The sequence below is a fragment of the Gopherus evgoodei genome, chromosome 1, assembly GCF_007399415.2.
Source record: "Gopherus evgoodei ecotype Sinaloan lineage chromosome 1, rGopEvg1_v1.p, whole genome shotgun sequence".
In the NCBI taxonomy this organism is placed as follows: Eukaryota; Metazoa; Chordata; order Testudines; family Testudinidae; genus Gopherus; species Gopherus evgoodei.
Window position 1 is genome coordinate 126,654,891 of NC_044322.1, and position 72,089 is coordinate 126,726,979.

Sequence of the window (72,089 nt, forward strand, 5' to 3'; positions counted from 1 at the left end):
AAGAAACTAGACTAATATGTGGTGCAGGTAGAGAATAGGAGGGACTGAGGTGCAGCAATCCTTGAGGCCCTCCCAATGGGAGGGAAATGATTAAGTGAGATAAACCCAGCTAATTCTGGCAAGTGACCTATCCCACATGCTGCAAAGGAAGGCAATCCCAATCCCCAAGGTCATTGCCAATGGACGTGGGGAAAAATTCCTTCCCAACCCCCATATATGGCAATCAGTTAGACTCTGAGCATGTGAGCAAGAACCAGACAGCCAAGCACCTAAGAGAGAGAGAATGCTTGGTGCTACCTCAGAACTCTAGCCCATCCCGCCCAATGTCCTGTCTCCAGCTGTGGCCATTCCTGATAATTCAGTGTAAGGAGATAACACAGACCAGACCAAACCCAGAGTACATTTGGGGTACGAGGAAGGAAATCTCTGATGGCTGGCTGAAACCATGAATTTTTAGGAACATAAGACATAAATTGGAAGTGAGCTCCAAGGTTGTTGACCCTTGCCCCCGACCGTCACAAACAACCCCATCAAGCATTCATAATCATTAAAATGTCCATTTCTCTCAAAATTAAATTAATTTCTCCCACACCACCTATTTGGAGGCTGTTCCAAAACCTCACCCTTCTGATGGCATGAAACCTTCTAATTTCCAGACTGAATTTGTTCATAGACAGTTTTTATCCATTTGTTCTTGTGTGAACTCTGTCCTTTAGGTTAAATAGCTTTTCACCATCCCTGGTATTTACTCCCCTAAAGTATTTATGTAGCCCCTCTCAGCCACTTTTTGCTAAACAAACCAATCTCTTCCAATCCCCTTTCATAAAATAGGCCTTCCATTCCCCTGATCACCATAGTAGTGCTTCTCTGCACCTTTTCCAGTTTTAATTCATCTTTCTTCAACATAGGTGACCAGAACTGTATACAGTATTCCAAATGAGATCTTACCAATACCTAGTACAATGGCATTCATACTTCACTACCTCTACTGGAAAGGCCTTATTTGATACATTCTAGGATCATATTTGCCTTTTTCACAACTGCGTAACATTGGTGGCTCCTAGTCATTGCGTGAATAGTCCACACATCCAGGACTCCCCCCTCTTCTGTTGCTTCCAACTGATAAGTTCCCATCTTGTAGCATAAATTCTTATTATTAGACTCTAAATACATGACCTTACACTTTGACTATTCAAGTTCATCCCATTTCTATTACTCCAGATGTTCCTGCACAATATTCCAATACCCCTCCATGTTGATGATGCATGTCAACTTTGTATCATCAGCAAATGTCATTGACACACTCCTACATTTAGTGCCAAGGTCATTAATAAAAATATTGACTAAGACTAGTCCCAAGACTGATCCACTAATAACCTTCCTCCAGTCCAATAATTCATCTTGCAGCAGAACCTGTTGCCTTTCCCCTTTTAGTCAGTTCCTTATCTGCCTTACATTTCTTGTACTGATCCCCACGTTGCCTAAGTTAACTAATAATTTTCCATGTGGTAATGTGTCAAATGCTTTGCTGAAGTCCAAGTAGATTAAATAACTGCACTTCCATTATCTAAAAATATCAGTTATTTTCTTAGAGAAAAAAAATCAGGTTACTCTGACACAAGGTTTACCAAAGGTTAGACTATTGCATTACACTCCCTTTACCATTTACCTCATGAAGTTAATTATTCTTTCTTTCTTTCACAATTTGTTCTAATACCACTGAAGTGAGACTAACAGGTCTATAATTACTCCAATCACTTCCCCTCCCCCCCCCCCGCTGTCTTAAAGATAGGTACAACGTTGACTATTCTTTAGTCATATGTTATTACTCCTGAATAGACAGAGTTATTAAAATTCCTTGCTAATGGACTAGCAATCTCATTTGCCAATTCTTTCAGTAATCTGGGGTGGAAATCTCCTTCCACTTCCCCAATTTGAGTAAATTTAGCTCTTTATGTTTGTCTTCCACCTCAAATGTAGCAATGTCCATATCCAACACTCATTTCTAACAACCATACTGCCTTCATGCCCACATTCCATATTATCAGCCTTACTGAAAACCAGTTAAAAGGATTCATTCCATTTCTGGGCCATACCTAGTTTATCTTTAATCTCCTTCTGGTCCACACTGCAGGCAACTGCATAACTTCATCCTTCCTCATTCTTTTTTTATTTGTATAACTAAAAATCCTCATTATTTATTTAAATTGTTTGGCAAGAGCTAATTCATCTTGACTTTTAGCAATTCTCACTTTATTCCTACATTGTCTAACCTCCATGATGTTACTTTCTTTGTTAATCAACCACTTTTTCCATTCCCTATAGTGTCTCCGTCAACTCCTAATAATCTTTTGGATTGGTTGGGGCTGGGACCTTTCCTTACAATTTTATTCCTTTGCTTGGGATGCAAATTTCAGATTGTTTTTGTATAGTTGATTTGAGGAAATTCCAAGCCTCCTCCATATTTAAGCTCTTGAGCTCTTCAATTCAGTTGATTTCTGTAACTAAATTCACTGAATTTCCCCAAATCTGCCTTTAGGAGATCAAAAATCATAGCTGATGACCTGATATGGATTATCCTTCTATTCCTCAGAGTCAACGTTTTACTTGCTACTGTAACGGTGGTTGTGGTATTCAAAATCTGGGTAAATCAAATGGGGACATCACACTATTAAATAATCCCATATTTGATTCAGAGTAAAAGACTTTGAACATGAAAACATATCTGAAAGATATGGGGCAGGAATTCCATATTAGCTGTTACAAAACTGTAGCAGGACAGCTCACCCCTTAATGGGTGTAGGTCTGATGCTAGCCAATCCTGACTACAGAATGAAGGACACCTGGGTTAAATCAGGTACTTCCCTATAAAGGGCAGCAGGTGGCTGCAGTGAAGAGGGTGGCTCAGGAAGCTGTGGCAGAGTCTGCAGAGAGTGATGAAAGGCTCCTGCAGGGAAGACCCTAAGGCCAGAGAAGTTGCCTCAGGCAGGGGGGCCTGAAAGAGCTCCTGTCCAAGCAAAGGAGAGAATGCAAAGCCCTCAGGCAGGAAGGCCTGGGCAGAGGAAGAGAAACCTTGTACTGTGTGGTTTTAGAAATGGACTGTAGAGATTGAGTTTTATCTGCAGTTTTATTTTATATTAATAAACCTAGTCCCCAAGGATGGCTAGTTTTGACCAAGAAAAAGCTTAAAGGGGAGTTTTATTTGAACAGTTCAGGAGGGAAAAGTGAGTCAGGCTGCCTATAGCTTGACCCTCGACCACGATGGGGTACATGGGAGGTTGCTGGCCAAGTTTCAGAAATGATATTCGGTAGGATGAAGATTATATCTAACAATCTGTTATATTTTCTCATTTTACTTCATACTAATTACGTTGTCTTCAGCTAGCATTTGTCTGAATTACCATGAAAACATGAAAAAAAGTTGGTTGGAAAATACTTTTTATTATAAAATGTACAGTATACTGACCTTAACATTATAAAATACAGTAACGTATCAGAGTCTTGTAAAGACCAATAATTTATAAAATGAGAGAAATCATTGTTGTTCTTTCTAGTCTCATAGTCTGGTTTAAAAATATATATAAAACATATAATAATTGAATTCAACTGGAGCATCCTTACTGGCTGGAAAAGATTCATTCATTACAGTCTGAATGTCCTTGATTAGAAATATATCACTCTTATTTGCTAAATTAATCTTTGATCTGGAATAGCAGATAGAAGAATTAATAGAAAGGTTAGTAATCATATTCTATAAGGCTAGGTTATGAAATGCACCGCAGGGGATAAAAAACCTGATGTCTTTCCTACAAAATAATAAAGCACTTGTATCACTGTAGCTCACTTATTACAGTTAATACTTCTTTGGTATTTTTAAAGTGCTTGTTAAGCCAAGGCATAGCTTTGGAATATCAACAGGTATGTGTACAGTACATTAGGTCTCAGGTGCTATGGAATGCCATGAGAAATTACGTTACATCATGTAAACAATTGTGTTAGCCCCCTCATTTAAGTATTTTCGCTGTCTCTTTCTGCTGCAGGATCATGGTCATTACAAAAGCAGTGATGTACTGCTCATGAAAATGAGAATTAAAATCCCATTTTTGTGCCCTTTGTGTCTCTGGCTTTGCTTACAAACAGTACTTTCCTGCTGCATTTGCTTGGCAGTGACTGGGCATTTGTGTCTAGTCAAAGGAGTTTGTTTGAACTTTAGAATATGTGAATATAAGTTGTTTTTGAATCGCTGCCCAGTATATTTTTAGCAGTGCATTTGTAGAAGCCTGCATCCCTTTGTGTAGATTGCTGGATGATTAATGACCCCTGAGGGTGAAGGAATTTGTTACCATACAGACGGGACTGAGCTCCTGTTGTCAGATGCGATTTGTCTGGGAGCTCCCATGTTATTTCTGCTTTAGGAATCCCAATGGCCATGCAGTTCAGCTTAACTGCATTGCCAGGCCTGGCGTAGATGACTGGTGCTGGCTCACTGGTGATCCGAGGTGGATAGGCTATCACTATGACTGGGACATTCATAACAGAGGTGCCATACTCTGTCACTGCCTTGCACAGGTAGGTGCCCCTGTCAAATACAGAGGCATTGCGCACAGTGAGCGAGCCGTTCTCTAGGAGGGAGAAGCGACCCATGGCTTGAGGGCCATCTAGTACCATCCCATTGGGCAGTGTCCAGGAAATGTGTGCTCGGGGGTTTGGCTGGATGATGCAGTGGAGCTGCAAAGTCTCTCCATTGATGATGCTCACCAGGTTGTTGTACTGGTTGCTGATTTCTGGCTTGAGACCTACCTTCAGGAAGACCACCCTCTCCGCGTAGCCACCTGAGTTCCTGGCCGTGCAGCGATAAGTCCCAGCATCCACTGCAGAGAGGCCACTGATGTGCAATTTCCCATCCCTCTTGTGGTAGAATCTCTGCAAGTGGCTGCCGCTCTGCAGCTCAGTGCCATTGGGAAGGATCCAAGATGTGCTGGGCTCAGGGTTCCCGTGCACTGAGCAGTTCAGATTGATACTGTGCCCAGCCGTGGCAGTGATCCTTTCATTGACTGGGTCCCTGAAGGTGGGTTTCTCCAAATGATCTGTGACCAGGAGTTGTACAATCAGCCGAGCCTCTCCCCCTTCATTCCGCCCGATGCACACGAGCTGCACTGAGTCTGTCTGCCTCACCCTCCTGATGTCCAGGGTGCCATTGCGGTGCACAGTAATTCTGTTCCCATAGTAGGGAGAAGGCAGGATCACTCCTTCTGGGAAAGCCCATAAGATCCGTGGAGCTGGGATGCCTTCAGCTTTACAGTCAATAAGTTTCCGACTCTCCTTCATGGCTGTCTCTCTCACAGATGTGATTGGGTTGGGATGCCCATTGATTCTGGGAGGCTGAACATTGACTTGGATCCAGACTATTTTCCTGTCTTCCCCAGCACTGTTCCGCACCACACAAGTATAATTGCCGCTGTCAGATCTCTGGGCCTTTTGGATGAGGAGGGTGCCATCCCCATACACTTGATATTTGTCAGACAGGAGAGGAATGGGCCTGTTGGTTGGAGAGAGCCATATCACCCTGGGGGTGGGCTCGCCTTTGGCTTCACAAGGCACAGTGACCACGTCTCCATAGGGTACATTAATAACAGAGTAGGTTTTGTTTCTGATCGTTGCAGGCTCAGCCAGCACTTTGACCCGTATTCTCATCTCATCCTTCCCAATTTGGTTCTCAGCATAACAGGTGTAGTCCCCTTCCTCTCTCAGCCCCACATCATTGAAATACAGTGTTCCATTATTAAAGACCACGTATCTCTTTGCTCGGTTTCCACTGTCATCTGACTGCATGAAGGTGTTTATCATGCTGCCATCAGGGAGGCCCCAGGAGATCTCGGGGTTTGGCAGACCAGTGGCTACACAGTCAACTTTCAAGTTCCCACCATACATAACCTTGTGGTTATTCTCATTCTTGTGTTCTATTTTGGCAGGTCTCATCATCACGTTCACTTTGAGAACTACATAGTCATCTCCAATCTTATTGCGGGCCATACACAGATAGTCTCCTGCATCCTTATCCGTGACTGCATGGACAACCAAAGTCCCGTTGCCAAACACCTTGATTCTGGTCTCCAAGCTAATTTGGGGAAAGAAAAGAGAATGTGATATGAGCTGCAAAATCAGTATTTTATTTATTTTATTATTTACTGTAACTCACAGAAAACCCCATTAAAAATAGCAGTGTTGCTATAGCTAGGTAATTAGAATATACTAGAAATTTTTACCATTTTTTCACCGGAAAGAAAATACAAAAATAATTCTGTTCACTTGCAACTAAACAATTCTTCTCTGAACTTAAATGTACCAATCTACTGAGTTAAGGATTTTTGATTTATTCTATTACTCTTTTAATGTAGAGTACATCAACCGTACACAGTAATATTCAGACATGGTAACACTGAACATTAATTTATATATACATGCATTTACATACCCTAACTATGGGGAGAATGGAATATTATACTCAAGTTAATTATGAACCAAAATGTATTACTTCCTATGGATTCCCATACAACTTTTTTAAACTTTCAGAACAATTTCACGGAGTAAATTTTAAACAGAGTTATATATTTGTACACAAAATTAATCACCTTATAATGGATCTTATGATGGCTAAGGGGAGGATGGAATTATTGTTACACAAACTATACAAAATGCCATTTTGTTGCTATAGCTAAAAGGTATAAAAATGTATTGTGGATAATACTCACAGCCAGCCCAAATATTAAATATGTCATCATGAAATAAACCATGATGAACTTGTTCATTAATCAGGAATGCTGTTGGCAAATAATCTGGCATTATCAGGCAGCAAGCATGTAAATAGAAAAAATCTCTCTCATCATTCTGTCTATGGAGCTCAGTGAATGATTGAGTGGCATTTTACATATCTGTGTGGAAAATTTATGTTTTGGGGAAAACATATCAGTGGTATTTATTGCAAATTGTGAGAGTTATTATTATAGTGGTAGTGTGGTTTGATTCCATGAGCATTAAAGAGAGATTTCTCTTATAAGAACCTACGTAGAGTTGTATTTGCACAGGTCTAGTTACAAGCCTTTATTAGTGCTAGAATGACTGTACTTATTTAAATAAATAATTGAGGGAGGTTTTATTTCTTCAGCACTGAAATTGTGCTAAGGTCATTTCTATTCAATGGGTCAAACAGACAAAATGGCTTACAGTAGAATGGGGCTCATCTGATTGGGGGAGAGGAAGGGGGACAGAACAGAACAGGAAAATGAAATAAATGAAGTCAGTGTATACACCTCCCTCCACGTAATGTTCAGAGACCCAGAATAGCCAGTTGGTTGGGATACTCACTCAGGATGTAAAAGACCCAGGTTGAAATCTCTGTTCTCCCTGATTCACACTCGGGCTTGAAGATGGGTCTGTCATGTAAGTGTCCTGCATAGAGTCATTCTCTCTCTGTGATTTAATGAATATTTATTCATATAAAGTGGAAAGGCTCCAACGGGGGGACGGAGACTAAGAGAGACAGACTCTATAGGCTGGTGGTTAGGACACTTGCCTGGAATGTTCCTGCACTACCTGATTTGGAGAAGGGACTCAAACTGGAATCTCCCCCCTCCCAAGTGAGTGCTCCAAATACTGGGTACTGGCTATTCTGGGGTGGGTTTCTCTCCTATTTTTTTGCAAAAAAAGTTCAAATGGTCTCATAGCAAAAAGGTTCCATAGCAAAATGAAAATAACTTCCAAACCCCCAACATTTTAAATGACATACCTAGGACTAGCTGGAAAAGAAGTATTATGCAAGCATAAGAATTAGTGTAATGGATATAAATGAACTGATTTACAGAAGTTCTGAGCATCCATGGCTCCTTTTTAGCTTGACCAAAGTTATGGGCACCCAGCTAGGCCTATACATATTCATATGTACCAGACTAGACATTTTCAGTGATTTTTAACCCTATCAATACACCATATATTTTCAATACCAGGAAAAGTTGCCAGTTTTGTAAAGATGAACCTAGATTTAACATCCTAATTATTTTTTTCCTGAACCTGTAATATGTTTTAAATAATAATATTACATATAATATTTGGGAAAGATCTATATTTTTCATAAAGGAGTTAAGAATGCTCCATTTAGTCTGTCGTAATCTTATACAATAGTGACACACTGGATCCCCCCCAAAAGAACCATTTCATAACAGTCCCCCCAAAACAATCAGTCTCTCATTTCCCAAGAGGAAGGACGTTTCTTTGACAGACAGGTGTCTCTGCAGTACTAGGCAAATTCCAGGTATGCAATTAGATGCCACTGAAATGCTGTACGACCCCAGAGTCACTTATATCACAGATAGGGCCCTACCAAATTCAGAATCCATTTTGCTCAATTTCATGGTCATATGATTTTAAAAATCGTAAATTTCATGATTTCAGATATTTAAATCTAAAATTTTATGGAGTTGTAATTGTAGGGGTCCTGACCCAAACAGGAGTTGTGTGGGGGTCTCAAGGTTATTGTAGGGAGTGTTCCAGTACTGCCATCTTTACTTCTGCGCTGCTGCTGGTGGTGGCACTGCCGTCAGAGCAGGGTAGCTGGATAGCGAGGATCCCAGCTCTGAAGGCAGAGCCATTGCCAGCAGTTGATACCTTTACTTCAGAGCTGCTGCCTTCTCCAGCTGCCAGGCTCTGAAGGCAGCAGCTCAGAAGTAAGGGTGGCATGGTATGGTATTGCCACCAGTACTTCTGCACTGCTGCTGGCGGGGCACTGCCTTCAGAGCTAGGTGATCGGCCAACAGCCACTGCTCTCTGGCCATTCAGTTCTGAACACAGTGCAGAAGCAAGGGTGGCAATACTGCAACCCTCCTGAAATAACCTTGCGACTCACCCTGTAATTTGGTTTTGGGTCAGAACCCCCAGTTTGAAGAACGCTGGTCTCCCCATGAAATATGTATACTATAAGGCAGGGATTGGCAACCTTTGGCATGTGGCCCATCAGAAAAATCTGCTGGCTGGTCAGGACAGTTTGTTTACCTGCAGCGTCCGCAGGTTCGGCCGACTGCAGCTCCCACTGGCTGTGGTTCACCATTCCAGGCCAATAGGGGCTGTGGGGAAGCAGCGCAGGCCGCCGGATATGCTGACCGCTGCTTTGCACAGCCCCCATTGGCCTGGAATGGCAAAATGTGGCCAGTGGGAGCTGTAATCGGACGAACCTGCAGATGCCGCAAGTAAACAAACTATCCCGGCCCTCCAGCAGATTTACCTGAGGGGCTACATGCCAAAGGCTGCCGATCCCTGGTATAAGGTAAAAGCAAACAAAAGACCAAATTTCACCAGGGGAGACCAGATTTCATGGTCCATGATGTGGTTTGCATGGCCATGAATTTGATAGGGCGCTAATCAAAATCTTTTACAGCCTGGTTCTTTACTACCCTGGCAGTGTGACCGTAATAGATTTAAATTGGATTTTTTTTTCCATTTTATTAGTGTCATTATTTTAAAATAGCTTTTGCTTTCGACTCTTCTCCTATCAAATCAAGTCAATAACAATACTCTTCTTTATTTCAATGGGCTTTGCATTAGCCTCATTGGAAGAATAATTTAAGCAGGCCACAATGAATAGCAATCTACCTGTGCAGAGAATCAATCATCCTTTTGGAAGGCAGCCTCCATAATATCTGGGGCCAGGGATCCCCAGAAGCACTGCAGTCTAGATGCAGGGTGCTGCCGTAGGTTACATCTGATCTTTGTGGAGAGCTCCAAGTGATCTTGGCATTTGATGACTGCTTCTTCATATAGAGCTGAACCGTTCTCCTAGCTGCCCCCACCATGTTAGCCGCGATGCACTCATAGCTCCCACTGTCCTTATGGGAGACGTTCCGTATGTAAAGTGTTCCATTGGGGAAGACAAATAAATTCCCATTGACAAACTGGGAGGGTCGGATCTGGGTGCCATCAAAGAGCACCCAGCGGATGCTAGGGAGGGGTGCTGCTTTGGCAGTGCAATGAATGTGAATGTTGTGACCAAAGGGCAAGGAAATATTCTCCTGTTTTTCCTGATGGATCATTGGGGGTAATGCCGCAATGTGAAGCCTCACAGCTATGCTGTCCGCTCCTGCAGTGTTGCTAGCTATGCACTTGTACACTCCACGGTCTGAAAACGTCACCTCCTTGATAGACAAAGTTCTATTTTCATGGAGCATTATCCTGCTCTCAGTGGTGGTTATTGTCTGCAATATCTTCCTATCAGGTAAAATCCATGAAATATGTGGGCTTGGGATCCCATTGGCCTGGCATTCCATTGCCACTGTGTCGCCAAAATAAACAGTGGCATCTCGGTAGCGGGAAACTAACATTTTGGGCTGCTGGGCTGTCACTGTTAACAGGACAATCATTTTATCGACACCATGCAGGTTCTGAGCAGTGCACAAGTACTGCCCACGGTCTTGGAGTTGAACATTTCGGATAATGAATGTGCCATTTTTCAAGACTTCAAACCGTTGCATCCTTGTGTTTGCTGTCATCAGAGCTCCTTGGAGGATAGGACAAAAGAAAGAAAACTGGAGAGTTTGTTCTTAAAACAGACAACATTGCACTGAAAGACATTTATGGAAAGTCTCTATTTACTGCATATTAACAATAATAAAGTAGAAGCTAGGAGTGAAGATGAATGGGGATAACAGACTCCCCAGTAAAAATGATCTATATGGGCAAAATCTGATATTTGCCTTCTGATATACTCCTGTGGCTTTAGTTTAAGAATTTGGCCCTGGAGTTTTTGTTGTCCAACCTAACCATCCAATAATTCCAAGACTTAAAAACAGTGGAAAAAGGTTCTCAGAGTACAATATCCTCTTAATGCTTTGGGGGGGGGGGTCAATTAACCTCTCACATGATTTCCAGAAACATTTTACTGGTATACCTAGACATATAACATAAAGAACTCTGAAGCACTCTCCTAACTAATCAGTTCCCCTAGGCTCCTCTTGCATAAATTCCAGTCTAGGAGAACATGCACACTTGGATGCCTGGATCTCTTAAAGACCAAGCGTGTTCTTTTGATATATTTCCTTCCTCCCCCTGCATTTTACATTTTTAGTGGGAGTAACTTTTAATGTTAAAAATTATAGTGCATTGACAGATGGATCCAAAGGTCAATAAAGCATTGATTTTGGATCAAGCACTTGAGTACCTTTTAGCAGAAGCGGCGTCAGGGTTTTTGGCGCCCTAGGCGCAGGGTCGGCTCTAGCCATTTCGCCGCCCCAAGCGTGGCGTGCCTGCAGATGCTCCACCAGAGCCGCGGGACCGGCGGACCCTCCACAGGCATGCCTTTGGGAGGTCCACTGAAGCTGCCTGCTGCCCTCCCGGCAACCGGCAGAGCGCCCTGCTGGGGCCTGAAGCCGGCCCTGCCTAGGCGGGCGTCCTTCCCGTGCTCCTGGTTGCTGGCAATTCTGCGGTGGGAGTCCTTCCGCGCTCTCGGTCTTCGGGGCACTTCAGAGGCGGGTCCTGGAGCGAGTGAAGGACCCGCCACAGAATTGCCGCCAAAGACCCAGCGCGTGGAAGGATCCCTCGCTGCTGAATTGCCGCCAAAAGCTGCAAAATGCCGCCCTCCCAAATCCTGGTGCCCTAGGCGAGCGCCTATGTCGCCTACATGGAAGCGCCAGCCCTGCCTTTTAGCAAAGAACCTAAAAGTCATTTTTATTTCAGAGTAGCAGACAGTGAAAGTTTTTCTCATATCCATGTGCTGCCTTAAAAAAGACTAAAATACCCCAGTGGTCCAAACTATTAACATGGATAAAAGTGTTATATAGTGTTTTGGATCATTACTGTACAATACTATTGTATTTGTTTTAATATGGAAGTTACTGTATGTGTCCCCTTTTACAGCTATATGGCAGATCAAATATTTAACTAACTTACCTGTGGAGACTTTTGTCCAAGTAACAAAGGGCTTGGGTTCTCCTACTACATTACACGGGATAACAGCATCTGTTTCAGCAAGGATGGATAAGCTCTGAGGACCTTTCGTGGTAATTTTAGGTCTTTCACCATGTGCCCTGAAGTTAGTTGAAAGTTGAATTACACTAGAATTATTTGGCATAATTCCTCCCAGTTTAGGCACAGATGGGACTTTTTGATTATTATAATGGACACTTTTGAAGGACTGAATGTTAGAGGATATTTGAGGTCTGATGCTTTGAGAGATGAATGATGGAAGAGTGCTCTTCAAAGTAGTTGTGGCTGGCGGTGTGATACTTGAGTTGTGGAACAATGGCACTACTGGAACAGCTGTGGCCTTTAGAACAGTGCCTTGCATTGTAATCCCAGCAGATGAGACTTGGATGGCTTTCCTGTCATTTGTATTTACTGGGGGAAGTGGACTAGGTATCATTGGTTTAGGATTCACTCCTAAGTGTGAAAATGTTCTGGTTCTATTGAAGACAAAGGAGTTTCCAGGGTTGGGGTAATATGGGATTCCTTGACTCGGTAGTCTCCCAACTGTGCCTCTGTTATCAGGAATATAGTTATTGCCAAAAACTCTGGAGTGAACATTGTATCTGTTTTGTCCCTGATTGCCAAATCTACCCGGAGCAAGTGGGATAGGTCTGTATAATGGAGTGGCTGTCGTTGTAGTGGTTGGCTCTGTTTGAGGAGCATAGGTTTTTCTGTCCTGTGTTGTGTGTGCAGCATATGCTGTTATCTCTGGTTTGTTGGTATAGTGGAGGGGCCGTTGAGTTATAAAATGATGAAATGATCCTTGTATTACGAGATATGGTGGCCTCTTTGTCCCTCTCACTGGAATATGCTTTGGAGTTGCTACAGCCGGTTGTTGGTTAAAGATCGGTACCATTCCAGCTGACTGATGGGGAAAGTTTGGATTTAACAATAAACTATTGTTAGAGCTAATGAGACCAAATGTCTCTTTAAATTGCTCTTGTTTGTGTTGTTCTTTAATCCTGTTTTGGTTTGAATAAGATGTGGAAAATACGTTTTGTCTTGTGCTGTGTGTGATTGTTGTATCATCAATTTCAACTCCTTTGGTCTCTGGAAATCTTACTTGATTGAATGTGGTATTTTGCTTGGTAGAAGAATGAACAGACAAATGTAAAGTGCTTGAAACTGATGGGGGAGGAGCATCAGATTTTGTAAATCGAACAAAGTCAATGGTTGCAACTGGAGATTCAGGTTTTTCAGTTGTGTATATAGCAATTTGATCATGATCAAATGCATGAGAGTTGGTTTCCTTCTTGTCCCAGGAAGATGATACTGTTTTTGTCCAAGTTTGTACAGGAACAATAATTGGTTTCCTGGTTTCTATAAGTGTGAAAGGTTCAGATCTTGTTGTGCTGAAGGGAAAGGATACAGTCACAAATTCTGTTGGTTGAGGTGGTGTGGTTACTGTAGCTGTTTTTAAAGATTTTGAAGGCTTCTGAAGTTCATCTGAAATTGACAGGTCCTTAAAACTTTCCACTGTGCCAACAGGAGCACTTGAATGCAGCACAGTGGGAGGTATTGGCCGAAATACTCCTGGGCTGATTCCATTCTCTCCAACTTTTGATCCAAGAGGAATGGAATCTTTTCGAATTTCTGGAGTTACTGAATAACCAGGGCTAAGCAGGCTATTAATGTACTCAGTGGAGACTGAACTGCTTGTTTTTTGTGCCTTACCATCTGTAACTTCATAACTTGTTTTAATGACATTTTCTTCAGACACATTAATTAGTGTATGGTACGTTGAGGTTGTCTTCTGATCTGGTTCTTGGGACAAATGTAACTCTGTAACAGAGACTGTGTTAAGTCCACCATATGATGAAGCAGTTGTGATAGCTGTAGTCACAGGAAGTACCTGGGTTTCATCAGTATTAGAAAGTGATGAATGTTTTGTTTCAGGTAGAGAAGCAGTAGGCCTAAGTGAAAAACCTGCCTCTGTTTCTCTGATGTTGGTCAACCTCTCTAATACATTTGCCTCTGTAACCAATGAAGAAATCATCTCTAAATGATTATGTTTCTTAATTTGTATTTTAGCATCAGTTTTATGATCACTCTCAACAACAGATTCAGGAGAACTTCTAGTAGCAGCTTCTATTTTAGGTGTTTTGTGAATAACAGGCATCTCCTCTGTGGTAAAAGCAGGAGAAGAAATAGGTTTTGGTCTTTGTCGAACTCTGTTTGGTCTTAATCTCCTTCTCCCATAAGGTCTTCTTCTGGGATGCTGGGTAAGTAGTGTATTAGAGGTAGTAGTCTTTCTAGAGGGAGTTGTAACCTCGGCCATAGTGGTCAGGTTGCCAAATGAAACAGCAGTTGTTATTGACTCTGTTTTTTTAAGAGGAGCAATGGTACTTGCCAGAGTGAATGTGGAGTCTGATTTTGAAACAGACATATCTTCATGTGCAACTCCTTCAGAGCTCCCATAGCTGCTACTAGACACTCTTACCTGAGTCTCTATATCCTTGTTGGTCTGTGGCTCCTCATTAAATGTTGTGAAAACTTGAAAGATTGTGCTTAAGTCAATGTCTGTAATTTTAGTCTGATCTGTAGGTACCTCCCTGTGCTGATGCTTTATGACATTGCTCTCTCTAGTAACACAATCCTTAAATGGAGAAGCAGAAGAAGAAATAGTAGTAGTGGCTATTAAATCTATATAGCTGATCTTATCACCCTGAGAAGGTGAGGAATTTATGGAATCTGCATCTACTTCACGGTGCTGTACATCTGTCTCCAAGATGCTAGGGAGATTTACAACCGTCTGAGGTTCTGCAAGGACAGTAGCATGCCCTGGTAGCTCAGCAGAAGCAGAAGATTCCTCTGTGGTATACAGTGTTGTTGTAACTGCATTTTCCACTGTGTGAAAACTGCTTTGAATATTGGGCAAGGTAGTTGTTTGTTCATCCAGGGGCTCTTTAGTGACCGTGCTAATGCCTTCTTCTGCTACTGGTGAATAATCAGTCTTTACATCAGCATGCTGCTGATCATATGAGTGATGTGAGTGTAAAGTTGGAGAGATTGGAGTAAGGTACGTAGACCACACAAAGGATGGTTCTATGGTGTATATACTTCCAGGTGTTCCTAAAGACTGGCGTTCTATGGAGGGCTCAGTTTCTGTGCTCATTAATGTGAGTTGAGCAGAAGTTGTTTGTTCTGGGCTAAAATCTTGTGCTATAATGGTGGGGGAAACAGTGACTGAGAAGATCTTGTCCTCACCCAAGTGTGATACATCTGCAGAAGACTCTTCTCCATTGGCTGCAGTCTCTAGAGAAAGCATCTCGGGGGGACTGACCATAGGAGACGGAGCTGTAGTGGCTTTTTGCATGAGTGACGGCAATGCAGTCATTAAAGAAGGGACTGCTGCTGCTGTTGTTTTAGGAAGATTTTTCCCACGGACCTTTGCCAAAATGTCAGCCCAGTGTTGTGGATTAATCTGTTTGTTTGACATATTTATTCTTCTTCGAGATTCAAATACCCGACGACCTTCGGCAACATTGCTGTCTGGGGTTCTATCTATACCTTTCCATAACTTCATTTTTCTCCTGCCTTTCTTGTTTTTTTTAACCTGAACCTCAGGCATAAGGTCATTCTTTTGTTTAATGGATGCTTCATGGTCCTTCAGATGGTTCTTTTTGTGCTGGGATTCAGTTGGAACTTCTGTTCCTGATCCCCCTTCATCTTCTATCACCTCCCCTCTTCTTTTTCCGGAGGTTTTCAAACCTGGACGCTTCTTCATTCTTATCCTTTTGGATGATCTGTCAGATACCATCTTATTTACTGATACCCTAACAGCAAACTGATCTGATCCCTGCTGATTGACAGCCACACACCTGTAATACCCGCTGTCACTGATATGACTCTTTGGAATTAACAATGTGCCATTGTGAGACATATACCCTTTGGATGAGTTTGACAAATCATTAAGCACATGGCTGCTTGGAAGGATCCAGCTCAGCTGTGCATCTGGTATGGCAATTGCACTGCAGGGCAAAACTATTGGGTCCCCTACGTTTTTTTCAACCCTCATTACATCAGAGTCAGTGGGCTGAATGACTGGAGGCTGCACTAAAACTCTGTAGGCCATTCTGTCTGCATCATCTCTCACTTGGGCAACACAGTGGTACAAACCAGAATCAGTGTAACCCACTTTTTTTATCATTAACTGGCCGCTGCTGAGGATGGAAAACCTACTGTCTTTCTGATTAAATGGAGCTATCAGCTTACTCCCATCTGGCAGCACCCACTGGATGACAGGACTGTCTGATGCTCTCACATTGCATCTCAGCTGACAGTCTGAGCCTTCAATAACATTCTGGGCTGTCTTTGAGTTCTGAGGTTGCTCTATCATCACCCAGCTTCGTCTGTGCTGCCTTATGTCTTTCATCTGAATTGTTTGAGAAAACTGGGTAAAAAAAGACAGCACCACTTTTTGCCCTGTGCTCTGCTGTCTATTTAATTGGATGTTTATCAGCGGTTGCATAACCCAGGCAGGTTCTGCAAGTATTTGAGCTTTGACACCCGTGTAATAAAGGGCATCATCATCCGAATCTTGCCGGTACTCATAACTTATTTTAGACTCTTTGCTGAGCATGAGTTCCCTTTGTAATTTAACAGGCACTTCGCTGTAATAAGCTATAAGTTTCCATAATTTTTCATAGTTTTCTCGTTTCATTGGGCATTCAAAATCAAGTGAAACTGTAGCATTGATATCAATTTCCTGAGGATTGATTTGATTCCATTGAATTTTGGCAGAGTCTGTTGGTTTCTTGATTTCACAGTTTAAGTTCACTATGTTCCCATGCTCATCAGTCATATTGAGAGTAATGTTCCATGGAGATAGCTGAAATGCCTCCATAGGAAGTTCATAATTGTCCCTATCTTCCTCCTCATCAATGCTGTTGTTCTGTTTCAACTGGGATTGTATAATAGGTTTCTTACAGGAAAGATCTTTCAAGTTTTGAATATCTTGTTTCTGCAGTTGTTTTGGGCTGGTGCACTTAGGGCAGAGTTGACCCCCTTCATAAGCTTTATCCTTCTTGCACTTTAATACACCTGGAAGGAAAAAAAAAGATACATGTTAGAGACCAACACAGAATTCTGACATAGAATTCTAGCATTTTTTAGAGAGCTAAATGAATGTTGTAAGAATATACATATCTTCAGCCAAATTTTCCAAAGTGGCCACTGATTTTGGGTGCCTTAGTTTCTAGATTTGGACTTGATACAACAAAGGGCCTGATTTTCAAAGCTGCTGAGCAACCATGGCTCTCATTGATTTTAATGGGAAGTCTGAATGCTCTAAGCCTCTGAAAATCAGACCCTCATCTCTCAAGTTGGGCACCTAGTTATCGATGAATCTAAGGCCATTTTTTAAAATGTTATCTATATAGCACAAATTAATTTTTCATGTCAGTGTTTGTGCTGTGGCCACAAAATGAACATGCACACCTTTTCACACAAGCAAATGAGTATTTGCTTAAGCAGAGCAGATAAGTTGTGCCTAAGTACTTATTTACTTAAGTCTATTGAATAAAACAATTTGAAAAACAAGATTTTGTAAAGTTGGGAGTTTCATGTCTCCAATATTATGCAGCATGGTAACTATGAAATTAGATTATTTTCTCTTGTAAATTGATGACAAAAATGGGAGCATACAAATGGATATGGTGAACATCTGTAGAACGCTTACACTAAGCTTTCAACATTATGATTTATGTGACTGTTATGTGACTATTACAAACAGTCAAGGCCAAGCTGTGGAAAATATTGAACATAGTTGAATAGTTACTTGATTATTACATATTTACAGAAACTTTATTAGGTTTACAAATGGCATATTTAAAACAAGTTTTAAATGTTTTTTTGCAAGTCATGCAAAGGTCTTCAGTCACAAACTTTAAAAAAAAATATTTGTAGAGTTTACTTGAGAAATGTAGCACACATTCTTCATTCATGAAATGTTCCAGCAGATTATTTATAATTAGGCTGAAATGGAATCATCAGGGATGCAGAGTAAAATGGTACACATAATTATTGAGGGAAAACAACACTTTTTTTTAATTTATGCAGTTCCCCACGCTGTGAGGGCTTGGGGTTTGTGTTCTACGTAAACATTTTATGCTTATTCCTCAATAATAATACTGTATTTATGCAAACCTTTCTACTCTATCTGCCATAATCCCTTTGCTCTGACTGATTTCTGTACGGTCTTCACAATTTACATGAAGAAAAAGGGGAAAAATACCAAACAGAAAAGAAAATAGGGCTGTTGAAGTTATGAAAGGGAAATCCTATTATTTGTCAGGATCCTTCCCTCCATACAGGCTAGCAAGACCCTTCTCTTCAGCCATATACTTGTATTCACATTATTTTGGTTAGTAGAATCCCAGCTGCTTCCTCCAAATTCCATTTGGAAACTCAGTGTAAACAAACTATATTGCAATTATTCTGGGTACAAGAGTCATGCAGACTTCTAGTGAGGGAGCAGGGGTGGGTGAATAAAACAGATGAAATGAGTAAGGAAAATAAAGGATGATAATAGGATGAAGGAAGGAAGAGGAAAGAGTTTTAAAACTTTTTTTATTTAAACAATGGATTGTTTCTCAGTTTGACAGCCCTTTTATGTAAAGCTCTCCCCCACTCCCAATTCAAATTAAACTAGACTATTAATTATGATATTTTAAAAAACAAATAAAGCTCCTTCAGCCTCAGAGTTTATTCAGCCCAGAATTAGTTGTTGCCCCACAAAAAGGAAGCACCCTCAAATCTCAAATGACCACTTTAACAATATTTATGCCCATACGCTGGCATGTACAGAACTTCTAATGAAGTCAGTGAAGGATTTATACAAAAATAACTGAACATAAAAGTTACATCTATTTGACAATCACAAGAATAACTTGCTTACTACATCCAAAAGTAATTCCCAGCACTAGAATGCTGATTTAGAAAACAAAGCTAATTGAATAAAAACTGTGGCAAACTATTACTGTGTAAGAAAAGAGTGTTTAACACAGTGGTTGAGCCTAAATTAGTGCAAGTGCAGAGGAAAGCTAATATCTATTAGGTGAAATGGGACAATTTAAAATAATTTGACACATCTACTGATGTGTGTTAAGGACAATTAATCAGACTATTAGAAGGCAAACTATCTAAATACAAAGCTAAAGATAAAATCATTTTAGTCCTGTTAGGTATCCGTCCCTCACAATAATAATAATAAAGTTCTACAGCACAAAGATCTGTAACAACGTGACCCTCAACAAAGTGCTACAAGCCACACACTGTATGAGGAAATCTAAGCCACCAGAATCTGCTGTGATTGATTACATCTGCTAAACCTGCTCCCAAGTGCTATAAATCTTTTGATTCACCTCAATGAAAGCAGCCCTCACACCTTGTCACTAACCCTGCCCAAACCTCTTCAGTTGCATCAACTTTCCTGAGGAAAAATAGTCCCTTCTTGATGCGCAGTCAGCTACAGCAACTCTTACAGTCTCCTGTGAGTCCTCTACCTGTTCTTTTTCATGTTGGTATAACCCCAATCCCACACTTATGTGAGTTCCTGACCTAGCTGACCCTTCCCAGTACTGCAGCCTTCTTGATCCTCCTCATAAGACTTTCAACTTCTGAGCTTCTTTTCTTCTTGCCTGAGTTGAGGTTTACCTGGGTATGACTATCCTCCCAATCCATTCTCAGAAATGGCCTTTAATTTCCTCTGTGTTAACTGCAGCTGAATTCGTTGCAACAAAGCCAGCTCCTTGGCTTCTGTGCCATGGATAGATCTTATTTCTCTATTAATAGTGTGTTCTACCACCTTTTTATTCCAATTACAATTTTTAGAAATCATGTTTTTAACTCAGTTGTGACTATGATTCCCTCATGAATAAACACAGACTTTTTGCCTGAAATTCATAATTACTTCTCCATCACATTACTTTTTGGAATGTTTCTTGTTTGCGAGATAGTGGAAAAAATAGCGCAGTCCTTAGGAAGTCACCATATATAAGCAGTACAGCCAAGAGAATAACCAGTGGTTTCATGTGCCCAGCAGAAGGAGGACATATCACTGGAATGTTGTCATTGTAATGAATATAATAATCACTGATCTTTTCTCACCTCCAGACTTCTTATCCCATTCCAGCAGCCATTTCAAGCTGCAGTCACAGGACCAGGGATTCCCATGAAGGTAAACATTCTCCAGGAGTGGCATTCCTTGAAACATCCCTGCAGGCAGTGTCCTAATGATATTTTCAGACAGATAGAGGTGTTTTACTGTTGACAGTCTGAAATAATCCAGTAATGTAAATGTTGAAAATGTGTTGGGATGAAGCTGCTGGAGTAAGTTTCCTTCCAAATGGAGCAATCTCAGAGACGTTAATCCATTAAAAGCATTCGGGTGGATGAATTCAATTCTGTTGTGGTCCATGTGCAATCTCATTAAGCTTGAAAGTCCTTGGAAAGTTTGGCTTGTTAGAACTTTTAGCTTGTTGTAGCTAATTTTGAATACCTAGAAAAGAAATACCTAATAGTGAAACAGAGAGCAGAGTAACAGAATAACATCAGCCATTAATGGATATTATTAATCATGTAATTCCAAAGTTTTCAATGTATTTGGAACAAAAATGGATAACCTATTGGACAATAAATGAAGCATTAAAAAACCTACTTATTTCAGTCTTTTATCATTGTATAACTTGTAATTTATTATATTTAGAAACACCTTAGTATTACCTGTAAAGACATGAGATCTTTTAAAGCACCATTGGGTATATTTTGGATGTCATTTCCATGAATCATGAGCAATTCCAGTTTTGTAAGTCCTGAAAATGAGTTTTCAGATATGGACTGTATGCTATTAAACCTGGGGGGAAAAACACAACATATTCAGTTATATTTCAGGCATGACAGACTCATGGATTGCTAAGGCTAAATTAATAGAACCTGACTTATTAGGAAACATTGGATGCATCCTAAAATATGCAGTTAAAGGACCAAATGTTTCAGTAAACATTTTGATAAGGCCAAGTATACTTAGCCCATATTTACATTATGTTTTGTTAAACTCAGTTTGTGCTAGTTTAGCCATAATTTAAAGTAAAAGCAAATGGGAGTTTAAATTCTAAGAGAAGTCAGTTAGTATATTTTTCCATGGAATTCTCATTATGGGAATGGTATAAGTTAATGACATGTTGCCGGCCTAGGATAGTATGGAGACTGGCAAACTACCGCAGTATTGCCAATAGCAGGATTGCCAATAAAGCAACTAATGCTAAACAAATGAAGCTTTGTGAAGCGGACTATTTGAAAATAGACATTTGCCAAGCAGTTCCTGAATCGAAAAACCACAGTTACTAGCTCAACTGCTTGCCCTACTGTTACCACATGTTACTGGATATTTAACTACTGACATAAAATCCAGATACTCATCTTCCAGTCACAAAATTTTTTGAGCTTTCTTTTGAGAAGTAAGGGAGACAGAATTTGCTATTTGAAAACAACTCATTTCAGCTTTTTGAACTGACAAATCAGGCTCCATTTGACAACTTGGGTGCCTTAAATTAGGATATCCGGTTCTGCATTTGGGCACACAAATGCCAAATGCAGGAACATCCAGTGCTGACCTGAGCACCAGGAACTCTAAATTAGGCACCCAAGTTTTAAAAGTGGATTTTTCATTTTTTCTACTGCTGTAATACATTATTTTTCAGGAAAAGCAGAATATCAGGAGCATGGAGGTGATACATTTAGATACTGAGATGTATGGTCTTGATGAATTTGCTAAAGATTTCAGGCTTTTTTAAAAGACATTTTTAGTCCTTTTATAGATGGCAAATTAATTATCTGTTTTGTATCTTCTATTTCTTGATTTCAAAATCATCCATTTCCATTTGGAAAATGTTTTCTTCCTAAATCTATTGTTTTAATGATACTTATGAAGAACATTTTCCAGTCTGAAAACACATGCAACAACAAACATGCATAAACTTTACTCCCTAGCACAAACACTATTTGCACTACTGAAAAGCTAACTTTAAAGTATAGCAAAGACCAGTGTAATGCTACCATCATTGAATAAGCCACTTTTATAAGAAAAACTTATCTGCTGGGTTAACGTTTTCAGAAATGACTAAATGGATTATAATGTCCCATTTTCAACAGTGATTTAGGGCTCAACTTTTAAAGGTGTTTAGGTGCTTAAAGATGCAGATAGGTGTCCATGTGGGATTTTGAAAAGCACCTAAAGAAATTGAGTTGCCTAACTGCCACTGAAATCAATGTCCAGATTAAAAATATGACTCAAGTACCTAAAACACTTTTGAAAATGGATCTTGGGCCTCACAAGTCACATAAGTGCTTTTCAAAAGTGTATTCTTGATCTAAAGGGCCAAATTTTCAGCCAGGAGTGCCTGAGTTTTGCCCGCAAAAAGTGTGTGCACAAATAACTAATAATGCAAGAGAAACTCATTCTGTGGGCATGAAACAAATAACTGCTTACACAAATGTATATTTGTATAGCCAAGTACCCTTTTGCACATATACTTAACTATTTTGTGCTTGTACATATGGACTCTGCATGTACAATTCACTGTTTTAATGGGTGCACTGTCTGAAAACTCAATTTCGAAGACAATGAAAAATTTAGCTCGGTGTGCCTATAACAGTTTTTAATAGAAAATGCCATTACAAAGATCAGATGAATCATATTATTATTAAACATTTGTCTAACACCAGGGTTTTACATGGAAGTTTGTAGAAATAAAAAGATATGACCTCTGCTCTGGAGAACTTAAAATTGGACAAACATAAGAAATGCTGAGAAGTAAGGAGAAGGAAAGGGATGAGACTTGAACAAATACAGATATTGGGACCATATGTTGTGCATGCATCTTGAAAGATCAGACAATTGCATTTGAGAATAAGGCCTGGTCTACACTATAGATTAGTTTAACTAAAAATGTACCTCCCACTGATGTAACTCACCTACTATACTAACTGAATAACTCTATCTCCTCAAGAGGCGTAGCGCTTGGGTCGATGTAGTTAGGTTGACACAGTGTCAGTGTAGACACTGTGTTGTTTACATTGACTGCTGCTGCCTTTCAGAAGCCATACCACAATACCTCACACTGACAGTTAAATCGGAAGGTCATTCTTGGCATAGGAAAAAAGGCAGAAAGGCATGAGTGAAAAAAGGAAAAGTATCAAAGTGAGAAGAGTTGACAGAGCACAGATCACATTGTGGGGACTAGGTAGAGACAAAGGTGAGATATAGGTTGAGTCAGCCTCATGTGGCACCTTGAAAATAAGGATTAGGTGTTCAGAGTTGATGCAGAAGTGTGCGTGTGAGAGAGTGAGTGAGTGAGTGAGTGAGTGAAAGAGGTGGTGGAGGGAGGCAGTAGAAATAGGAGGTGATGTAGTCAGAGTGGTGGGGAAAATGTTTATTTGCAGGATATTGGGAAGTTTGAAGAGGGAGAAATAAACAGGAAGGCTGGAGAGAAGGAAGTTACTACAGATTATGGATGATATAAGGAGTTTAGGCTAGGAAGTTCATTATGGAGTCCCCAGCAACATTTCAACCTTTAGTGTCGCTGTGACTGTAACTGCAGAAATTCTACCAAATCCTTCTTGCCTTTACTGTGAGCAAGGAAACTTGCCATTAGTGACATTGAAAACTCCCAAGAAAAGAAATTTCTTATGTCTGCACAACTAGACTTGATTTATAATATTCTTGTTGAGTGCAGTGAAACTGAGTAAGATTATGAAATAATTTTCACTTCGTGGCTAGTGTGAGAGGTAAAGAACATCTGTACAGGAATATGGCTCTACAGTTCCACTGTTTCTAAAGTACAGAATAATAGTAATAATAAGAAAGACAAGAAAGAAAAAATAAAGAGTGAAATTAGATGGGAAAAGTAGAGGAGAGACAGAGAGAATGGCAGGGATAGACACAGACAGAAGAAGAGAAAGACCAGACACGGAAAGAGAGGAAGTTCATATTTACCTTAAATACGCATATAGTCATTCTCAACTTGGAATAAGCAACAAGCAGTCCTCTGGCACCTTAAAGACTAACAAATGTATTGGAGCATAAGCTTTCGTGGGTGAATGCCCACTTTGTTAGATGTCTGACAAAGTGGGCATTCACCTACGAAAGCTTATGCTCCAATACATCTGTTAGTCTTTAAGGTGCCACAGGACTCTTTGTTGCTTTTTACAGATCCAGACTAACATGGCTACCCCTCTGATACTCAACTTGGAATGAGCATCTAGGAGTTTAAATCAAATAAATTAAAGGCAGGTGGAAAATACTGTAATTGAGAGGTGAAATATATGTGGCTGACCTTTTTCTATTCTAACTGAATACATGCCATCAGATGGAAAGAACAGCAAGCAGAAACTAAAATAAATATTCTGTTTGGAAGGAGACAGGCACACCAGTATAAATGGAGTTACTGGGCCTGATTCTCCAATCCTTTATGTAATTTTTACACCATTGTAATTCAGATTTACAATGTCATAAACCTAACATAACAGGTGCAGAATCAGGATTATAATTAATTGTTTAAACAATATTTAGTCAGATTCATGGGTGTCAAACTGACAATGCCAAACCACAGTAAACCCCTGTAAATCATCAGGTTCAGTTGGGTTTATGATTACTTTGCTTCACCAGAGCAGCACAAAACAATCAAACCCTGTAGATGAATGTGGCCCATTGTATGAACTCCTATACATGGTGGAAAGACATACTTAAAGAATCCTGTTTGCAGGGAATAATTCAGCCCCCAGAAAAATCAGAACCCTTTAGCTGATTTGTGTACCTCTTTCAATTAACATGATTCTCTGGTACTCTGACTAATTTGGGCTGCTTCAGTACTGCAAACAGTCATAACTCTGACTTAAATGTCTCTGAGAGGATTTTCTTTATGTATAGGAACCCTCGGGTGGTAGAGGGCAGCTGTACTGACTTCTCTGAAAGGGTAGGAAATAAGAAGTTGTTATCCATTGACTGGATATGGCTACCAGAGCTATGGTATAGCCACAACCATTATCAGATATCTTCCCCCTTGATAGTCACTTGGTCAAGATGCGGGTGAAAATTGGTATAACTCCATTATCTACAATAGAGTTACACAAAATTATATTAGCTGAGCATCTGGTTTATAATGTTGAGCACTTTATGTCATTCATTTAAATCAGTCTCTCTAGCCTCATATAATTTTTGTTGCTCTTCTCTGAATAAGTTTTAGTTTTCTGATGTACTCAGAAATGTACACAGTACTCCCGGTATGGTCTCACCTGTACCATATAGAAAAAGGTCAGGGCCTGACTGATCCATGCTATGACACTTTTGTGCATGTAGTCAAAAATCACATTGGCTGTTCTTGCCATCATCTTGTACAGTATCCTTATATCCAATGTGCTACTCACTTTGATTCTTAGATCTCATTTACACTACTGTATTCCAGTTATTGACCTCACAATGACTATTTGTTCCCCTGTTTCTAACCTACATAGGGGAAATCCAACTCCCATTAAGATTAGAACTGGTAAAAAAAAATTGATGGAACAGTTTTCCATTGGAAAATGCCACTTTGTTGAAATCTAAAGGTTTTGTGGGAACACAATGAGATTTTTTAATGAAAAATTTCTAAACTATGTTTCTGAATCAAAATATTTTGGAATTTCTGTTCCCTGAAGTATATCAATATTTTGACTTTTAGTCCCAATTTAGGTTGAAAACAAATTTTGAAATGTAAGAATTTCTGGCAGCATGAAAATTCTGTTTTCTGACCCGCTCAGTTGAGACTGAAAAAATCTTTCCACTGACTTCAGTTGATCTGGATCAAGTTCAAGGCCTCTGTGTCAATTTTATGTCCTCACTAGTATTTGCAGCCAATCACAATTTTATAGTATCAGAAAATATAATTAACACATAGTTTAGCCCTTCTTCCAGGTCAGATTAATAGAAATGCGACGTAAAAGAGACACCAAACACTGATGCTTGGAACCCTAGAAATATTTAAAGTTACGTTAAGCCTTATAGTTACTTTACCTTTAGCAACAAATATTTGCTGCAGAAGAAACATATCAGAGACAGTTTTATTCTATGAGTCATAAAATATACACAAATTCTGAAAACCTCCTCCTACTTTTACTGCATTAGAGCAACGCAAGAGAAAAGAATGTGAATTGAAAGACTACAGCTGTAGTTTCAAATACTGTCTGTGCCATGACTTAAAGTAATCAGCTATTTTTAAGATAAAATTCTGCAGTGCACTACAGTGATATCTAATTGTTACTTTAGGTGTCTCAGGGAATGAAGGGGAGAGGGGAGGAAATGCTGCAGCAAAATACTTGATCCTGTAGGTAAAACTTCTAATGAAACAAATGAGAATAGTGCCTGTAGAATGATTGCAGGATATGGATGCAAGAAATGAAGGAGCTGGTCTTACTCCTGCTAACTTCACTGAGAGAAGGGGATGGGGCTCTAAAAGAGAGAGAGACTAGGTAGATCAACCACAGTTCTCAGTTCTGGAGAACTGATTTACACTCCATTCAGTCCCACCTTAGTCACAGCTATAAATCACAGGTTTTGTTTTAATTACTATTTGTTAAGGGCCAATTATGTGCTCGTGGCTATATAAGTAAAAGCGTGGAGGAGTGGGGAAGGAGAGGAGAGATGTATTACATCTAAAAGCCTGAAACAGAGATAAGGTAAAAGAACTGGGAAACCAAGAAATAGTGGTTTCTGGACAAATTGGAGAAATGGTCTGAGGTAAACAGGATGAAGTTCAATAAAGATAAATGCAAAGTGCTCCACTTAGGAAGGAACAATCAGTTTCACACATACAGAATGGGAAGAGACTGTCTAGGAAGGAGTATGGCAGAAAGAGATCTAGGGGTCATAGTGGACCACAAGCTTAATATGAGTCAACAGTGTGATACTGTTGCAAAAAAAGCAAACGTGATTCTGGGATGCATTAACAGGTGTGTTGTAAACAAGACATGAGAAGTCATTCTTCTCCTTTACTCTGCACTGGTTAGGCCTCAACTGGAGTATTGTGTCCAGTTCTGGGCACCGCATCTCAAGAAAGATGTGGAGAAATTGGAGAGGGTCCAGAGAAGAGCAACAAGAATGATTAAAGGTCTTGAGAACATGACCTATGAAGGAAGGCTGAAACAATTGGGTTTGTTTAGTTTGGAAAAGAGAAGACTGAGAGGGGACATGATAGCAGTTTTCAGGTATCTAAAAGGGTGTCATCAGGAGGAGGGAGAAAACTTGTTCACCTTAGCCTCCAATGATAGAACAAGAAGCAATGGGCTTAAACTGCAGCAAGGGAGATTTAGATTGGACATTAGGAAAAAGTTCCTAACTGTCAGGGTAGTTAAACACTGGAATAGATTGCCTAGGGAAGTTGTGGAATCTCCATCTCTGGAGATATTTAAGAGTAGGTTAGATAAATGTCTATTAGGGATGGGTTAGGGGTTGTTATAAAAGTGGACGGGTAGGGTTCTGTGGCCTGCCTTGTGCAGGAGGTCAGACTAGATGATCATATTGGTCCCTTCTGACCTATGAGTCTATGAGTCTATGAGTCTATGGTCTAGACAGTATTTGGTCCTGCCGTGAGGGCAGGGGGCTGGACTCGATGACCTCTCGAGGTCCCTTCCAGTCCTAGAGTCTATGAGTCTGAGTCTATGAGTTCTGGCTTGTATGTCTTAAAAATACATGGCGTGAAATCCTGACCCCACTGAAGTTAAAGGGAGTTTTGCCATTTATTTAAATAGGGCCAGCATTCTACCCATGTATCGTACCTCTCTCTCTTCTCATCTAAAAATCAAGAGGGTTTTAAATGAGGTGAGGGTGTTGGCCTGGAGCTTTGGGATTAGACCACAAATGGAGGGCTTGTCTATATAGCCATTTTAAACCAGATCAAATCAAATTAATCTGTTTTGAAAGCACTTGCCTACTTATGATGCAACCTATCAGTGCACACTAACTCTGCATTTATTGGGAACTCTGGAGTCCTTCTACAAAGTGGTTGACTTTGAATGTAATTAGTTCTGTCTTTTATTTGTGTTCACACAATTGCTGTGCCCCACTTTTTGCATGTTGCCAACAGCTATTCCACAGTGCTTTGTAGATCCACCATTACTGTTCTTTCCATTTTCTTGTGTGCTCTCCCAACACTGGTGTCAAGTTTCCAGGATGATCCTTCCCTTCTCTCCTTTAAAAGGTGACGCAGAGCCAGATTTTGCCCATTTGCTCGTGGATCCCATCTGAAACAACCACAATAGCACACCAGAAGCCCCACAACATGCATTGCACAGCTGCCTGGAGCCAGGACCGGCGCTAGGAGTTTTAGCGCCCTAGGCGCACAGCAATTTCGCCGCCCCGCGCCCTGGTCCTGCGGCTCAGGTGTAGCTGCCTCAGTCATGCCTGCGGAGGGTCCGCTGGTCCGCTTCTCCGGTGGAGCTGCCACAGTGGTGCCTGCGGGAGGTCCACCGGAGCTGTGGGAGCAGTCGACTGTCCACAGGCATGACTGCGGCAGCTCCACCGGAGCCGCCTGCCGCCCTCTCCGGCAAAACGCCACTCACCAATAATCCTGCTGCCCTAGGCGATTGCCTAGGCCGCCTAAATGGAAGAGCCAGCCCTGCCTGGAGCCATGTTGAGCCGCTGGATCTCATCACCATCTGGGGAGAAGATTCGGTTTGGGAAGCTCTTGTGGCCACAAGAATAATGAACTTTTTTTGGACATTGCAAAGCAGATCTCTATGAGGGATCATGCCAAATAAAGAACAAGCAACTCAGGAGAAACTATACTGAAACAAGGGATAAAAGGAGACATCTGGAAAGAGACATGTAACCTGTGCATTTTTTTGATAAACTGAACAAGATTCTACACAATAATAGAATGATAGTACAACCCATCCCAGAACTATTTGAGCCTGCTTCCTGCACTCCCTACCCTCTCAGTCTAGGATGACTGGCTCAGCCCATCAGGGGATGAACAGCAGAGGAGCTGCCCTCTGTGTGGCAGGATCTTTGGGAGATTCAGCAACCTGAGAATGGCCAGCTGGAAAGCCAGCGTAAGTCCTGCCTTGCTAGAGGGGACTCTGATTCCTGCCCTGTATCAGCTGATCCTGAGTCCCCACCAGAAACCGAGACGGGGACCAAAGAGTCAGATCTCCCATAGGGAATTGCAGAATGTAAGTACCTATCTTTACAATTTATTATTATTGGTGGTGAATGTGAGCTAGGAGTTCCCCTCCCGTCCTCCTCCCACCCCTTTCTTTTGCTGCTTCAAAACAGTGCCCGCCAGCATGGCACAGTCACAAACAGTTCCCCATCCCCCACCTGCCTCTACCCCACAGCAGATTTGAATACCGAAAGCATTAATTTGTGCAAAAATTCAACTGTTTATTGAGACAGGGCTTACAGGAAAATAAATGTGGTTAGTTTTCATAGTTTACATGAGGTATGAGGGCACGCTGTGGACCAGGTCAAAGCACAAACAACACCGCTCCTTGCTGAGGTACAAATTCCTTGTACCTTGCTTTCTAGCTGGCAATCATTGCAGGACCCTATTTAATTTTCTCTACACTTTCCCCTCTCTGCAGGGGAGCTGTAGCAGAACTTAAGACTGAGAAATTGTTCCATTTTGTTTAGCACATTATAAGAAATAGCCACACACCCATGCCTCCTGATAGAGTTTGCAAGTCCCTTCCACTCTTGCAGAGCTTCTGGGGGGACAATCCTAGTGAATAACTTCACAGCAGATCTTGCTGGTATATCATTTGCCTTTCTGAGTAAGACCATTCTCAGTCTCCTTGTGGGCTGCCTCTGCACACTCAGTGACAAACGGGAAAGCCTCGAGGGGATTACTATCCAGCACCCCCCCATTCATGCCTCTTTTTACAATGTCTTTGATGCCACAGAAGCACTCCAGTGCACCAACAAAACTGCAAAAACAAACCTGTAACATAGCTCTAACCACCCAACTTGACCCCTACCAGCAGATGAATGCAGATACACTAGATTGAAATCCAAATGCACTCAGCAATCTACCTTCTCTGAGGTTCCCCAAAGAGTGGAGGTAAAGTCACATATACATACTAAAAAAAAATAATAATAATAAAATCATAACTTGTCTGGAATATGAACAAACAACTGTTTTTTTCTTCCTGCTCCCAAAGCCAAAGTACCTGCAACAGCCAGACCACCAAGGGCAAGCCCTGTACTGCTGACAGACTGGCCAGCCTGAAAGGAGGAGAAGGGAGGGAAGGAAGACTCTGAATGAGACATTAGCAGATCACATGGCAGAGTGAAAGGAAAACTAGGCTGGCTGAGAAGTGGACACAAGGACCCAGTGGGAGAAATAAATGCAGCTTTCCTAGGAGATCATGACAGTAGCCAAGGACAGTGTCACAGTTGCCAGGGAAAGAGTGGATGTGGCCAAAGACAGCATCACCATGATGAAGAAAAGCATGGAAAAAGAGAGAGAGATGCACAGGCATTTCATGGACGCTGTTCTGAGCCAGAATGCCCTCCTGCAAAACATGGTCATGCTAGGCCTGCAATCCCATAATTTTGGACTCAGACATGTCCTTCTGCCCCTGGACAATGCTGGCTGTGGGGACCAGCAGCAACTCCTAATCTCTGCATCTCAGCAGCAGTACTCCCAGCGGCTCCCATAAACCTCTTAGATTCAGCCTTTGGGCACCAAGCACACTTCACCCCAACTCCAGCTCTTTTGAGCCCTGAGAATTTTGAGCTGTGGCACTCAACCCAGAACCCCTTAGGACAAGAAGAGCCAGAAAAAAAGCTTATACATGTGTCTAACTTTGTGCCCTCCCTGCCCTCCACTAAAACTGTACTACTTTGAGTTTTGTTTATACTGCTGCAGTAATTAAAGATTTACATATAGCTGGTTATTTATGAAGATTGGTTAAATGTTTTTCCAAATACAAAGATATTATTATTCCATTGTTTTCATTAAAACTTAACTATTTTTTATTGTTATTTCATAATAAAACTGCTTACAATAAATCCAAGAGTCATGATTGCATTTAATACAGAAAATCCGTTAAACAAAGCTGAAATAATTCATAGCATTTTACAATAGCACAATGGAATGTGGAACTTCAACCACCCACACACAATCCCCCACAATCAGCATCCCTACATCCTCCATGGGCTAACATGTTCAGGCAGGAGGCTCAATATATGAACAATAGGCATCCCTAGGAGCGTGCGCCCGGCATGTTTGTGGAACTCTGTGGAACTCCTTGAGGTCTGCTCAAACCTCTGAGCAAGTTTCCCACCTCAGCCTCCCACCCTTCAGTAAAGCTTCCTCTCTTGCTCTCATAAACATTGTGCAAAATACAACATGCTGTTAGAATGGCTGGAGCATTTTTTTCCTGCTGTTTCCAACCTATTCCATAAACAGTCCCATCTGTCTTTCAAACGGCCAGATGCACACTGAACTACCATTCTGCAGCTACTCAGGTGATAGTTACAAATGTTCCTTCCTTCTGTCCAAGTGACCTGTGAATTGCACGAGTACCCAGGGCACCAGCAAATAAGCCCAGAATAACCTGACAAACCTCCACCCCACTAATGGTCACGGTGCTCCTGGGGACAAACAGTCCTTTCTCCATAGTTTAAATAGTACTGAGTTCTGAAAGACCTTACTATCACGGCCCCTCCCAGACCACTCTGCAATTTTGTCTATAAACCTGCCACAGTGGTCCACCAGTCCTTGGAGCACTATGAAGAAATATCCCTTTCTGTTTATACCTTCTGTGCCCTGGGGCATGGGGAATGATAGGCATATGGGTTCCATAAATTGCCCCAATACACTTTGGGAACTTCATGCATGCAAAGCCATCAATAATTTCCTGGGTGTTACCCAGTTTCATGACCTAATTAGACAGCACCTTATCAAAGCCATACGAGACCTTTAGGAGAAGGGCCCCAACAGATGATCGTCCTATGCCAAGTTGGATGGCTACAGACCAAGAACCTTCTAGGGTGGTCAGCTTCCAGCTGGCAATAGTGACCCATTTGTCCACAGGTATGAGGCTTCACATGTTGATATGCTGTTGCTGAATCTCTGGAGGTAGTTCTCCACAGATCTCAAAAAAGGTAGCTCTTCCCATCTTGAAGTTCTCTGACCATTGCTGATCATACTAGCTCTGTAGAAAGATCCTCTCCCACCAATCCACGCTGGTTTCCTGAGCCCAGAGACAGCACTGAATGATGTGTAGGTGATCCAGGACTAGGCCTCTTGTTCCAACAGCTTGGCATCTTCCTGTTCTTCCTCCTCCCTCCTGATGCCAAAGAAGCTGCTGCTACTGCTATCGAACACTGTCCTGGTCACGCAGCTCATTGGTGCAACAGGCAAAGTCAAATGCCGAATTTCTCCAGCTCTGAGAGCTTTAATACAGCCCAAGCAGCCTGCACATATCCACGTCACCATAGCAGCGCAGAGCATTTTTGGGGCCATATGGCCAACAGGAATTTGAAAATGGTGCAAACCAGCCCAGAAAGGAAGCATGGGGTTGAGACAGTGGAAACTTGATTTAAAAAAACCCCAAAAAACTGAACCTATCTGACGTCTCAGAATTCACAGCAAATATAATCCCAGAATGCACGCGGCTCAGCAGCAAAGCGAAGGACCATGGAATATCCTTGGAGAACGCTACAGCCTCAGTTGGCAGCAAACAGCAGTGTTCATTTGATATGAAATGACAATGGAGCAGGAATTGTGTGTGCATTCTGTTGGTGAGACTTGTGTACTGTGAGTTACCTGACCCACATCAAAAAGCTTTAGATTAAACCCCTGTGTAGATACAACATTAGTGTTTTCATCCTAGTTCCCATCCATGCACAACAAAAAGCCTGAACACCGTTATCACTGAAAAAAAGTAGCCCAGATAATCAGCTGGTCTAATTCAGCACAGCTATGTTAATTTCTGATGGTCAGATGAGGAGCTGGCCCAATAATCATAATTAATAACTAGAGCTGTCCAAATAGCAGATTTTGCAGTTCACTAGCAATTCTTAAAATTGAAAAAAAAATAGTTTCAAGTTTAATTCAATGTTTTGTTTCAACAAAATCAAAACATGTCATTTTAATTTTGACCATTTAAAAATGTTTTTATTGGATTTTTAAAAGATAAATGTAAAGGACTTTTTCAATGAAAAGTCATTTCAAATTGAAAAATAAAAACATTTTGTTCTGAAAATATCAAAATTAAATGTTTTGACTGTTTCACATTTTTTTCTGATCAAAATAAATTGGCAAAATTTACAGAAATTCACAAAATGAATTGGTATAGCTGAATCTGCATTTTTCACTGAAAATGTTTTAGACAAAAACTTTCACCTAATTCTTAAAACAACAGCAATACACTTAGCATCATGATTTCAAATATATGAATAAGACAGTCTAAAGATTAGTAGAACAAAATTACTGTAAATAAGGACTAAGACAGAACTGTATATAAAAGCTTGAGTAATGCTTGTCTTTACTATGTCTGGCTCATGAAAACTAAGTTCATTCACAAAATAAAGGGTAAACCAGCCAAATAACAGAGAATCTCTCTCCTCCCTGTGTTAAAACCTGCAAAGAGGGCCTAAACCTGAACTCCTACCAAACCATTCTGACTGGGAGGTAAGATTTCCCCCCACATAGTGCAGAATGGGCCGTTTGTCTAGGGAAAGAAAGCTGGGAGTATGGCCATGGAGATGTCCAATCCTCTATTCCTTTTCCATAATAGGAGGAGAACCCCAAATATTGATGGTGCCCTCCATGAGCAGATCTTTAGGGCAAGATCTCCACACAGTTATTATAGGTAGAACTGGTAAAGATGTCTGTAGTAAAGTTGCTTAAAAATGTCCATCTACAATGCTGTTCACATGCTTATAATTTTGCCAGATTTCAATTGTTTGGGCTCAAATTTTCCATGTCAGGTGTTTGCCTCAGACTGAATTATTATGTAAATTTTCAGTGGAAAAAAAATTTAATGCAATCATATAATTAAAGACTATATCATAATGCATATGCAGAAAGTGGGAAATTAACTTTTCACAGGCAACCTTAACTCTGGCACTTCCTAAATTTTGAGTGCTTGACTTTGCAACCTTATTATTCTTGTAGCATAGATTTTTGGATATAATTTTATTTAATGACTACTCCTGTGAACCTTCAATAATTTTTGCATTTTCCAACCAAAGATTCGCCAACAGTTTTAGGGCCAACTGGAGCAGTGCACACATAGCAGGATAGAATTTGACCTCTCTTCATTTCAGCTTGTTTGGCTACAGGTTTGAGACAACAATTCAGATGACTCCCTGGGGTACCATATCTGTTTAATGTAATTAAGATTTATTTCCCATTTATTTGTGCACACAATTTATTTTCTAAATGGGGCCCATTAAAAATTATAGTAATAGCAGATGGTCTGACATAATCACAGACCAAATCTGGGCCAACACTATAGCCTTTTGCAACACTGGAGCAATGGAAAGAAGTAATAAAGCTGTCCTAACTAGGCATCCCCTCTGTATTGTGGGAGTTGTACATTACTCTGTGAGCAGTTCCATTGATTTCAGAATGGGCAGTGGAAAGACTGAAAAAGTTATGAAACTATAATAGGATGCAGTATGAAAATAGGTCCTCTTCTAAAATGAATATTATTTCATGTACAGAATTAGTCTAAGATGAGAAGAGATCCTTTCTTTCAACTTCAGTAGGGCAATTATATCAACATCCAGACTATCACTCATAAATTATAGACTTCTTTGGGTTTCTAGTATTGTTCTAAAGTTATTTTGCAAAAGAGTTTACTACTAGTGCGGTTATCAATTTCCTATTAGGTGCAATATTTCTCTAAGATATGTCTTATTCCAGATATTCCTAATAAAATATAATCTCAGGTAAAATATTTATTTGTATAGACTTTAAAACATTGATTTTGTCTTACCAATGTTCATAAAATGCTACTCAAATATATGTATAACATTTAAAAGTAATTCCCATCACAATAATTTTTGTTTGAAAAAAATGGGAAGCGACCTTGGAAAATTAGGCTTGACCAAAAAATCCTTATTACCAGTGACTCTGACATCATTATGAACTCAAGCAGTTATCAATAATCATCCACAATTGCAATTCTACTCAGCAAGGATACATAACGCTTTCACCTTGCAGCATGTGTGCTGAGCTATATAGGATTATACACAGAAAATGTAAAACTCTTCAGTAAAATTGCAATACAAACCCCAAATTGATTCTTTCCACATGTTTAGAGATTCTTGCTGGCACTGCTGCCAAGGATCGAAATGTGCAGTGAACTTCAGTGGGAACGTAACAGGCACATGGGCGTGGACATGCAAAAGCGATTTGTGGAAGCCCCAGAGACACAATCAGCACCACGGATAGTGCCCCCAAATTTGCCCTCTTTTGCATCTTGTCAGTTGTCTTCATTTTGCTGTACCTGTTTTATTTGTAAAAGAAAATGTTTTTATCGTCATAAACAAACTTGTAGAGCATGATCACTTAAATGATGGCTTCTGTAGGAGCTACTTTTCTTAAGGCTTCCTGACTGAGCTATACAATAGAGAAAATGTAAATAAAGAAAACTTTGTACAAATCTATTTCTATGCAATCTGATAGGCAATTTAGGCAAAGCCTGTGAAATATGGTGTGAAAAGAGCTTTTCTTTCAAGCTATTTGCTATTTCAAAGCCAACTTTTCCCCTCATTTCTATTTCACCATAATTATACTAATTTTCTCTTTCTCTGTGGTAAAATATTGTATACTTTTGGTTTAGATATATAACTTTTATGGGAGAAGGCATTCTCTAATAGCTTAGGACAGAGAACTAGGAGTTGTTATATCTGGGACTGTTATACTTTACCTCTCACTGGTTGTCTGATGTTGGTATGCAATGTCATTTAAGCCAAAACTTTCAATGGCAGCTATGGATAAGCAGGACTTCTAAAACCAAGCCACTTATTTAGAAGCCTAAACATGGATATAGAAGGAAGCTTAAGCTCCCAAGTGCGAAAAGTTTGGCCTTAACATCTATAAAACTTAAGCCAACATTTTAAAATTTGGGTTCCAGAAGTTAAGTTGTTAAATTCATATTAAGGCACCTCATCTAGCAATGAAGGACACGCATCCAAGTCTATGGTGGCTTGTGGATTTCAGCTATATTAACCTCAACGGTATTGGCTACACCAAGATATTTCCTTTAGTATAAAAGTCAAATTTCTTAAATCTTCAAACAGTATGACTGTCATTTTTCTACCAACATCATATGCAAACCATTATAATTCAAAGAAGAGACGCATCAATCTGAAGAGGTTTCTCAAGTGTCTGTGGTCAAGTTAATAAGAAAGCTACTATTCTCAACAAAAACACCTCAAAGTGTGTAAGAACTATGCACTTATTTAGGTGTTCTCTTTAATGAAAGTTGTCATGTTAAAACACCTTACACATTTCATTTTCTTTTGAAGAGTACTAAACCTCCATTTCCTTTTATATAATTCTTGCAGGAGTCAAGAAGAAGTTACAACAAGATGAGGACTTGCTAAGCAAGATCAAGAATTAAACTTCTAAGTGGGAAATTACAGATTGCATATTTTTTCTCCATTTAAGAAAATAAATGAATAACAATAATGCTAAATACTCACAACACTGAAATTGTTAAATTTGGAAAAATATTCACCTAATACATACTAACTCGCAATAAAATGTATTCCCCTTTCAATGCAATACAAAATCCCTCTCCTTTTAAGCATTCTATATATTATTTAGTTCAATAACACAGAAACATTTGAAATTTTTGGAAGAGATAAATGATATATCTTCAGAGTCTTCATAATATATTTTAATAGAAAGGGATGATTTCGTAAAGTTTAGAGAACTCAAGGAAATGTCTTACAAGAGGCACTGCTCTTTTGGCAAGATCTCTTTGGAGGCCCTGCTATGTCAAGATGCAGATTTGGGACAGAAAGGACAAAACCACCACCACCAACAACAACAAAAAGGAGAACCTAAGGCCAGGGGTGGCTCTAGGCACCAGCATGCCAAGCGCATGCTTAGGGCGGCAAGCCGCGGGGGGTTCTCCGCCAGTCGCCGTGAGGGTGGCAGGCAGGCTGCCTTCAGCGGCCTGCCTGCAGAGGGTCCGCTGGTCCTGCAGCTTTGGCAGATCTCCCGCAGGCTGCCGCCGAATCTGCGGGACTGTGGACCTCCTGCAGGCAAGCCGCCAAAGGCAGCCTGCCTGCTGTGCTTGGGGCAGCAAAATGCCTAGAGCTGCCCCTGCCTAAGGCCCAGATCTCCAGGGGATATTTAGGCACCTAACTCCCATTAAAAGTCTAAATAACTTTAAGTTACTAAAAGCAAGAAGTTTAAACTGATTTAGGATTCATTTATTTAAGAGGAGTTACATTTACTATAACCTCAGTTTCATGACTCATTTCTAATGTTTTCATCATTAACAACAATTTCTGCAACTAATAATGATATTTAACTTTTCAGTTATTCCCCAAACATTCATTGAGTCTTCCAACACTCCTGTTAACTAGAGAAACATTCTTCTCATTTTGCAGATGATTAGGTGACTTCTCTAAAATCACAGAATAAATCAGTGGGAGAGTAAATAATGGAACCCCAGGAGTTCTGCCTTCTAGTTCCCAGTTGTAATCACTAGACCAGTATTTCTCAGACTGTGGAAGAGCTCAAACCCCTGTAGAGGTGGGTGCAAACAAGGAGCAGTTACCTTTGTTCTCTCCACCAGGAGCTGCTGCCACATACCATGAGAGAAAACAGAATGACTGGAAACACAAGTGAGTGTGGTGTTGCCAGCCACCACTAGGAGTCATCAATGGGAAAGTGAGAATGGGAGCAGAGAGAATAGAACCAGGTAGGTCTGCCAGCATGTCAAGTGGATCAAGGAACCAGTCAGGTGTAGGGAAGGGGGCAACCAAATAGCTCGGAATTGTGTGCAGGGGAACAGACTACTGGGCAGTATATTTAGGGGAGCTGGGAACCAGGCAGTTGAACAGTGTATGCAGGACAGAAGGGAACTGGACAGCATGTGCAGGAGAGAAGAGAATCAGGGGGCAACACACATATTCACAGGAGGGGGCTGCATGGGAGTGTTACAGTTGGAAGAAGGGTTGAGAAAGCACATGCAGAGGGAGAGAAAAATCAAACACCAATAGAGAAGCATATGCCAGGAGGAGAGAGAGAACATGTGGGAGAGGAGCAGAAATGAACAAAAAAAAGTGATTCCCTTTCCTCACCCCCCAAAAGAAGACAAGACATTTGTCACAATCAATACAATTAAATATGCAGTCGCCACAAGAACATTGCACGATCATGAGTGGCATGCTGGGGGGGAAGGGGCCCATGGTACAAAGCATTTCAGCTCCCCTCCCCCTCCAGCACACACATAATAAGCAGAGCAAGGTAAAAGCAGCTTGGAGAGCAAAGGGTGCAATTTGGGATGCAGGGGGAGAGATGTGGAAAGCCCCTGGCCAGCTCGACTTTGAATTCTTTCCAGAATGACCTACACTAGCAGAGTTTAAGGCCCCACCTCCTGCCAGGGCTCACTCTACTTCCCACAAGCTTAGCCCCCTGCATTAATACTTTGGCTCAGGTCTGAGGCAGCAGGTCCATCATTCCTCCGATTGGCACAAACCAGGGGGATGTTTGTGCTGGGCTGTTTTCAACTGTTAATAGCTGAGTGAGAACCAACTGGTCTCAGTCTCCTGAACAGTGGCACGAGGTGCCCCCTCTCCCGAAACTACACCGGGGCAGGGGGAGATGGAAGATACTGGCAATGCCCAGGTATTAGTGACCGCATCACTAATGCTGAGTGGCTGACCAGGGGAGGGCGCAGCTCGGAGACCACCACTGGTGGGGGGAAGTGGGACGCTCACTCTTACCAAGTGAGCGGAAAGCTCCCTGCGTGGCTCTCCACGGATACCGCTGCGACGTCACGGGGAGCTCTGCCTGAGGAAGGACTGCAAGCCCAAGGCCAGTATTTGGCCTCCCACGGTGGCCTCGGGTTTCCGTCACTGAGGGGCAGTGGCGGGGACAGGGGAGGGGGACGACGCTGATTATTTCAGCAGCACGATTTGCTGGAGCTGCTGCACGGGAAGTCTCAGAAAGCGGGGCGGGGAGGGGGGGGTCCCTTCTTAGCCTTTTTCAAGGCAGATGCTTCCCAGCAGGGAAGTATTCCCCTAATTCCCCGGGGTCGACTTGAAGGGAGTTCTTTCCCTACACAGCCGGACAGTGAGCACCGAACAATCAAACAAACAGAGAGAAATAAAACAACCCCCCGCCCCCAACCATCCACCCCTAGGCAGCGTTTCACCGCTACAGCCCGAGGCTTCCAAGCAGCCCCGGGAACCGAACGAACCGCGTCTAAAGTGGCTGCTGCACCAGCCTGCGTTTGGGTTAATCAGGCATTTTTCCATCTCTGCTAAGGGGCTCCTCCGCCAGGGCTCGCATTGCCCGTTAAAATGCAATGAACAGCACGCAGCAACGCGACCCCATGCAGAGAGGGAGGGGCAGCGGAAAGACATTTGGTGCAACAGCCATTACCTGCAGTTTGGTATCACAAAACTCCGGCGGTGGCGGCAGCGCCCATCCTCCTCCGTCGCTGCCAGGGGCTAGAAGCTCGCCTAAGGTATGCCCAGGAACGTGGTTGTTTCAGCTCCTGCGTGCTCCGGCTTTGTGTCTGTCATTGGGTGGCACCCTGGGCTCCAAAAGTTCATCCCAGCCCAAACCAACCTGGCTGAGCCCCGGGCTATAATTCCTTACGCCTTCGCATTGCCCGCCATCCAGGTTGGGGAGTCATGGCTGCAAAAAAAGAATTAGCCCTCGAAATCCATCCACCTATTGTTATTATTATTATTATCTTATTAAAGACAACAAATCCCGAGATCGCTTGTTTCAAAGCAAGCGAACCATGCAGGCAGATTGTAGCATTTCCCAGCACCACCACAGCTCTTTCCTCCCAGGCACTTGGGGGAGAGTGCAAAGCAATTCACCAGCTTTTGTTTCCTGCAGCAGATGGCTCAACCCCCAGTGCCGCAGCCTCAGGCTCAAATCCAACCCCGGGACAGGCACGAAAGGAGGCGCGCACAACACTCGGGGCACGGCACGCACTTCTCCTGGCTTCTCGGGCGGTGTGTTTGGAGCTAGGACGGAGTGGCTGCTCAGCTCCTCTTTCTCGGTGGGCGGCTCTTTAGAGGGGAGCTGATGGGGAGGGAGCTAAGCGAAGGTGCTGGAGACAGAGCTTAACTGAGATGTAATTTACGCAAATTGAAAACTGGCTCTTGCTGGGTAGCCACTGGCAATCCGACAGAAAAAACAGGACCACAGCTCACGGTGGAGGAGGGAGAGCATTGTGAAAAATAACAACAAAAACCTATCTGCACCTGGGTTTCAGACAGGTTTTTCCTGTGAATCCTCGAATGATACTGTCTATACTCAACTAGGATAGACTGGGCCATTACACGAAGAAGGTCACATTTACTTTGGAAACCATTAAATACAAAATACATTCCATAACAAGATACAGTGGCTAGAAGTTTGTGTCAGCAAAATTCAAACTGGAAATAAGATGCAGAATTTCAACAGAGAAGTTAATTAGCCATTGGAACACATTACTAAGGGATGTGGCAAATCCTCCATCACTTGGGGATTCTAACCTGGGATTAGATTTCTCTCAAAAATATGCTGTAGTCCTGGCACAAGTTATTGGACTATATTGTCAGGAAGCAGAAGGGGATACAATTAATGAAAACAACAGTTTAAATCTAGCGTATTCAAACCACTGAAGCAACTATTACTATCTTGTATGTCATAAACAACATTTCAGTAGAATAATTTTCACCACCAGTAACATGCACATCCATATTAAATATATTAACAATTCATGAGCTAAACCACATCCAATTTGACAATGAACAGCCCATCAACTATACTTCACCCACATCACTTACTGCAAATTTGCAAGATTTGGTTGAATCCAGATAGATCATGATACCATAACTGGATTTATGGAAACTCAAATAATTAGGTCCAGACTTTTCTACATCTATATTTAATAGCTATTTGGACAGCATGATCATAGAGTTCAGAGTAAAAAATTGGAAGCATAGAGCAAAAGCTAAGTGCTGGATAGAGTTTTGGCAGCAGTCTTATGCCACTGCATCCGGATCTGGATTTTTCTGAGGGTGGGACCCACAAAGACGCCTAAGTCCCATTATTAGGCACCACTGTGATCTACAACACTCCTGCTCTGCTGTTGCCTAACCTCAATTGGTGCCTAAGTTTTTTACAGTAAAAGTTCCCTACATGCTTATGTTTGTTCATTTGAGCACATGCATTGTGGCCTCACTGTAGTCACCCAGGTGCCTCTCTCCTACCTAAGTCCCAGAGCAATCCATGAACATAGATATTTGACTATGTAAGTGATGTGGAGCCTGCTCTGGTAGGTGTGCTCAGATACCCCCTACCTAAGCAGCAGTTCACTTATAACCTTGTGATTAGGGTGTGCATTCAGGCTGTGGAAGATCCTTGGGTCAAGTCCCTCTTCTGCCTGATAAGGAATTTAAACAGGGATCTGGAGAGATGTCCCAGCACTAGTATGCCTCCCACAGTCAGCATACTCTGTTCTTCTATAATCCCTCTCTAGATAATTTCCCCTCGCCACTTGGGCACAGTCTTCCCCAGCTGGGTTTATATGTCCTTGTCCTAGCAGTTCCTTCCTCCAGCCCAATGCAAAGGGTGGCTAGTGGGTGTCGTCTGCCTTAGTGCTTACTTTGTAATGAAAGAGATGCTGGGGCTCAAGCCATTTTTTTCCCCACTTTCATGACTGATGTGGCAAGCTCAGAGGTGCTGGGGCTATGAACGGCCAAGTCTAGAGGTGCTGGGAAACAGCCCTGGAAAGCCCTGGCACAAATTAAGCACTGCTCTGTCTCCTCCCACCTGTTCCAGGCCTGTAGGGAGGAAGATTCCCTTCTTCTTCTCCCTTCATCTTGTGGAGAGTGCAGGTGCAGACAGCAGCATAGAAACTGGGCTTTTCTCTCTGGCTCCCCATGCTGACTGAGTCTGGTTTCTCTCTGCTTTTCAGATGCTATGCAGGGATCTCCCCTCCTCAGTTGTTAAGCAGCCTTGCAGAGGGGAGACAGTTGACCCTGTCCCACTGCAAATGTCAGAGCCTATGAAGCCAGAACTGGCATCCTCTTCCTTCCTTTCTGCTACAGGCTCAAATTTCAGAGGAAAGTTATTGTTGTTGTCCTGCCTGAAGGTTAGTGGAAAATGTCCCCCCTCAGGCCACTAGACATTATACCTAGGTTAACACTAGAAACCAATTGCTGAATTTGGATCATTAGCGATAGATTGAAATCCAGTGAGTGATGTATGCATGAAGCAGTGACAGAACAACGCTGATACCCCACAACTGCTGTTTAGTGGACCCTGGTTCTAAAATGTGTTCTCCTGGAGTTGGTAAGAGATCTAACATCTGCTTTGACTGGTTGGTGGAATCTAAGAAGTGAATTTCTGCTTGTGAATCAAATCTAGCTTAGCTTCCAGTAGAAGAATGGGGGAGTTTAGAAAATGTGACAGATAATGCTGGATTATATGCAGGAGAAAAACAGGTTACACTCTTGAAATAATGCCCACATATCTGTTCTCCATTCTCCTCCATCTCAGTATATTGGTGTTGTGCTGACTCTGGTGCCATTGGCAGTGTTTCCTTTATTTCCTTTTGACTTTACACATGTTTGTATTGTAGCTCCTGACCAGGCAAATTGCAAGCAAGTGATGCATTGATAGAGAGCAATGCAAAATGAAGGCAAAGGATGTAGTGAGGAAAACAATGATGGACTGAGGCTCACTGAGGGGGATGTGACAAATGTGGACAGTGAAAGGAAGAAAGTTAGGGACTGAGTGAAGGTCAGTAAATGATGTGAAAGATGAGGATGTGAATGAGTGAGTGAATGAGCAAATCTAAGGGATTTTCTGTGGAGACAATGACTGACTGAGGGATCTACCGTAGTGTGAAATGAATCAGTGGGGAATGGTAGGTCTGATTGAAAGCCTGGTTGAGAAAGCAAAATATCTTAGTCCCTCAGATTTCATACACACATCCTCATCTCCTCCTTTCACACTGTTTTTTTTCCCAGTGAGATATTGTGCATCTACATGAGGGGTAGTCAGTAGGCAGACTGCAAGCCAAATCTGGACTACCAGACACTTTTAAATCGAGCCTGAAATCTTTTTATTTACCTATCTTATATACATATTTCTCTGGATTCTTGACCTTGACGATACCTTGATCAAGAAATTTGGACCTTGACAAAAAATAATTGACTACTCCTGAATAGATGAATACTGACTCCCTCAGTCTATCAATTCACTGGGAATAATTCACTAGTTATCCTGTGACAATAACAAGGAAATGATAGACTAGCACAAAGATCGGCAACCTTTGGCACGTGGCCCATCAGGGAAATCTGCTGGTGGGCCGGGACGGTTTGTTTACCTGCAGCATCCGCAGGTTTGGCTGATCGAAGCTCCCACTGCCCGCGGTTCGCTGCTCCAGGCCAACGGGGGCTGTGGGGAAGTGGCGTGGGCCAAGGGATGTGCTGGCCGCCACTTCCCACAGCCTCCATTGGCCTGGAACAGCGAACCACGACCAGTGGGAGCTGCAAGCGGCCGAACCTTTGGACGCTGCAGACAAACAAACCATCCCAGCCTGCCAGCGGCTATCCCTGATGGGCTGCATGCCAAAGGTTGCCGTTCCCTGGGCTAGCATATCATGTGCTATCCCTTAACCTAAAAACTGAATTATAGCAGTGCCACCTTTTCTTCTTTATGTTGCAAAACTAAATCATAAACCCTAATAGGAAAATAGTCTTGTTTAAAAATAAATAGATCAGAAAGTGGATGTTATAAATATGAGAGAACTTAACCTCATTTGCTTTGCTTAGAAAAATCACTCAGCCTATATCAGTGGGTCTTCTTTTCTAGTGCTACACACTGCTGTCACACTCCGAACACACTACATGACCTCTCTGCAGCCACCTCAGATTACTTGTGATAGATTCTCATAAACTCTATAGGTGATATCATCAGGGTGGTGCTGTCATACACAGTCTTTCAAGTGCTTTTACTTAGCATGTGCTACTTTTTAGTCTTGAAAGAAGCGCTTGTGTTGTTGTTGGCTTGGATACAGAGAGATGTGTAAAAAGAGCTGTTGCAAGCAGCATGGAGATTTGCTGTTTGCTGAAATCAGTTCAGAGCTGCATCATGGGAACTAGGCATTGGTGCGTGGGCAGAGATTTCTGGAAGGAAGGAATTTCCTGCATGTTCTTTATGACCATCCATGTTCCAGGACCAGTGTCTACTTATAAATAAAGCAAGTTACATTTAGAATATACCCAGGCTGAGTGTTAGTGGTTTCTTCCCCACCAGGAAGCTGACCTGTCAGGCTCCAGAATTCTGGTACCATTCAGCAGCGGGACACCGGTGTTGGGAGAAAGGGCAACAGATTCAAAAAATAAAACCATTGCTGATGGTGCAGAATCATGAGGTGACTTTTTTCTATGGACTCCATTATAGTGGGAAAGAAAATAATGGGATAACCTAAGAATAAATGGATTTTACAAGAACTGATCAAAATCACCTAGAATTAGAGCTAGTTGGGAATTTGTCAACAAAATGTTTTTTTCATGGAAAAGTGCAAATTTGTTGAAACCAAAACTTTTCAGCAAAAGATTCATTATAACAAATTTGGCAACTTGAAATAAAATTGTAAAAAAAAGTTTTGAAATTGTTGAAACATCCCAGATTGACATCTTCAAAACAAAAAGATTCATTTTTTTTGGTGTGAAACACTTTTGTTTAGAAATTTAGTTCAATTTATATTAACAACAGGTTAAAATCCAGGTAATCAGCTATTTTTTTTTAATTTCAAAAGGGCAGACACTAGGAAATTAAGGGAATTTAGTTTTAAAAAGTCAATTGGATGGAAGAGCTCAAGGACTTAAATGTGGAGGAGGCATGGATTTCATTAAATCAATTGTACAAAAACTATCTGAAATTTGCATCCCAAACAAGGGGATAAAACTTGTAGGGAAAGACTCATCTTGTTGAATAACCATCTCAAAAAGGTGTTAGGCATAAGCAGAGAGTTTATAGGGAATGGAAAAAAAGGACTGATCAGCAAAGAAAGCTACATCTTGGAGGGTAGAAAATACAGGAATAAAGTGAGAATTGCTAAGAAAGCAAAGACAAATTAGCTCTTGCAAAGGAAATTAAAATACATAATTATGAGTGTTTTAAAGAGATTAAAGAAGGATGGAGTTGGGCTGCTATGTAGTGCAGATTGAAAGGAGATTAAAGATAATCTATGTATGGCCCCAAAACTAAGTGGCTATTTTGCCTCAGTTTTCAGTAAGGATTATAGTATGAAACATGGGCATGAAAGCAGGATGGCTGATGAAAATGAGAGTATAGAAATGGAAATTACCACATCTTAGATGCAATAAAATCTTTAAAGATCTTAATGCGTTCAAATTGTGGGACTGGATAATTTCCATCCCAGAATATTGAAACTGTTTTATGAGATTGCTAGTCCAGTAGCAAGGATTTATAATGTATCCATCTATTTGGGGATAATACCATATAGCTGGTGAATAGCTAAAGTTGTACCCATATTTAGGAAATGAAAAAAAGTGATCTGAGCAATTACAACCTGTTAGTCTGACTTCAGTAGCATGCCAGCCTTTAGAACAAATTGTAAAGGAAAGAATAATTAAATTCATGGAGGTAAATGATAAAGGAGATATAAAGAAATTGGTTTACCAAAAGTAGATCATGCTAATCAGACTAACCTGATTTCCTTCTTTGAGAAAATAACTGATATTTTTAGATAAGGAAGTGCAGTAGATCTAATATATTTGGACTTCAGTAAATCATTTGACATGGTACCACATGGGAAATTATTAGTTAAATTAGAGAAGCTGAGGATCAGTACAAGACCCGTAAGAGGGACAAGGAACTGGCTAAAAGGGAGAAGAGATTGGGTTGTGCTGAAAGGTGAGTTATCAGACTGGAGGGAGGTTAATAGTGGAGTTTTTCCAGGATCAGTCTTGGGACAAATATTATTCAATATTTTTTTAAGACCTTGGCACAAAAAACTGGGAGAATGCTAATGATGATCATTTGCTGATTATTCAGATTGGGAGGCATCATCAATACGGAGGAGGATTGGAATATTTCACAGGAAAATCTGAATGACCTGGAAGACTGCAGTGATATAAATGGGATGAATTTGAATAGTACCAAGGGCAAGATCATACACTTAGGGTCTAATAATAAGAGTTTCTGCTGCAAGTTGAGGTCTCATTATTTGGAAGCTACAGAGGAGGAGAGAGACATGGATGTGTTGGCTGATCACAGGATGACTAGGAGCCACCAATGTGATGCAGTTGCATAAAAAGCAAATGCAATCCTCGGATGTATCAGTTGAGGCATTTCCGGTAGAGATAGAGAAATATTAATGCCATTGGACAAGGCACTGGTAAGACCTCATTTGGAATAATGTGTGCTATTCTGGTCACCCATCTTGAAGAAAGATTAATTCAAACTGGAACAGGTGCAGAGAAGAGCTGCTAGGATGATCAGGTAATTGAGGGGCTATGTTATGAGAGGAGATTGAAGAGCTTGGCTTGTTTAGTCTAGAAAAAAAGAAGGCTGAGAAGGGATATGATTGCTCTCTATAAATACATTAGTGTAAGCAGCAGGGGAGCTATTTAAGCTAAAGGTCAAAGTTCGCATGAGAACAAATGGGTATAAACTGTCCATGACCAGATTCAGGCTGGAAATCAGAATGTTTCTAACCATCAGAGAAGTGAGGTTGTGGAACAGCCTCCCAGTGGGAGTGGTGAGGGGGGCAAACAATTTAATTTTGAGAAAGCTGGCCAAAGTTTTGAATGTTTTATATGATGAGGCTGCTTGTGAGGGTAGGGCTCAGCAGCATTTTGGGACTCACCTCTCATTAAAGTTTTAGGTTCCATTCTTGGGGTGGCTCCCTGTGAGTCCTTTCCAACCTCAGTAACTTACCACAACCACTCCAGGTCTTCTTAACCACCAGCGTGCTTTATTATATTTACAGTCAGTAGCCTGCTTCCCCAATTGCTCCTGGGGAAGGGTGCAGCAGCAGCAGCAGCCAATCCTGCCTACTTCTGCCTTCCTTCAGGCTCCCTACTCTCGTCCAGCACTTCCCTTCTGTCTGCTTATATGTTTCTAGCTGCTGGGGATACTTCCACTCAATTAGTCCTCAGTTCTATCTCCACTCAGTTAATTGGCATCCTCTGCCAACTGCCAGTCTTCCAATCAGAGTGCAGTTAATATAAAGTGAAGAGGATTTGAGTAACAGAGTGCTGAGTTATCTCTTGACTCAGCACACCTCGTTACAGTTCTTAAAAGTTCATGCTTCAGAGTTTCAGCCAACCACCTGCAGGGGTCAGGAAGGGATATTTCCCCTCCTTATTTGTCATATCTCTTTCCTCTGAAGCATCAGGGATGGCCATTGATGAAGACTGGACATTGGATAGAGTGGGCCAGTATTCCAAGATGGCACTGAGCATTCTGTCTCTCTCTCTCTCTCTCTGGTGCTTAGCTGGCTGGTTCTTACTCACATGCTCACAGTTTAACTGATAACAGTATTTCATTAGAATTTTCAGTGAAAATAATTTTTGCTCTTGTAAGTTATACATGTACCCAAAGTGTTTTATTGCTGGTTTTAGCATTTAAAACTTAACAATGTCTTCATCTGGCAAGGGGAAATTTGGTGGAGAAGAAAGTGTGATGTGGAGTGACAGCTTTAGTGTTTAACCCCAAAGCCCTAAAACATCTAAGCCATTGCTTTACTCCTCTCTTAGTAAGTAGGAGCATAGCTACTCCATATCTGCTTTGCTCTGAGGGTGAAATCCAGCCTTCCCTGCATAAAGACCAAGTAAACATGTTTTCTTTAAAGAACTAAACAGGGATTTTTGGGGTAACACAATCCACCCCTAAACATATGACCGAACTACAGGGTTATAATGCAGCCCATCCATGGCTCCCGATTCCAAACGATGGGGTGCCTTTTGAGCTCACTGGAGGTATAGTGACCCAGCCCCAACATTCTCTTTCAGTGTCTGCTTGTTTGAAGCCTGCATGGAATCACCTCCTCCCTGGCATTCAGAGAGGGTGCAAGTTTCACTGAACAGTTTCTCTGTCCATGCTCCTTCATGTACTATGGAGCTTGCATAATACAGAAGGTTTTGCATTGGCCCCCTGCCAATAGGTTTAAATTAACCCTAAATGTCTGAGAAGGTCCATATGTTCAATTGTGTTAAGCCTTTTTTATGCAGGCCGTTAAGCAAGAGTGGATCAGTGGGAAGGTGAGAGTCAGTTGGCTTGTCAATTGCTTCTTCCTGGCACGTATTAAGTGGCACATGGAGCAAAGATTGTGTTTTCTGGCATTATTAGTACATTTCATCACTTGTCAAGACGGGGTCTGGCGACTGTTGGTTGCGAAATGAGGCTGCCACCTTGCCTCCATTTGTCATAGCTCTCTGGTGAGAAAGTCAATTACAAAGGGAAAGTAGAACCTGTTTATAAAGTGACTTCTAATACAAGCTGTTCGTTATGAAGGCCTGCTCCTCCTTACCTAATATCATCTGAAGGGGCAAGATTTTTGGCAGGACAGGGAACCACTGCAGGTTAGATTCTTGCCTGGGACAATGACCGTTAGTGACATTATTCTACCTTCATAGCTGTGAGACACAGCAGGAAGGAGCTACTGTCTCCCAAACAGCAGACAGTCCTATATAAATCCTGATAAGAGCCAGTTGTGAATTTTTAAAGTAATCTGAAAGGTATTTTACCTGTCAGTACCTGAGTTCTGGCTCACGTCTCTCTGGCAAGAGGTAATGCCAACACTAAAGGCATGGCAGAAAGCTGCATTCCTTACAGTACTTGGGGTATTTGCACAGGGCTCAAACAGGACAAATAAAAGTGCTGGTATTAACTCTCTTGTCTACACCCACCAAAGGCCACAAGAGATCCAGTTCTTCTCTCTTTTCTAGTCAGGTTCTTATGCTGTACTCCTCATTATGATATCTGAGCATCTTTCAAAATTATAATAAATAAATAAAACCCAAGAAAACCATGGTCTCTCAAGAGTGGCTTACTCTCTGTGGGTATGTCTACACTACGAAATTAGGTCAAATTTATAGAAGTCAATTTTTAAGGAGTGATTTTATACAGTCCATTGTGTGTGTCCCCACTAAGTGCATTAAGTCAGCGGAGTACATCCACAGTACTGTGGCAAGCGCCAACTTTCAGAGCGTTGTACTGTGGGTAGCTATCCCACAGTTCCCGCAGTCTCCGCTGCCCATAGGAATTCTGGGTTGAGTTCCCAATGCCTGATGGGCCAAAAACATTGTCGTGGATGGTTTTGGGTACATGTCAACAGTCGCTCCTCCCTCCGTGAAAGCAATGTCAGACAATTGTTTCGCGCCTTTTTTCCGTGCAGATGCCATACTGCTTTCAGCAGACAGTGCACTAGGACTGCTAAACGTCATCATCCAACCACCACTTCCACTGCAACTCTGCTCTCCTGGTGCCATGAATCCACCTCGCAAGTCCTCTCATTATTCAGTATAAATATCTGTTCTCGTGGCATCCATCGTCATCCACCGCTTCCGCTGCAACTCTGCTCTTTTGCAGATGCCATACCACAGCAAGCATGGAGCCTGCTTAGCTCACCACTGCTGTTGTGAGCATTGTAAACACCTTGCGCATTATCCTGCAGTATGTGCAGAACCAGAACCTGCAAAAGCAGGCAAGGAGGCGACGACAGCACGATCACAATAGTGATCAGGACATGGACACAGACTTCTCTCAAAGCACGGGCCCTGGCAATTTGGTCATCAAGGTAGTAATGGGGCAGGTTCATGTCATGGAATGATGCTTCTGGGCCCGGGAAACAAGCACAGACTGGTGGGACCGCATAGTGTTGCAAGTCTGGGATGATTCCCAGTGACTGCGAAACTTTCGCATGTGTAAGGGCACTTTCATGGAACTTTGTGGCTTGCTTTCCCCTGCCCTGAAGCACAAGAATACCAAGATGAGAGCAGCCCTCACAGTTCACAGTTGAAAGCTCATGCTCCAAAACGTCTGTTAGTCTATAAGGTGCCACAGGATTCTTTGCTGCTTTTACAGATCCAGACTAACACGGCTACCCTCTGATACAGTTCACAAATGAGTGGTGATAGCCCTCTGGAAGCTTGCAATGCCAGACAGCTACTGGTCAGTCGGGAATCTATTTGGAGTGGCTAAATCTACTGTGAGGACTGCTGTGATCCAAGCAGCCAACTCAATCTCTGAGCTGCTGCTATCAAGAGTAGTGACTCTGGGAAATGTGCAGGTCATAGTGGATGGCTTTACTGCAATGGGATTCCCTAACTGTGTTGGGGTGATCGACGGAACACATATCCCTATCTTGGGACCGGACCACCTTGTCAGCCAGTACAGAAAGAGTACTTGTTTAAGACAGGTTTCAGAAGGAGAATTTCTTTGCAGAAATATTAAGAGGGAAGAGAACATAAATCAATTACTTTCAAAGAAAAGAATCATCTGAGAGGTTTATTAAGTCATTCTTTGAACATTAGCTGGAGAGTTAAAATATCTAAGTTGGTTACAGAGGAATGTGAGATTATACAGCTTTCTCCAAGATATATTTACCCCATATGTTATCACTTCTGTGTGGCTTTTAGGTCACTTTATGTTTTTCGGTTGGTAGTGAGGTAAGACTACTCTTAAGAAAAGCAGAGCAGTATGCAATCTGGATTTTGTTAGATGCAAATTACTATTATTCCATTACATGTAAATGATTAAGATCAATTTTACATCAGAACTTTTAGCACAAACTTAAAAAGAGAGCAACACATCATCCTAAAATGCTTCCTTAAACAAATTTATGGACAGTAACTAGAGTCTAATCTACTTTAAGCATATAGATTGTATGATAAAACATGTACATTAAATATGGTTCTGATCATACACTTATTGAAATTGAAGCTCCTATTCTTTTCAGAGGGTCAGATTCAGGGCCACAAGGAGAGTCAATTATATTATATTTTTCAGTTGAATACTTTTCTAAAGTACTCAATACAAATATGCTTCAAAAGAAAGAAATTAACTACATATTTTATGGTTTATGAAAAATACAAATATATAAATCTCCGTTACTGTAAGTGTAGCCCCAATAATGGAGTATAGACTTGAATCAGAAGTGACCTCTTGCTCAGAGAAACATTTAAGGCATGAGCAGTAGATAAAAATTATGCAGAATACAAAATAAACTCGATTGTAGTATGGATGTTTGCAAAATACTTACATTTCCATGGCACAGGAGACAACCATCCAATGTGTTCTTCTGTCTCATTTATTTTTATGAAATATTTTAATATTTTATGACCTATTGAAGTTATTAGGTCTCTGCATAGGCATACAGAACAGCTAATTAGATCAGGGCCTCATTTATTAGCATGAGAGAGAAGATGTCTATTTAGAGTTCACTGTAAAATATTTTCCTACAAACAGAAAATGTTGTAGAAGTTGATATTGATTGCTAATACTGCATACATCCTATATATACACACACATACCATACATATAATATGTGCACATGTATACTACACATATTCTTTAAGAAGGTTATCTATATCATAAATCATAAATATGGGAACAATAATACAGAGTTTATTAGCCATGCAGAAGTTAATGGAATAAGGTGTATGGCATGGAGGGACGCTGCAGCAGATATTACTTTGGTTGAAGCAAGTCTTGTCAGGGAAGAAGATTATTTGCCAGGTGAAAGTCTAACTGGGCTAGCATTATCTGAATATTTTGTAAGAATGCCTTTGGCTAAAATCCCCCTTTAGTGGAAGGGATTTGATGGCACCTTGACTGTGGGAGTGAAAAATACAATTCCTTCAGAACTTTTTTTAGAGAATTATCTTAAAGCTTTCTTCAGTCAAGTTAATCTCATGAACCAGTCACAGGAAATAAATGATCCTAGGCCTGTGTCTAGTGGGGCAATGACTTGCCTATGGAGAGTTTCTCCAAATGTTTATCTGAGGAAAGTAGCTATTTAACTGTCCAGAAAAGCAGTTTATACGTGGAAGAAATTTCTGAATGTCTGTCTAATGTCTCAGAAGTAAATCTGGCGGTAGATAAGGCACAGAAAGAACTCATTGCTCAGGAAAATGTTTCTCCGGAGCAAATTAAAGTTGTTGGTCAGATTAATACCCTAACTGTGGAAGAAGAGGGTAAATTTTGTGTGGATACTGAATTATTGGCAAGTGAAGCTTATGAAAGTGAGCCTAGACAATATAAAAGTGATTTGCTTAAGGTAGTTCAGTATGATGAGCTACTGTCTGTGGAAAGCAGTAATTTATCTGTTGGGAGTGGCTCTGGCAACTTGCCTGTTAAGGAAGCTGTCCCTCTTTCCAAGTATTTGTCTGTAGACAGCCAGGAGTGCTGGGACAAAAGAAAGGATATCTCAAATTATTTGTCTGTTGAGAATAGCAGTGTGTTTACTAAATGAGAATGTTTCTCTAGTTCTTTGTCTGTGAAGCAGACAGAAAAGCCTGTCAGCCTACGATGGTTAAAAATTTATCACTTGTGTCAGAGTTGATTCTGGACACAACTGAAGCTCAGGAAGGAAATGTCCCTAAGTTTGTATCTGTTAGGGAGAATGACATTGTAACCAAGCTGCATCCAGGTGATGCCATAACTAGCTCCCAGGGACTAGGAAATTCTGGTGCTTCTATTTTGTGTGTTGCGGGGTAAAGGTATGACAACCTTGTCTGGTTAGATTTATATCATGACCAGGGCACAAGGAAAGCATAAAGGTGATTTGACAGTGTTACCCACTGAGAGAGTGGAAACTTGTAATAAGGAAGGAAAGGTCCAGGGATCAGCAACATTTGGCACACGGCCCACCAGGGTAAGCCCCCAGGAGGGCTGCGCCGGTTTGTGTACCTGCGCGTCTGCAGGTTCGGCCGATCGCAGCTCCGACTTGCTGATGTTCGCCAATCCAGGCCAATGTGGGCTGCAGGAAGCAACGCGGGTCGAGGGATGTGCTGGCCACCGCTTCCCTCCGCCCCCATGGCCTGGAGTGGCAAACCATGGTCAGTGGGAGCCACGATTGGCTGAACCTGTGGACATGGCAGGTAAACAAACTGGCCCGGCCCTGGCGGGCCGCGTGCCAAAGGTTGCTGATCCCTGGAATAGTCTCTAACCTGCATGTTGTCAGCAATAAGAGCTGCAAAGAGGAAGGGAATGCCTCCAACCTTTTGACTGTGGAGTCCAGCAGTTTGCCTAAAAGGAAGTTGTGTGAAAATCTTTCTGAAGGGCCAGAGGTAGTTCTGAATTTGAGTGAAAATCAGAAGGCGTTTGCTAATTTGTTTTTTATACCAAAGTCGGTTCTAAACACCACTAGAGCTGAAAAGGAATCTGTTGCAGTTCATGGTATTGCAGAAAGGAAGGAATTTCTTAGTGAAGTCTTTAAAGACTGTGAGAAGTCAATAATTGTGCTGGATGAGGGGAAAAGAGAATCACTTCCATTGACTCTTAATGGGCCATTGTTGGTAGCAAACAGTTTCTCTACTAAGAAAAGTGTGTTGGTGCCTAACAGTCAAAGTCTATCAAATGAAAATGAATCCACTGAATTTGCTTTAGGAAAATCCCAGTGTGGATAGCTTAAAGGAGGCTTTGTTGTTAGCTAATATTTCTATTGGGGAATACATTGCTAAAAGTATCTTAAAATCAAATCAGTGTTCTAGGTATTGTGAAGTGCAAAAATTCTTTGTAGCATCCAATTGTTTGATGTCTTTTTGCAACAGTGCAAATAAATTCCAAAGAGAAAGCAAATAAGACTCCTTACATGTCTAGTGTCAGTGTTGTTTGTTCTGAAGTACTGTGCATCCATATCCTCCTCCTCTCTCCCTTCATCCATTTGATTTCTTTCAGCACGTTTATCCATTGCAATTACTTTTCCTCTTCAATTGCAAAATGGCACCTTTGTTATGATGTATGCAGTGTTGTTGTAGCCATGTCAATCAAGGATATTAGAGAGACTAAATGGGTGAGGTAATATCTTTTATTGGACTAACTTCTGTTGGTGAGAGAGACAAGCTTTCAAGCTTACACAAAGCTTTCCTTCAGGTCTAGAAAAGGTACTCAGAGTGTCAGAGTTAAATTCAAAGTTGAACAGGTAGTTTTGCGTAAGTAGTTAGCACATATTATAAGGGACCATTCAAGGTTAAGTGGCCCATGAACACCCCTATAATCATAGGATAAAAAGGGGGTTACAGATTGTTGCAATAAGCCATAAATCCAATGTCTTTATTAAGACCATTCTTTTTAGTGTCAAGCAAAGTTATGAATTTACGCTTCCAGGCTCATCTTTTGAAAATGTTGTACAGGTTTCTTTTGAGGATGAGAACTGAGTGATTGCTCTATGAAAAGTGTTCACCCATAAGTGATAGGTTGTTTTTGTCTTTTATAATCTTCCTGTGTGAGTTCATTCGAGAGTGTAGTGATTGTCTGCCTGGTTTCACCTGCATAGTTGTTGTTGGGGCATTTAGTGCACTGGATGAATTACACCACATATTGTGATAGGCATGTGTAGAATCTATGGATCTTGAAAGGTGTGTTGTGGGTGGTGTTGATCATTGTACCAATGGAAATATGTCTGCAGGTTTTGTATGTACTGGTTCTGGCAGAGTCTGGTGCTGCTTTGAGTTGGTGCATCCTAGTCTGTGGGGAGCTTGCTTCTGATTAACTTGGTGAATGGAGGGTGGAGGGAAGTTGTTTGAAGGCCAGAAGATGGAGTCAGGAAAGATTTATTTCAGGATACGGTCCCCATCAAACATGGGTTATAGTTGTTTGATGATACCTCACCCATCTTGTCTCGCTTTTGTTATGATGAAGGTACCATTAGCATTGCCACAAAATTTTAAGAAACAACTATTTGTAACTTAATTTACCTCTTTAGCAAAGGGTGTTGCAAATAAAATCCACACCTGTTATTCTTGAGGACAAATTGTATTACAGCAACAAAAAATGTGGTTGAAAGGTTTTATATATGCTTAGATTATTTGTCCTGTAGCAGTCAGTGCAGTATTTTCACCTCTCTTGTTAATGTTATTTTTGCTGTTCTTGCTAAACACATTGTATGTAATGATCCATAGGCCAAGTAGACACCATCTAACATTACCAACTGTAGACATGCGGACTCACCCCTGCGGCGCCTCCTGCTCGTGACTTCTGGGAATTAGCTCATTCCAGCTCTGGAGTGCCCTCTGCAGGCTGGTGATCCGCCTGTCCTCTGGCCTCATGTCCCTCCCAGGACCCCGGTGCCCTGTTAGCTGGGGTGCTGCCCCCAAGCAGTAACCCCCTTTCTTTCAGGGTCTCTCCTCCCCGGGAAACCCTCACCCTCTATCCCTACTTTGCCTCAGTATATGGCTACTGCCAGTCATTGTCTAGCCCCTACGCCCTGGGGCATACTGCAGTATCAGCCTCTTCATCACTGGCAAGGTTGGATTTGGACTTGCTGCCTTGGCCTACCCCTGGACTGCCCTCTGCAACCCCCAGTACCTGTTGACCTTGTGCTAGGCCGCAGCCTACGGCTTTCCAGGCTGGAGCTCCCCAGCTCCTCTGCCTTTTACCAGCCCAGCTTCACTCAGGTACCCTACTCAGTTCCCATCCCTCTCAATAGCTAGAGAGAGACTCCTATCTGCCCCGACTTCTCTGCCTTTATAGGACCAGCTGAGTCTCTTTGGGGCATGACCCCAGCTGCAGCCACTTCCCCCAATAAGCCCAGCCTAAAAGCTGCTTTCTCCAGCCACAGCCCCCTCCCAGGGCTGTTTTTAACCCTTCAGGGCAGGAGCCGGGGTCCACCCCACTACACCAGTTAATAGCATAAATGTAGCAGAAATAGCAACCATGACTTCCTGTTCCAAAAATATAGGTTACAGCACTTGAATTAAAGAACAATCTCTATAAATCACTTCTAATGATCGTGTGGCATCTTATAGACTAACAGACGTTTTGGAGCATGAGCTTTTGTGGGTGAATACCCACTTCGTTGGATGCATGTAGTGGAAATTTTATTATTAAGAGAGATCTAGGAGAAGAGTTGATCTAGGAGAAGAGTTGAACAAGAAGGACATTGGCAACTATATGACTAGACCTAATAAGGCATATTTTACCACTTCAAGTTGATTATTTTATTTTATGGTATTTGTTAATGTAGATACAACACATACGAGTTATAATTTGAAGTCAATTGTTTGTGACAATAAATATATAACCTCTGATGAGCAATATACATACTAGTTTCTAAGATTTCGCCTTGGAACACTGGCATTTTCAAGACTGACTTTCAGACAAAGGAATGGTTAGGAGATACACATTAGTACTATTATGTGTAAATATATTCCAGGCATTTTGTTTTTCAAATTTGAGTGCCTAAAATTAGCAATTTAAATCCATATATAAGCACCTAAGCAAAGTTGTCTTGATTTTTAGAGAAACTGAGGATATGTCTACTCTTAAAACACTACAGCAACTGCTGCACTGTTGTACTGCTTGAGTATAGACACTCACTACAGGAACAGGAGAGGTTCACCCACTGCTGTAGTTAATCCACCTCCCCAAGAGGTGTTAGCTAGGTCAATCGAAAAATTTTCCCATTGACCTAGCACTGCCTACATTGAGAGTTAAGTCAGCATAGCTACTACATCTGTCAGGGGTGTGGATTTTTCACATCCCTGCTGGAGGTAACTATGCCAACATGAGTTTTCAACGTAAACCAGCCTTGCATCTAATGATTCCTATCGAAATCAAAGGGAGTCATAAATGCACAGTACCTCTGAAAATCAGGCCATTTTAATTTAGGTACCTAAATGTGGATTTATATTTTACTCACCTTCAACCGCATCACTTGACCTTTGGCCACTAATCCATCCATGGGAATGTATTCAATAGTCCAATTTCTAAGCACCTACAAACATTTATTTAAAAACAAATAATCAGTCTGTGTGAGAGAGATTTAGAGTTGGATGATTTTTCAGTTCAGTGGCAATTCTGAAAGAAAAATCAACATGAGATGTTCATTCCAAACTTACGCTGATAAAGCCAGTATTCTATACTATACCATCATGTATCCAACACAAAAAGCAAAATTATTTTTTGGACATGTTACTGGATGTTACTGGACAAGTTACTGGATTTTGCATCAGTACCCTTGCATAATATGATTGAATATAGTGAAAGTGGCTAATGGCATAGAGTCTGATTTTCAGTCATATAGCACCCACAGCTTCCCTTAGTTCTAGGTGCCCAGCCCTTCTTCAAATCAGAGTCAAAGGCCTGGTTTACACTGGGAGAGGGTGGAGGAGATCAGTCTAAGATATACAAGTTCAGCTACGAGAACAGAGTAGCTGAAGTTGACGTATCTTAGATTGACTTAGAATCACTTACTTCATATCCTTGTGGCTCGGGATTGATGGCCGCCGCTCCCCCGTAGACTCCCCTTCGGCCTCTCGCCCTGGGGGAGTTCTGGAGTTGACGGGGAGCGTGTTCAGGGATTCGATTTATCGTGTCTAGACGGGACCTGATACATCTATCCCCGATAGATCAATCACTACCCGCCGATCTGTGCATTGTGACAATAAATATATAACCTCTGATGAGCAATATACACGATCCGGCAGGTAGTGTAGACAAACCCAAAGGGCCCAATTCAGCCTTCAATTGTGTGACACAACTCTTATTTACGTCAGTGGGAGTCGGTCTCATATAAAGAATGCAATAGGGCCCAGACTTTTAGCACCCAAGTGAAGCCTTAACAACTGGAAAATTCTTTGAGAATGGCAGTCATTTTGTAATAATTCTTACTTTAACTAAGTAAAAATTCTTACTTTAACTAAGTTTGTAGGTTAAAATAAAAAGAAAGTGGGTGAAAGAAAATGGAATTATGAGGTATGTTTGAAATTTATTATAACAGATGGCAAGCGGCCATTCATTGGATTGTTTTCACAACTTGGAAGAAGTGTAACAAAAGCAAGCCAATTCCTATAATTTTTTTTAAGGTCAGCCGGAAAAGCATTTTTTCCATGCCTTGCAAGTTCCTCCCACTCCATTTCCAATTGCTTATCATCTCGGAATTTGTGGTTGTGAACTTTTAAAAGTTAATTTTTCAGTCAAAGTTGTCATTTTCTGTGAAGTGCTTGAATCCCACTTTTGGTTTCCTGTAAATGGAAAGAAGAAGAAAAGCTTGTTCCACTAACCAAATTTTAGATAAATCAGAGTGTGGATGAGCTCAAGTGGTTTACTTTTGTGACCAGTATTTAAGATACGGACAATATAATGAAAATCAAGTGTTCTTTTAAAACTGTTTTTGGGACTTTCTGAGATTTATTATACACTAATGCTTTGAGGTATGCCTCAAAAGATTGGCAACAGGCTGTAGAGTGTCTCTAGATTAACAGTACATAGCCAGCCCAGGGAAATGACTTTGAGTGGTTTATGTGAAAGGAGGTGGTAGTTTCAGTGCATTGTCTGCTGACCGGGTAAATGCTCCCCCAAAATTCTTAGGACTAAACATATATCTTTCTTGCCAGACTTAGCAGAGGATTGAATGAGAAGTGAGAATGAACTTGCCTTAAAGGTTATTCCTCTGGAAGAGTGTTGAGGTAAAGTGGTAGGACAATGTCAAGGACTTCTATGCCACTCTTTGTCTCCTCCTCTTCCTTCAGTTTGCTCCACTTTGCCACCACCTTGGGCTTCTTTGCCCCTCTTTTCCACTGCAGTGCGTGGCCCTCCAACTCCCAACCTTGGCTTCTTCTACTCCTGTTCCTGGGCTGCTGATCACCTCTAGAGAAAAGCTCATAACCACATGGAATTCCTACACTACACATTCATTCTTTCATTGTTCAGTTCTGCCACCTTCCAAGCAGCTCTTCTTCTCCCCCACTGCATCCCACACCTGCAGTCCTAGGCACTTGTTCACTGCCTTTGACTTCTTTCTAAAACCATCTCTACCTATCTTCTGTTCTTTCTCTGCAAATGTTATTTCTGAATCTTTCAGATAAAGTGACAAGATCTGATGTGACCACTCCACTCTCCCCCTTTTCCCCATCATCTCTTTCTCCTACCTTCCTTGCCAGTCATGCTAAGATTTCTGTCATGCTTTCCTCCTTTTACCTTTCTATCTATTGCAGCAATCCATTTCTGCCTCATGACCCCTCTTACCCTTAAACTTCCTCCCTTCTTCCCTCCCCTTTATCTCTCACTCTCATTAAGTTCCTTCCTCTCACAATTTAATCCTTCCTACCCTTAAAAAAAAGTCCTGAGCTCACTTCTCTTTCTAATTCTAATGCCATGGCCCTTCATTACTTCAGTGCTAAATTCATTGAACTTGCCGTCTAAAACTTTTGCTTCAAGTTCCTCTCCTCCACCTCCTTCCTTGATCTCATCTAATCTGGTTTCTTCCCTCTCCACTCTACTGAAACTGTTCTCATTGAAGTATCTAGTGACTCATTCTCAAGGTCTTTTCTTCATCCTCCTCCTTCCTAACCTCTCTGCTGCCTTTGGCATTGTTGATCATATTCTCCCTCTTGAAATCTTGTCCTTCCTTGACTTTCATCACTCCATCTTTTCCTAGCTCTCCTCCTGCCTCTCTGGTTGTGCCCTCAGCATCTCTTTTCAGTCACTCCTGCTTTCCTTCTCCCTATCTATTCATAGGTGTCTCACAGGAACGTGTCCTTAGATAACATCTCTCAACTTATGACTCACAAATCTTCTTTTCCACTTCTGGCTAGACTCCCTATATCTAAGCCTATATATTGCCCTTTCACCTTAGCATCTCTTCATGAATCTCTTTTAATTGATTTAAACTTAATATAGGCAAAACTGTACTGTTTTCCATATTCCCCTATTTCACTGTCACTGTTCGTTATACACCATACTCTAAGTCACTTTGGCCTGTAACCTTAACTTCATCATTGATTCTTCCCATCTCTAGACCTGCACATCCAGACTGTCTGAATCTTGCCACTTTTTCTTACACAATATCTTTAAATGCATTCTTTTCTCTCCATTCACACTACTATCACAAGCATCTTTGCTCTTTTAATCACTCACGTGTATGGAATACCTTCTCTGATCCAGTCCACAAAGCCACTGTACTCTGTCCCCCTCCAAATCCCTCTTCAAGATTAACTTCTAATGTGACACATACAGGAAATTACTACCTGGTAACAGCTAGGTAATTGGCCTGTACAGACATCTAATATATATTTTATTTTTTGTTTATGTATGTCATTTTTTTAGTTACCCAACTTCAAACCATCTAGATGTATACATATTTTGCCTGTGTTTCCCTCACCCTTTCTTCCCTGCTCCTCCAAATGGTTTGTCACTACCTCTTGTTGCATATTCTCAGCTAGCCTGTAACTCTTCCAGGCAGGGACAAATATTCAATCTATGTTTTACAGTGACTCAAGGGAGACCAGCATTAATTCATTAATTATTCCTTAAGCAAAATGTGATGTAGTGAATTTTGGTTTTATTTAAGGAAAAATTCCCCAACACACCTAAGTGATTTAAGAGCCTAAATCGCATTTTCCCAAAAATGATTTTGCACATAGAATCACAGAATATCAGGGCTGGAAGGGAACTCAGGAGGTCATCTAGTCCAACCCCCTGCTCAAAGCAATCCCCAACTAAATCATCCCAGCCAGGACTTTGGCAAGCCTGACCTTAAAAACTTCTAAGGAAGGAGATTCCACCATCTCCCTAGGTAACCTTTTCCAGTGCTTCACCACTCTATTTCAGTGCTTCACCACCCTTCACCACCACTTAGAAGCCTAAGTCTCATAGCATACCTCTACACATGGAGTTGAGGGCGTGGATTCCACCATGAGTAGATGTGCTTGTGCTAGCACTGCTTAGCTGCTTTTGAAATCCTGCTAAGTGTCTACCTCCATCTTTAGGCACCTAAATACCTTTGGAAATGTAGCCCTGGCAAGCTGGGGAGTGTAGCCACCTCATGCTAGCCTGCAGTGCACTCGTTGTCCATGTGGACCCTGCTGATGTGCATTAACAGTTAATCTACTCCCACTTCAAAGAGAATAGCAGCACCTAGGCTGAGCCTAGTAGGTAGATTTTAGTTAAACTGGTTACTTATAGAAATGTGAGTTGAGTGAAGGAGGGAGAAATGAAGAAACCTAGTACGATTTAATCTGTTTGCTTTGGAGAGGATTCTGAACAGTGGTGAGTCACCAACAGCTTTATCAGTAAGTAAACTTAAACAAATGTGGAAGAAGTTCTTTAAAAATGATAAAAGCAGTAAAGAGTCCTGTGGCCCCGTATAGACTAACGAACGTTTTGGAACATGAGCTTTCGTGGGTGAATACCCACTTACTGATGGGTCAGATCCTTGCCCGCTCCCAGTTCCTGTATCACTGGAGCGGTGACCTTAAACCAGCCTTAAAAGGATTGCCCTGGAATGAGGGAATCCTCTAATGGCTTTATGCCACCCATTCTTCCCACCTCCAGCACAAACTGAACATCAAGGCTAGAAAAAAGCATTGAGAAGACATGTCAAGGAGAGAGGGGGTGGAGTTAGAGTGTGTTGGATGTGCTTTGGCAGTCCTGGGTCAGCCAGGAGAACATTCCCCAGGGATTTATTCCTGCTCTTACTTATGTTGGGGCTGTTATGGCCTCTAGTCACCCTAGGATTAGGGGGGATGAAACAGTGGCTTTAACCTCTCACCCTCTTCACCTGCACCAAGCATGAATATGTGCAGATGTTTTAAAAGAAAGGAGGATACTAAAACACCATTGTATTGCATACTTTCTTCACTCCTTTTACCTAGTTCAGTTCTGAAATAATGAACTTCCAAATTTAGTCACTCTCACCCAAAGCTTTCTTATCCACAAGATTATTATTAACTGTGATGACTTTTTCCTTCATATTCATGAACTCCAGCTGTGAAACAAGTTTTGATCTGCTTCTTCTGATGGCAACACTTTCATTTATGATACCCAGAAGGGAGGCAGTTGATTAACTATGAACTCTTTTTTCTTTTACTATTTTCAGCAATCAGATTTCAACAGAAAAATGACTTTTACCCCACATTTTTTTCATACTCCTTTCTCAAATATTGTAGGCCAAATTTTCAAAGGTACCTTAACCTGACATCTGTCTATACCAGCACAGAAGCATGTCTATGTTATATTTTAGGCACAATCACCTCCATGCTTGTGTGAACAATCAAGCAAGCAAGCACTTCTCAAGCACTATTATCAGTCCAGGAGATGAGAGCACTTTTGCCAATTCATTTCACTATTAAATTGCATTTTAAGGCTTTTCTGGGGTCTTTTTTTCCAAGTACAGTACAAAATTCAAGTATGCTTTTCCTTAGTTTCTCTATAGCTTTTTACCAGAAGAGAGTTCCTTTAACATAACCACAAAAGGCCAAACCCTTTTCTGACCTACACAACTGAGGGTATGAGGTTTAAGCCAAAGCAGAATTTGGCTGAAGATCTAAAATTACCACTCTCCTCTTTCACTACTTTTTGACTGTAGACAATGAATTCAAAACTGAAACTGAAACAAAAGGTCATTTTACACTTGCAAAACAAAAACGTAATGGCTGCGGGTTTGCAAAAGCAATCATCCCTGGCTCATTCCATCACTACTCATTTTCAAAAACATCACACTTCACTCAGATCACAATGAAAACTTCCATATAAATGTGCAATCCAAACAATATTTTTTACAAAAAGGTCAGGGCTGAGTTTTTCCTGGTATTGGCGGACCATATTGTAAATAATCCTGGGAGAAAGGACAGCCATGGGAGAGATAGCCTCATGCTACATTGCAACCTGCCATCAAATCAGGATTGGTCAATGACGAATGGACACAGGAGATAAAATCCCAAACACTCAGGGCGTAATCGTATCTTGGAGAGAGATTGCACATAACTGAAAAATGCCTGAACAGATTTCTCTCTTTTTAATCAAATTCTTCATCAGGTCTTGTACTGGTTGGGATTAACTGAATTGTATCTCCACATGCTTCTACCAGGGATGAATTGAACCTATTTATTAGGAAAATTAAAACATAGCTTCATCAATCAACAACAAAGCAATTTACCCTAGCCTCTGCTTCTGATATCATAAGGAAGTAGGTAAAGATATTGAATACAATTTTCAAAAGCACCTCAGTCACTAAGACACAATTGCCATTTTCAAAACTTGTCTAAGCACCATTGAGACTTAGGCACTTTTCAAAATTTTACCCACTCATATTATTGTGCAGTCTTCCATTATTCGTACACATTACAATAGCAAGCAAACACATTAAATTAAAATTAGTTCCCTCCAGTTTGTCGGCTGGGAGGCAGTTTTCCCAGCTTTTAAAGTAAATATAGATAAACCAAGACAGCTGAGGCAGTCATAACTCAGACCTCCTCAGTATCCCTTGCTAAGGCTCCTATAGCTGTAATTATTTTATCTATTTACTATAGCACATAGTTTGTCACTATTTTCCAAATGAGGACTACTCAAATATGTTATTAAATTAAGGAATCCTAGCAGTCAAATCCCACAGTAACATTTTTCAAACATCAACTATATTATTTTATAACAGCCATCTTTCTTCCACAGTAATTTATTCTTGGCTTGTGATGACATTTAGGTAATAACAGCAACAACAGTTAATGTTAATTATCTTCATATTAGCTAAATTGTCCATAAGGTCTTAATTATAAACCTGAGACAGAAATTCCAAACATTTTAATTTGTAAAGGACAACAACACTACTACATTTTGCCTTTTATGTCTAGTTTAAATACATGTAAGGGACTCACCCTGCACTTGCTTACTCAGGAGAACGATCCATATTCAGATCAGGAGTACCACTGAGATTGGTGAAGACTTGAGGGGATTGATTTCCTGACCCGGATGTCAGTAAAAGATTGCATGTTTGGACCCTAAAAATCCCAGTCCTGATAAGATGTTACAGACTTGCTTCGCTTTATATATGGTGAGATGTCCTCATTAAAGTCACACCTAAATTCCAAGGAAGACAACAGCTAACATTTGTGGTGCTTGTATTTAATTATTATGATTAATTGCTGATGTTTATGTTCACTTGGTGGTGCAGAGTAGGATGGGCAGCAAGCCAAATATTTTCTTTGGTATAGTATCCTTATCACCAAGGAAACAGGCATTTAGATCTAACTGTTCTAGCTATAGTGAAGCGGAGATGGCATAGATAGACTGGAATAAAAAGAACAAAAGAAAAAAGAAAAAAATAGTATTTAAAATAACTTTATGGTCACAGTTTTATTGAGGGCATATCTTGGCTAGACAGTGATTCAGTTCTTAGGGCAGATTATTAAATAGAAATAATCACTTCAAGAGCTTCATATCCATCAGTATCTCTTAATGATCATGTCTCTCTTTCACATCCATTCTTATCTGCCAAATAATAGTTGCTTATTGTATCCATTCCTGTTTTCAAGCAACAGTACTGATAATATATTTTAAAATATATTAGAAACAGGCTGGCTAGGAGTGACATTGGCAGGTGCTGCAGATTGAATTATGCAGAATTTTCTACGCAGGTGCCCAGAAATTCCAAAGAGTATTTGCCAGAATCTTTGGAATTAAAAATAACTTTAATATGACACATTTCTATATATAGGAATTTTGCTTAGTTGTAAAAAATAACTCTGTTTTCCAATACAATTCATGTTTCAGTGTATGCACAAAGAATATATTTTACCATCACAACAAAAACACTGTGGTTTATATGTAGCTTGCCAGATTCTTCTATCAGTTGCATTGGTGTAATTGAGATCAGAATCTGCTTCATTAATGTCAAAGCAGATTGTGGTAAGGAAATCCAGAAATGAACTTGAATAGCCAGGAAAAAGTAGGATCTAATTAATGAAATTAGAAGTTGTAGTTTTGGAATTCATCTGTCAATTTGGTACATTTCCAAACTATCCAAGTGCATCAATTGGATTTACAGCAACTCCAGAATTCACACTCTCTCTTTTATGCCATTGCCATATGTTCATTTGGTAAAAACGTGTCTGAAAATCCCAAAAGGCAGTGAGCTAGCAGTCTGTAGTTTCATGCACAGTCAGAGATAATATATTCAAGGCCAAGAAAACAATGTTTCCTATTTTCTGTGATGGCAAGTGGAGCAGGAGCGTGGAGAAATCTCTTTTGTTTTAAACGAATACCTTCATTCTCAAACTGGGTCGTCTACAACAGCTACTGTACATCACCTCCTATTTCATAGAAACCAAACTTTGGAACAGTCTTTGACTCCCTATTGCTTCATTGGACAGAATGTATTTCCTGTGCATGAAAAAACACTTGGGTTGGGTAATAAAGAACCCTGTGTTGGTGCCCCATCTGCATATGTCATTTCATGCTATAGGAATACTGCATGGTCTGCTGAGATATGCAGACTTGAAAACAGATTATTCAAGACTGTCATTGTAATGTTAATCTCAAAATCATGCCATGTCGTTACAAATATTGCCTGACTTATAATGCAAAAATACAAAAAAACCAAAAACATCTTCCTGCAATAACTAGTGTCACTAGTATTTATAGACAGTAGTAAAGGCTAAGAAAGGGGTGAACCTACAGAGAAAATGTATAGTAATAAGGAATAATTAATTAGCAATGTTTAGAAAAAAATATCCAAAACATTGAATCTCACCTGTATCTCTCATCAGATACTGAAAATCTTCAAAGCAAGCCCTTCTCTATTGAGAAATGACTTCCCATCAAGAGAACTGTCTTCTTCATTATGACAAGACAAATGATTCCCTTCCCCAAGTGACACAAAGAAAAATGTTGCACACAGATGACTACCTATGGCTTCCATTGAAATAAATAAGTGTCCTGTAGGCATTACCAAAAGGAGTTTGGTGTTAAGGCTATATTTAGCTCAGTTCTGCACCTATTGAAATCAGAGCCACAACTGGAACATCATCATAAATTTCAGGTTTTGTTATGGCTGCTTATTATCTGTAATTTTTTGCATCACATTAGAACCTGGTAGCAGTTTTGATACTTGGAAAATCTTACAAAAAGGAACAAAAAATAGTGTTGACTTTGACCCTGAGAGTCTCCCACCTTAATTGTAGGCACGTTCTTTGTCATTATATATAGGCCAACATCACAAAAACAGTTAGAAATATGGTATTGGGGGACATGTAAATACTTTTTGCTATAAAACTTTTCCTCAAGGTGTATTTTGTTGTATTAGCTTTAGAAATATATATGGGAAAACTCCGATTTTGCTGAGAGTTTATAAAATAATTAGCACCTCTGACCATAAATACAGTTTTAAATAGATTTGAAGATGTTTTTATTTATAATTGGCCTCCTTAGCCTGCTTCTGGGTGGGACAGATAGATAAGATCTCTCTCCTTTCATCTTCTATGTTCTCACACACTTCTATTTCTTGCCTTTACAGATATAAATATTAAATAATAGGTTTTATTTTCATTGTATCCAGAGGCTCCAGTCAGGATCAGGACTCCATTGTATTAAGCATTGTAAAAAACACACACCAAAAATGAGGTGCAATTCTGGCCTCATTGAAGTCAATGCGAGTTTTGCCATGGAATTCAGTTGGGACAGGATTTCATCCATAGTCCTGGACCTGAAGAGTTCACAATCTAAGAAACAACTCATGTAATTAATTAATTAATTTTTATTACAGTAGCACCTAGGAGTCCTACTCATGGACCAGGAATCCAGTCTGACACCATTTATTTCACCTGGCCTGTGTTGTCTGCCAGTACTGGCCCAGATTTACTTGTATACTCCGGCTGTTTTGAGTCATTCTAGTGATGCAGAATACCCGTAGACACGGCTTGACCAGCCAGTTAAATGGGGTTTATGACTGCCTTGCTTCGCTAGAATAGCTCGAAGTCATGGGAGCAAACTGGAGAATCTGGTCCACTGAGTTTTTAAATAAATTCAGAACATATCTTGGGATTGTGTACTAATCATTTGATATAGAAAGGTTGATTTTGTTTATCTATAAATCCTGGGCTATCATGTGTGAAGTGGTGCTAAATAAACTGAAGAATGATTCATTGGGATACAATGTAATTCATCTCTCAATCCTTGGAAGCAGTAGTTTTGATGGTTTCCCTAATGGAAATAGACGTTGCATCAAGATGAATCTGACTCCTGTTGAGCAAGAATTAAGTCAGTGCTAGCCAGTTATGGAAAATGAAAATTTTCCAGTCTGATACTTTTCCACTGATTCAGAAAATGAGTATCCAAGGCTGGTTTGAATGCTGAACCAGGATATGACCTGAGCCAGGAAGTATTCACTATCCACAGAACCCACAAGTAGAGGATAGAAAATTTTCTTTAACTGTGATAATGATCTTTCAATTATATAACCCCATTAATCCAAATGGGCACTCAAAGTACTTTACAACCAAAGCAGGTTATTTCCTAGTAGGGGAGTGGAAATTTGTGAGGCTCATTCCTAGAATATAGTAGTAATAATTATTTCTGAGGGATCAGGTTTTCTTCACTCGCACATGCGTCTTTCCGCCCTTCATGAAACACACTGATGGGTTCCACTCTGAGTACATAATTGAGGGGATTTGCTTGATATGGGTCACTCAGGCCTTAGACACCATTGTTTGAACAGAAGCCATTTTGCTAGGAGCCCCTCTAGCTACAAATGCCCATCAGTCCCTTGGGTGGTCTAAGCCTTCAGGAAGTAGTGTAACAACTATCTGCTGTAACTTGAGTCAACTTCCACAGTAGGTGTGGAGGGGATAAGGGAGTAAGATAATCTGGCAGCCTAATGTTTGTCTCTCTCCTTAACCCACCCACCAACCTGTCCTCCTTTAGTCTTGTCTACTATTTGTGATTTGCATTGTGGCATACACAGCCTCCATACACTGAACTACTCATTAGTGAAGTCTCCAGGCTTTCTGCATGTGAACTCTTGTCTGATATATCATTTTTGTCTGAGACTGTAAGAATTTTGTAAAGGGGATTTGTCCAAGTGTTTTATAAAGTGCCATGTACAGTCCTAGTGCTCTGTAAATTATAAATAACTACCACAGCTGAAAAATAAGGTTTAAATCAAAATGATACCATTTTCATAGATATTCCATTGACTAGGAAGAGCCATTTTAGGACCGAGTGCCCTAAAAAGCTATGAAAGGACAACTACCACTTTTACATATAATGGGATAAGATTTACTTCCTCAAAGATTCCTTTGACACAGCCAATCACAATTATACTTTGCTACATACATTTAAATATAATTTGAAAGGGTGCCATAAATGCATCCTTTTTAATTGGTTAAACTCCCTACATTAAAAATAATCATGGGAACATTTAGGTTAGCATTGGCAACAGTGTTTCAAAGAGGAAAATCCATGTCGGTAGTTCCTGTTTCAGCTCTCAGCAAATGCTATTTAGAAGCAGTAATGGCAGACCCCCCCCCCAAGTGCTATTAGCAACAAGATATAGAAACACAGATTGGACTGGAGAAGCTTGGCTGTACAAAACACCTACTTGAAGTCCCTTTAGTCATTTGATTTTTTTCCCCCTAATGACATGAACCAAATTTTCCTTCAAAAGTATTGGTTTTTGCTTTATGCCTCTTCTAGTATGGAATAAGAAAAACAAAGAGTATTAAGGGTTTGTGGCGGTGGGGACGGGGGGGAGAGCTGCTGCTTCTTTTTTTTTTTGGTCCCAGACTCATTTTCCACCTTGTCATAAACAGATAGCTAAGGGTTAATGTCTCTTTCACCTAAAGCACCTGACCAGAGGACCAATCAGGAAACCGGATTTTTTCAACTTTGGGTGGAGGGAATTGTGTGTCTGAGGTCTTTGTTTTCTGGCTGCCTGCTTTCTCTGAGCTTTGGAGAAGTAGTTCTGTTTTCTAATCTTCTGTTTCTAAGTGTAAGGACAAAGAGATCAGATAGTAAGTTATATGGTTTCTTTTCTTTGGTATTTGCATGAATATAAGTGCTGGAGTGCTTTGATTTGTATTCTTTTTGAATAAGGCTGTTTATTCAATATTCTTTTAAGCAATTGACCCTGTATTCGTCATCTTAATACAGAGAGACCATTTGTATTTTTTCTTTCTTTTTTTTATATAAAGCTTTCTTTTAAGACCTGTTGGAGTTTTTCTTTACTTCAGGGAAATTGAGTCTGTACTCACCAGGGAATTGGTGGGAGGAAGAAATCAGGGGAGATCTGTGTGTGTTGAAGTGGCTAGCCTGATTTTGCATTCCCTCTGGGTGAAGAGGAAAGTACTTTTTGTTCCAGGACTGGGAACAGAGAGGGGGAGTCCCTCTGTTTGGATTCACAGAGCTTGTGTCTGTGTATCTCTCCAGGAGCACCTGGAGGGGGGAAGGGAAAAAGGATTATTTCCCTTTGTAGTGAGACTCAAGGGATTTGGGTCTTGGGGTCCCCAGGGAAGGTTTTTCAGGGGGACCAGAGTGCCCCAAAACACTCTAATTTTTTGGGTGGTGGCAGCAGGTACCAGGTCCAAGCTGGTGACTAAGCTTGGAGGTTTTCATGCTAACCCCCATATTTTGGACGCTAAGGTCCAGATCTGGGACTAAGGTTATTGATATGGTGTAGCAGTGGTGGGATATAGACAGAATCCAGAAGCCAGTAGGAATATTATATTTTTCTTTTCTCTGCTAAGGGCTTTTTAGCAGAGAGAAACAGTTTGGTTTTAAAAGGGAACCAGAGAGAATTTTTTTTTCTGCTCTCTCTGGCAGTTTGTGGCTTGCATGTTAAGCAAGAAGTCGTTAAGGGCTATCACGAGTCTTTTGTCACACAATAGCACTCCCATTGAGAGTCATACCAGCACTATATAAATGCAAATAAAGTGGTTTTTCAGGTTTACTTAACATTGAAGATTAGCTAAAGGCACTGTTGCTAGGCAGACTTCATGAGGCAACAGAGAGCCTGCAGTTCAGAAGAGAAACACCGGAGGGCACCCCAACACAAGAAAACAGGAACCATGTCTACCAAGGCAAAAATTGAGGCCGAAGGCCAAATCAGAGAAGCTGAACACAGGCGACAGCTGGAAATAAAACAAAAAGACATGGAAATGAAAGAAAGAGAAGAACAAATCAAAGAGGCAGCACACAAAAGAAAACTAGAAGAAGAAGAGGTGGCCCACCGAAGGAAACAAGCAGAAGAAGAGTTGGCCCACAGAAGAAAGCATGAAGAAGAAGAGGCAGCCCACAGAAGACAGATAGAAGTCCAGAGGGATGCCCACCAACAGGCCATGGAATTAGAAAAGGCTAAGCAACAGACTCCAGCCAATCCTAACAACCCGGCGCCAATTATTGCTCCACAGCACAGGAAATTTCCCACCCACAAGGCAGGTGATGACACCGAGGCCTTCTTGGAAAATTTTGAAAGAGCCTGTCTTGGGTACAGCATCCCCGAAGACCAGTACATGGTAGAATTAAGGCCACAACTCAGTGGACCTTTAGCAGAGGTGGCAGCTGAAATGCCTAAGCAGCAAATGAATGACTATAAACTTTTTCAAACCAAGGCCAGATACAGGATGGGGATAACCCCAGATCATGCCCGTCGGCGTTTCAGAACCCAAAAGTGGAAACCAGAGGTGTCATTTCCCAAACATGCCTACTACATTGCAAAAAACTATGAGGCCTGGATAACAGGAAACAACATTCAAACCTTGGAAGAACTGAACCTCCTCATACAAATGGAGCAGTTCTTGGATGGTGTTCCTGAAGACATCACACGGTACATACAAGATGGAAAACCCAAAGATCTCGCTGAGGCGGGGGAGATTGGAGCCAAATGAATGGAACTGGCAGAAAGCAAGAAAGCTACTGTCAAGGGGAACGATTACCCCAGGGGGCACACAGACCATAAACCCTACAACCGAGGACAGCCAAAGACCCCACATACCACCCAAGTAAAGCCACAGACACCCTACTCTTCCACCTCATCAGTCTCCAGTAACTCACCTCGGCCCAGTGACCCATCAGATGGAAGATGCTTTAAGTGTAATGAACTGGGACATATTAAGGCCAACTGTCCCAAGAACACCATGCGAGTGCAATTCATTACACCATCATCACACCAAAGATCCCCAGGCCCGGATGCCTGTCAAATACCCTTGGAGCGAAGGGAAAATTTGAGAGTGGGCGGAAAGAAGGTTACTGCGTGGAGAGACACGGGGGCACAAGTGTCAGCTATCCACCAATCCTTCGTCGACCCCAAATTCATCAACCCAAAGGCCAAAGTTACAATTTACCCCTTCATGTCACAAGCTGTAGACTTGCCTACAGCTCAACTGCCTGTCCAGTACAAAGGCTGGTCAGGAATGTGGACTTTTGCAGTCTATGACAATTATCCTATCCCCATGCTGCTGGGGGAAGACTTGGCCAACCAGGTGAGGCGGGCCAAGAGAGTGGGAATGGTTACACGTAGCCAAACCAGGCAAGCTTCCAGACCCATTCCTGTTCCTGAGCCGTCCACAGAGGCCCCGTCTGTGTTACCTGAGACCCAGACAGAGGTAGTGGACCCGGATTCCATGCCTACCACTGAAACAGCCACAGCATCTCCAGTCCCAGGCCCGGAACTGGAACAGCAACCGGCACCAGCAAGTGCAACCACATCTTCAAACTCAACGCCAGAGGGCGCCAGCGAACCAGAACTGGCAGAAGCACAAGACAGCCATACCCAAAAGGCTCAGCCAGAGCCTGAAATACCCTCAGGTGCACCAGCGGAGAGCGGTTCACCAGCAACGGAAACAACCCCATCACCTACATCGCTTCCAGAGGGACCAAGCCCAAGTCCACAGTCTGAGGAAGAACTGGTGACCCCAGCCTCAAGGGAAC

At 41.3% G+C, this 72,089-nt stretch overlaps 1 protein-coding gene across 2 annotated transcripts; it reads right to left on the reverse strand.

Moving 5' to 3' along the window:
* Nucleotides 1-3,461: 3,461 nt before the first annotated feature.
* MXRA5 (matrix remodeling associated 5) lies at nt 3,462-40,417 on the reverse strand. 2 transcript variants are annotated; one of them, XM_030572198.1, is made up of 7 exons: nt 39,627-40,417; nt 35,290-35,505; nt 20,731-20,860; nt 20,116-20,506; nt 11,932-17,049; nt 9,643-10,543; nt 3,462-6,118 (listed from the first exon to the last, which is right to left on the reverse strand). In XM_030572198.1, the coding sequence occupies exons 2-7, from the start codon at nt 35,493-35,495 to the stop codon at nt 4,210-4,212; spliced, it is 8,655 nt and encodes a 2,884-aa protein (XP_030428058.1). In that variant the 5' UTR covers nt 35,496-35,505; nt 39,627-40,417; the 3' UTR covers nt 3,462-4,209. The 2 variants fall into 2 exon arrangements, with proteins under 2 accessions (XP_030428058.1, XP_030428068.1); XM_030572208.1 differs by lacking the exons at nt 20,116-20,506; nt 20,731-20,860; nt 39,627-40,417 and having other exon boundaries at nt 35,290-35,389.
* Nucleotides 40,418-72,089: the final 31,672 nt, after the last annotated feature.

Bases quoted from the DNA above. Each gene is read 5' to 3' on its own strand.
- MXRA5 (XM_030572198.1), bottom strand. From the start codon at position 35,495: ATGAAGACAACTGACAAGATGCAAAAGAGGGCAAATTTGGGGGCACTA. The intron at 20,507-20,730 runs GTAATACTAAGG...TTTCTTTTCTAG, and splicing joins AAGATCTCATGTCTTTACAG to GTATTCAAAATTAGCTACAA. The intron at 10,544-11,931 runs GTAAGTTAGTTA...CTATCCTCCAAG, and splicing joins TTGGACAAAAGTCTCCACAG to GAGCTCTGATGACAGCAAAC.